Consider the following 71,448-nt stretch of genomic DNA (forward strand, 5'->3'; position numbering starts at 1 on the left):
GAGTTGGCGCTTGGATTAAATATGTTGGCGCTTGGATTAAATGTTTGGCACATGGATTAAATAGCTCGGCGTTCAGATTATTTCAATGGCGTGCAGATTATTTAGGCTGGCACTTGGATTAAAGTGAGCGGGAAAACCTGTAGTTTGCTTTATTTTGTGGGATGAACATTTTAGAAGAAGCATGTAGTTTTGAAAACTTTTTTTTATTGCGATTAACCATAGTGACCTGTAAAAAAATACCTAATTATAATGTGGAAATTTGGCATTACTTTTTTTCTAAATGAGATACTTGAAATCTGTTTGCAGATTTGAAATCTCCATTCAATGGTACACATGCATGGTAATTTTCATGATCGTAGGATAATGAATAAAAAATGTTTTTTTAAGACCCTCGTAAACCTAAGTGGCATAGTTTAACTAATTAGCGTCGTCATCGCTGATGTTTCTATTGTTCCTAGTGCATATTAATGAACGCGTAGCCTAGCTGAAAGTAAAAAAAAAACTGCCTGGTGACAAAAATATTAGCATGGAAAAGGAATATGACCTGTGTATGCTACACTGTCTTGTGGTATACCCCAAGATTACAATTTAGGCATAGTTGCAGTTTCTTTAAAGAATTCTAGTTGGTGACGATTCCCAGAGCCCTCCACTATGGTGTGTCCCATAATCATCGTCTTGGTATGTAAAACCCAACAATTGTCTATTGTGCATCGAGGTTGGAGAGAAAGCCTTGCAACGAGACATAATTTTGTTTTTTCTTATAGTCGGTTGTAACTTCAGAAGTCGGCGGCATTTCTTCTCGAAGGCGGACGCACACAAGCCTCCACCAATGGGAGTGCAGAGAGCGTTGCCTAGAGCAAGAGCAGTTCTAGTATTTCCTTAGTCACTGAGGTGATCGGCTGCTGCGCTTCGGTCATCTGGGCGGGGCCTCCCCTGGCTTCTTAAGTTGTATTTGACTAGAGTGTGTATGTGACACATCAAACATTTCATACTACACTCAAACCTCATTTCAATGTTGCATGTTACACGAAATTAGCTTTGTTATATATAAATTTCTTATAAAGATAGATTTCTTGCTAACACTACTTTTATTGCACAACTATTTTTATTTACTTCCTTATAACCAGTATTCAGTGGCGTACCAACTCTTTCGCGAGTGCGGGGGCAAACCTACCTCACTCGTTAGCCGGGATCTATAATAAGAACCCACAAGGAAAATTATCACAGTGGCAATGTTGAAAAAATTTTCATATGTTGTAACATAGCTTCGTAATAATTTTATTTTCCTGTAAGAACATAATTGAGTGATTACTGTTGTGCTAGAAAACTACGCCTTACTTGTTGGTTTCCACAGCGTGCTGCCAAGAGTGTCCACTGTTGAAAGTGGGGGGGGGGGGGGGGGGGCTCAGCCCCCCCCCCCCAACTTTTATCAGGGGGGGGGGGGGCTGGCGCTTCTTGCCCCCCCTCTTCCAGTTGATAGGCCTATGCCAGTATTTCATTATATCTGTGTCTCTTATATCAAGCTTTGAGTTTACACTCAAACCACATTATAACAGTCACACCGGCCATGAAGATGCTTCGTTATACCGGAAAATTGCTAATAAGCATATATTTGTAGCACTGTATTTATGACAGAGCTATTCTTGAATTACTTTGTTATCACTGATAATTCATTATATCGATATTTGAGAGTATGCCTCATCGTCTGGATTCATTTAGTAGCTATGAAAGCACAATTTCATTTCTCCACTTACGTTCCCCTCAACTGTAGTCAATTTTGCTGTCTGACAATGAAAAGTTTCTGTAGTTGACAAAACCTGGTGACGCAACGATGTTTGTGCGAGGTTCGTAGCATTATACAGTCTCGACTGTGGTGCCATAAAGTCATCACGAATGTTGTTTCGACTGTGATAAGCTGTGCAGAACTGTTTGATGATGCACACGGTAGGAATAGCGAGGAGGACTAAGCCACCCAAAACGCGAGCGAAGGCAACGCATGTCGGGGCCAAATGTTCTTTAAAGTGGAACCAAGCAGATCACTTGCTGTACTTTCACGGTATACGCAGCTCCGAGAACAAAGATTGCCTTTTTTTTTTCTTTCCTAGGTACCTATAAATTATCATTATGGAGCAAAAGAAAACTGATGCAATTTTTACTAGTTCTGTTACCATGATGTTTCACTGACGTTTCATGTTAGTGCCTAGGGCAGCCGGTAGGGCTACATGGTCGTTTAGGAGCCCGACATAACTGAGATTTCAAAAGGGTGTCTTTAATGATGGAGCGGATGTTACGCCTAAATCTTGCTGAATCTGCATGTCTAAAACTTGTTGAAGCAGGCAAAATCGCAATGGGCCAGCTTTATTTATATTTCAAAACACCTTTAAGAACGGATTCTTGTGCAACAGCAAGTCCCTTCGGCTGCCGTAAGGCATTCCGAGATTCATTGTTCCATCAATCGAATGGATGTTGTGTGAAGTAGTTTGATCCTGCGATTCAGGACTGCTGTTCATCTCCATTAAAATGTGACCGTCTCATATCACCATTTAGCACACGTAGCTACTCGGATGTAGTGAGTATTCTAGGAGTGTGTGCTAGTTCATGAAAGAGAAAAAGGGGGCTTAGGTCATGACGCTGCACTCACCCTTTGCTCTACTTAACACTAGACACCTTAGTGCTTCAATAGCGAAAATGCAAGCAGTACAGTGAAACAGGCTTTATTTTCATTACACGGACGAATACATGGCACTTAAGTTCTGTTGCTGACACTCAGTACACAGTTGTTTGAGTGAAAAAAAAATGAGGTACAGTAGTACATAGGTGTTTTGTAGACTCGCAAAACTGATATTTTTGTACGATTAGATTCAAATAATCACACATAACTTGTCATTTCAACGCCACATCAAAATCTTTTGGCCAACATTGAACTGGCCAGGACAGGCTAGGCTCATCTGTACTGGTAGAGTAGTTAGAGTAGTATGTGAAATGCCTGGCATTCTTCCATGTTGGCAACAAAAGTGATATACAATGTTTCGAAAGTTTCAATTGCAGGCTCATTATTACTGAACAGTTTCACTTTCGGTTTCAAATACGACAAGCCACCAGGTGCAACTATTGCCATTTGGCAGACACAACGCTCGACCATGTCAGCATGCAGAAGTGTGACGCACCTTCCGCGCGGTTCACATCAAACAGGAAATGGGACAGCAATGTCATCAAACACAAAATCTTCGACTCTAGCACCACGGCCACGGACTCGCAAGCAGCTGCCGAGTAATAGTCTGCTGGAGCAAATGCAACCAAAAAGAAAAATGGGGGCTATAACGTCATCATAACTTGCTGCAGCAATAGCGTGGTGGAGTCTATCACTCACACAAAGTTCAAAATTTCCAAGCTATGCTGCACGTGAATGCTGTATTGCTGTAACCTTCCAAGTTATATTCATTGACATTTTGCAGATATATGCATCTTCGCAGGAATCGTTCCTGCAGGCCATCTCAGTCGTGAAATTTTGTGTTGGTACCTTTTAACATTTGTGAATACGAGACAATCTCTTTTTCGCTTAGTCATGTGGTTGAGCTGAGTGATGTGGCTAAATGTTGCAGAGCTTGTGGATGGTGTTTTACAGTAGAGTGACATCGTGTAGCTAATCCAAATCTTCCTGTTTCTTGTATGTTTGACAGTTTCTGGTGGTTTGATGAAATGGAACTCCCGTCACTTCCCTGTAGCATCCTAGGAGGCCACCTATTCAATCGTCTACCGACCAACATTCCCTTTCAACATTTTCTGTATAACCACGTGCAGTCTTTCACAGATGACTAAATTGTGTGCCGCTTTTCTGCCACCATTTTCCACTGACAGCGAGGCCGGGCAATCAGCCAAGTAATGCCCTCGTATTGAAATAAGATTGTATCGGATGTTAACAGCACCAGACAGTGTTGCCGGCGTGCCACTTCACGCGACTACACCAGGCACTAATGTAATCCTAATGCGAGGGAACATTTGATAGCTGTGTAAAATTGGCCTTCAAGAACACCACCAAAGTTTCAAGATTTCTACTGAGGGGGGCGGTGTTTTTATATTTGCGGGCATTCCACAATGTCGCACCCTTCTGCAGACTAGGCAGGCGTTCACTTCAGCCTTGTGAACTTGAGGTAATGATTAAAACACAAGGTTATGGCACCTTCTGATGGTGAACATCGATATTACGGCAGCACTCTTGAAGGCCACGCCAATGCTGTAGTTCAACAGGGCGATCCTGTTGCATTTTACCACTTCAAACATAGTGAAGGGGTGGATGTGTTGCCAAAAGCAGTATCTGATTGTCGGGAACTGCACTCGTCGCTTGCGTTTCGCACATAAATAACACTGAAAGACGCCCGTAACATCACACTCGCTGGCATTGGAAACATTCTGCTCTTAAGTATTGTTGGAGTTTTTTTCACTAGCATATTTAGAAGCGAAAATTACATAGAGGATATCTTTGGAAGCATTGGCATTGAAGACGCAGTCCAGAGTTTGCCAGATGCCCTTAGTCCCCAAAAGATCTATAATGCGTGTTGCGCTCTTTTGTTTAATTGTGAACAATGGTGCAAATGAGTATTGCATTGTTTACTACAAAACATGCATGAGCACATGTACTTCAACAAACTTAATTACATACAAGCAATAACTTTATGGTTGCATAAAAAACGAAATGAAATTCATTTAAATGCAAGTTTCTATGGAAACCTTATGCTACCCTACATACCACCTACAAAGAATTGAGTATTCTGAATTGTGATGTAAATAATACACGATGGTACATCCCAACTTCACTTTACATCACCGATACTAGTTGTGTGCATTGCATCAACAAGAAACAAGCTTGCATCACCTTCACAGTTCTGTGACCTTTCTACTCATATTGAAAGCATTAGACCTGCTTCGCTCACACAGAGTGCACACTGAAGGAAATGTGAGCTGAATGTCATATTAATAACCACGTAAGGAGTATCAACAGAGCACCACATAGCAAATCTCAAAATGGAAAAGAAAAATGATTAATACAGCCCTTTGATGAAATGTTGCGAGGTAGCTTTTTTGTACAAGCTGCGTTGGCATTTAACAGTGTAACTCTCAAGCAATGAACATAGGGCACATAATAGTGTTGTCATTTCGAACACAGCTTCTATTTTTTTCTGTAATGCCACACTTTTAGCACATACTCTGTGATAATTTTACATTCATCACTGTTCTTACAAAAGGAATCAGCAAATTTTCAAACTCGTGCCACAACAACTCGGTACGGCATCGTAATTACCGGTATCACTGTTCACAGAAGCAAAACTCGACCAAAACTTTCTCATGATTTGCTCAAGCACATATACCATCCTCAGCACTGTCATTGCTGTTCTTGAAACGTCGAAGAAACTTCATGGCAATGCACAGTGTTTTTCTAACTCATTCTAGCGCGTCACAGCTTCACGGCAATGTGGAATGTGTTGTCATACTTATCCCACAAGTCTCTCTGACAAGTAAGTTACTGGAGCACATGACGAAACAAAATACATTAAGAAATCATCACCAACAGTTCCTCAATACAGTTACCTCAAGTTTCAACACAGTAGAGATCAAGAAATGTCAGTCCGCATCTCAAAATAATGAGCTGCCGATAACACTTCGCGCGCGCGCACACACCTGTGTACACGAGACAAATGCACTTGGAAAAAAAGTTGCAGCAAAGTTTACCACATCAATGTTGTGACCTTCATTGACACGATAGAACAGAACTCATATGTTCTACTGTACGAAATTACAGGAAGGAATAACCAAAAAAAAAAAAGCTGTATCCGCTTCTTCCCTGGTTGGCTGTTTTGAAGCTCGAGGCCTTTTAGTTGTGCTCCATTGGCTTTGCCTTCGATGACATCTGGGAGTCTTGCGATAGGTTGGAGGTCTCCGAGAGCTTGGACGACTCCAAGGCTGTCAGAGATGCTGCACTCGCTCGCTGGGTAGAAAAGAATTTGGAACTGATTCTTGAAAAAAGCTCCCTGAACATACTGTTTGTTCACTCAGAACATGCACTTCTACACAGATATGCCCCGCACGAAAGTGGTTAGATTGGTCATTCGACAACTGCCGCCGTAGGTATGCAGTCCTCGCGGTGATCGGCCGCTGACCCAGAAAAGACACGGTCCTATCTTAGCCGCGGCAATTACATTTCGATGAAGCCAGAACCTTAGAGGGCCGTTTACTGTGATTTTAGTGCACTTTGCAAAACCCGGGTGACCACAATAAGCCGAGGCCCTCCACTTCAGCATGCGTCATAATCATATTATACAACTGAACATAAGAGACACATATGTAAGAGGCAAATGGGTATATGAAATATCAGTGCACCTACATTGATATAGGTGTTGATAAGGCAATGAATACGTGGCACTCTGCTTATGAGAGACATGTCATATAACAGACAGAAATTGCTGCCAGATGCATGCGCGTTAGAAATAAGGGAGTTCAACTGGAAACGCTTTTGGCACATGAAACAATATAAATTGCATCACTCGTAGTTTGACATAAAAGATGGGGGCCCCAGGAAGTTCACTCTGATCTCAATGAATACACCAATTCTGCGTCACTGATAATGAAGCGAATTCGCCATCATGGCACGATTAAGAAATTTGCTGAGAGGGCCTTTTATATTGCGTGAAACATGCCTACCTCATTTTTTCCTCCACGACGAGCCATTCCCTTTGAATTCATTGCATTCTTTCACAGCATCGTTTCGTCAGTTAAATAAATTTTCAGCAATACAAGAAGTGATCATAGTGCTGTTACATACAACTAGTGCAATCAGTGGTGGCAGGGAATATTTTTATACGAGGATATAATGTAATGTATTGTGGCACGGTATTTCTAAAAGGAAGTTATAACTGTTCAATATAAACAATGATTCGGTAGAGCCATGTTTTACCATATTAACTCAATAAATAGACAAGCCACAAAGAAGGGCACCAGCATGAATGGCAACGAAAGGACAGTTCAAAGCAATTCAAGGTTGATATGGATTGTCATTTAGGTGTCCTTCAGAATGCTTATACTTGCCACAGGCGATCTATCGCTGGCATTTTACAAACGGGTGTAATAAATTTCAACAAAAAGATCTAACCAACTAAGCTGTAATGATGTGTTGCCTGTGAATACAACGAAACACATGTTTCATATTAGCTGGACCAAAATTTTTAATATGTAATGGCACTCTGCAAAGTGTTGTGGCCGAACCTAACACTTGCCTAGTAATGCGTATAACATGATCAAGATTTTAAAAACTATACCATAACTTTGTAGATGGAATGATCTTTTCATTTGTTAAGAATTATTTCAAGGAACTAAAAACACTTGTTCAATGCTCTTGCTCGTAGTTCTAACCCTTCGCAGCACTGGTTATGATTCAGCATTCATAAAAGCATCAAACTTTTACAATTTGATGCCACGGTTACAGAGCGAGTGGAAATGTTTTTACTAAACTACTGCAGCGATCATTGCAATTCTGCCACCAGTTATTTGATTAATGAACTGTTAGTCATGCCTTATTTCTTCGAAAAAAAAAAATTCAGTTATTCATTCAAATTGAATCTGATCGTTATCGGCTCATGGCAAGCGTTCTCAGAAAAAAGTCAGGATATCTTGAAATTCCTGCCAAGACACCCTAGTCGAGCACTTAGCTAAATATGGCACTGCCGTCACCTGTGTGACGAACTGTAGAAAACTATTTCATTGAGAGTATCTAAAATTTTAGGTAACAATATAATTTACCGTTAGCTCAGACCCTATGGTCTCTTTATTGTCAATAATGCATAAAAATGGCAAAAGTAAGTTGTGCGTGCAAAGCTACACGCAGTGCTGCAAAGAGCTAATTGCAGTACTGTTGCTCCTATGAGCAAATTTTGCAAAGTGCCACCACACACCCGTCTGTGCTGCCGCCACACCCGCTGAATCTTCCTTGCGGCGTGCTGGCGCCGGATCGCTTCGGCCTTTGCATCCGGCAGCGGATTAGATCCGGCTGGTTTAACCGTGGCAGTCGGTTTGGAATTCCCTACTGCTGCTGCTGGTGCCGACGTTTCCTTGCTGTTGCTGCTTGCCGACGACTGCTGCAGCTTCTGAAAAGGTTCAGCAAATTGGCACTGCAGACAAGTGCTGACACACACATTGCCTCTTGTTATACTGTATAACTTAGTTCAGCTACTGTTTGATGTCGCAAAGCAGTAGCTGAGCTTTGATAAGCACAGTAGCGGGGAAGGGGCAGTAGATCTGTTATATGTAAAGTGAAACCTCAGTATAGCATGTCAGTAAAATCAGCAATATAGTTCGTTATATCGCAACTTGGTTTAATTGAAATTCACCTTTTTATTCTAAGTGTAGTCACCAAATGTTTCTTTCTAGCAGCCTCGCCGCGGTGGTCTAGTGGCTAAGGTAATTGGCTGCTGACCCGCAGGTCGAGGGATCGAATTCCGGCTGCAGCGGCTGCATTTTAAATGGAGGCGGAAATGCTGTAGGCCCGTGTGCTCAGATCTGGGTGCACGATAAAGAACCTCAGGTGGTCGAAATTTCTGGAGCCCTCCACTACGCCGCCTCTCGGTGGTTTTGGGGCGCTAAACCCCACATATCATCAAATCATCATTTCTTTCTAGCACTGCAAGCACAGGAAGACTGTTCGAGTAACATGGTGCTACCAAACACCTAACTTCAAAATACGGTAACAAAAAGTGAGGTTTCTGTTGACCTCGACATCTGGCAAGCATGACTTGATGCCGTTCTGGCGAAGTTTTCTTCACAGTGACCATACGTTACACGCAGGGCTAAAATACAATTCCAATGCCTCTTGTTTGTTGTGCCACCTCATTCGGTCTTGCCCAGAGACACCCAGTATTGTTGTGTTCGCCGCATCCTCTTCGTAGTACGGCACGGAATTTAAAACATTGCACGCAACTCAGCCACGTATGACCACAGCACCCGTAGAAATCTGTTTGTCACCTCGGTTTCTCTCTGCTGTAGCAGGGAAACTTCGTTGTATTAAGGTAATGAATTAACACGCTTCGCTATATCGAAGTGAAGAATATATGATGTTCTATGGGCAAGAAATTAGAGAAAGTGAAACCTTTGGTTAGCTATATCAATATATTCATATGTAGCTTTTTTTTTCCAGCTCGGTTACCCACATGCACAGGGTTGTACCACTGTGTAACTGTCGCGGTACACGCTATTACAAAAGTCCACATGTCACATAGGTTAAATGACAATAGCCAAATTACAATTGTAGTTTGGAAGGAGCAAGGCTGTAGAATTAGGCTGTTGAATGCTGTAGAATTTAGAATTGCAAGAATGCCTTCTGGCCCGTCCAAACTTCTTTTCCCGATTCTCTGAATGCCATGTTTCTTTGTTGTTTTTTTAATATCCATGCATCCCATACTAGACATGTGTTCCCAAAAATTACGCTCGGTGACAACTTGCTAGAAGCATGTGTTATGGGTGCAAGGAATAGGACAGGTTTAACACAGTAGAACATGAGACTGAAGTTGTTAACATGCAAATTTTATATCGAGCTTCAAGGTACTAGCTGTGACCAACACAAGCTAAGAATCGTGGCCATAATAAACTACAATGTATTGAACATGCACAGCAAGCATACCCGTGACATGAAGAGCTGCACCGTCTATCACACGAATAGAATATTATAAGGAGCCCTCGATGTGATGTATGCTATGCACTGGCTCATGCAAGGCATAAGATAACAAGTAAGAAAGATGGCGTTATGTTGCAAGTTACCTTCTGCGACATTGCAGCTGTGTTCATGCACTCCAGACCACCACTTTCTTCTACTTCTTGCCTACGCAATGGCACATACTAAACGAAAACAATGACGATAATTCTCCAAGAATGATTGGCACCTGCCCACTATGTGGTTGTGGCCACAAGTCAGGCAGGTAGAATAGGATCGCAAGGGTGTCGATTTATACTAGAAATTACAGTGCGAATGGTGTAAGAAATATTAAACAGCCATTGAGACTGAAGATGTAAGAAACATGTTTTGAAAATACTGTTGACCGTTACCCGAACATGAGAAGCATATTTTTCATCTACTTTTTTACAGGCCACAGCTCGATTGCGTGCCTGTTAAACGAATAGACAACAGCGATTAAAAATTGCCATTATCTCTTTTTTTTTTCTGGACAGTTTCAACGACAGTGAAAATAAGATATGTAGCAGGAATAAGATATGAAGCACACAGCAGAGCTGTGGACAATTTAGGGAGATAGAAGAAAAGACGTTAATACGCAATCTTGTACTTAATGCATGGCCTATAATCCGCCCCCAGTGGGTTCGGCAACAGCACTGCTAATTAGGTCGGCAAGAATATACACTGCAGCCGACGCAACTCTTTTGCGTCATTTGCAAGCTCCCTCGCAGCTAATTGTTAGAGAATGTCACACAAAAAACGGTAATTGATCACCGCACCATTTTGTAGCACAAAACCACCAGGAAATCCATACGGATTTCGGCTCGTGCTAGTGAAACCTGTAGCAAAATTTTGCATTCGGCATCCAGAAGAACCAGTTTGTCATATTTCTGCGTCCATGCGCTTTGAGTTGTCGATCAATTTGTCCTCACGCTGCCAATTACTATCTTCCTGGTTTTCTCAAGTGGGACAGCGACTGCCCCAAACAGGCCTCGGTGCTGGGTTCAATTCTTGAACCACGATGAATTTTTCAGCTGCTATACTAGGCCACAACTTAAGTCAACATCGAGGCAAAGCCTATGGAGGTGGAGCTTCTGCACACTCGTGTTGCTTTGCAGGTAGTACAGCAGTTCACGGCTGATTACAGTTTTGCTCGCTCACATCCTAGAGGAATTCAGAAATTTATATACGCGAAAACGTGAATGAAGCATTTCAATGGTTCAGTGTACCTTTTACTGCCATATTATGAGTAATATATATATATATATATATATTGCAGAACTAAATGGCGCGTTTGCGACCACACATTGACCCACTACATCATGAACACCATGTTTGCTTTGGAAAACCGGCGTGCTGAAAAGGTGGTGTTGTCAAAGAACTGAAAAGAAAAGGAAGGCGCTCTTGCAAAGCAAACAGTGACTGTATCTAGTCTTTGACTTTCCAGAAGTGTTTGAGTCTTGTGATAAATAAATCAGCAGTTATTCCAGCAAGGAAAGATTAAGAAATTACATTTAAATTAAGCCCATACTATCTTTTGGCATGGTAGAAGGCATGTAATTCAGTTCTATAACTTACTCAGTGCTGTAAAAAAAAAGTTGTTGCCGAGTATAAGAAGCTTTCTTGCTGAAAAATCCGCATGAATTTCTTCATGGATTTGTGCTACTAATGGGTAATTGTCAATTTTTTTACCTCTCTCCTTTCTGCCAACTTGTTCAATTTAACAGAATTGATTCAATTTGAGAAATGATTTGCCCAAAATGGCTGCCACTTACGTAGTTCGCGGGCGTAGATCTCGACTCAACTGTGATTTCCGATGTCTCTGTTTTGTCGTCCGGCTGCGGGGGACCTCGGGTGACGCTGAAGGTGTTTGAGCGCTTGGCCGTGGCGACGTTCTTGCGCGGCTCGGTGGCAGCCGACCCGGCTCGCTTCGAGCTGGCTGGCTTCTGGCCACTGCCACGGCTCGGCACTGGTGGTGTTTTTGGCGGCGTCTTTGTCGGTGTTCTCGTCGGTGTCTTCACGGGCGTTTTCGCCGGTGCCGCTGGCTGCAGCTGAGATTTCAGCCGGCGAATTTCTTGTCTGAAAGACGAGAGCCGATATATAGAGTGAAACCTCAATATACAGATTATACCGGTTATAAAGAAGCCAATGGAAAATACTCTCACCATTAATAGAGTGTTGCCAATATTCCTTTACAACGAAGTCTCGAATATAATGAAACCATTTTCACATTAATTCCGATTTCGTTATAAGGTTGTTTATAAATGCCACGATCACACTACAAATCAATCACTCCCAGAAATACTTGTATAGAAGGACGATAGAACTCGATTAATGTGAATTTACAGTTTATCTAAACTAGCGACCTGATCCCGGCACAGCCCCGTGTATTTTTATAGGTAGAAACTCCCGACAATGCAAATGCATTGCCATCCCCAACATCTCATTCGAACCGAGGGGGGGGGGGGGCAATTTTATGCAGAAGCTGGCCCCGGGTTATTACAATATGTAGCAAAACCAAACCAAATTTACTATAGATGCAAAAACAGCGAAACAGCAGCACTCGTTAGCACGTAACAACTCCCATGCTGCACTAGAGCTCTTGGGCAAGCGGCAAACGATGTTCACAGAGTCGCAACAGATAAAACTCAAGCAAAGGCAAATTACTCGGTGCTTTTAATTTTGCTTACTTTATCTCTGCTGTGTAAATAACAGTGTGCTATGGGGCATAAATAGCAACATATACTTCACAATTAACGCTCAATGCTCACATTAGTGCATGTCGGTGCTTGTTTCTGGTGTACCACTGACCGATTCGTGTTTGCTTGTTGGAGCCCCACATACCTAATTTACAAAATCACCTGCCACAAACATTTAGTAGCCCGAATTCGTGATAATGAGTCAATAGATTACTCTTCTGCACTCTGCCCACACAGTGTGTCACGATTCCCATTCACTCTAGCGCCCGCCCACTAGTTTAAACTTTGCTTAATTCGAACAATTGTATAGTCCCCTCGGAGTTCGAATTAACAAGCTTTTACTGTACATGCTTCCACTTCTGCATGATATATCATAGTCTCAAGTGTATGATTCACAAAAAAATTAATGTGAGCTACAGTCGATCAAAAAAAAAAAAAAACCCGACCGTTCGGGTTTTCAAGGGTGGTTTCGCGAAAGTGCTTCACAACCATGTCAAGAAGCTCGCTTCTCTGCAATACGTGGGGATTCTTTTTGGAATATTCTCTACGATTCCTCGTCCAGGGTGTGGGTTATATGCGAGAAAGTACGCACCATCAAAAATTGTGCAATAATTACCAGACCTCTATAGAGCCAGGAAACAATGAAGCAAAAAAGCGTTAAATGAATTTAGTGCTTAATTATTGAAATGCTGAATTAATAAAGAATAGGGAATACATATTTTCACTCTGAATGTGACTATGCTGAAATTGGGTGCAACTGTACTTATGATAGAACAGTACCTGCCATATTACAATGTGTTGTTTAGATGCATTTGAGCATCTTACACTGTCCTAATCCTCTGAGCATACACCCAAACCTCATTATAACAAAATTACATCTTGCACGAAAATAATTTGTTATATCCAGAAATTAGTTATCAACATACACTCCCGAAACTATCTATTGCAAGAATCTTCATTTACTGCATTACAACCAATATTTCGTTATATCGAGTTTTGAGAGGAAAGGATAAAAAAAAAGCCATGAGCGACTCCGTGTTGTACCAACATGCGAGCATTGTGTTATTTGAAAACCATCCCCTCACTCTTTTTCCTTTAGCTGGAAAGTGAGTCGGCGATTCTCTTGACTGATACGATCCATCTGCTCGCGAAGTTTCACGAGCTCAGCACTCGACCCTGCAAAAGGGAAAACAAACGCAGATTTCAAAACTGGACTGACTGGTTTTACGTTCCATTACTAAAATATGAGAACGAGGTGCGCTGGACATTTTCAGCAAGCATTTGTACAAATCTCAACAAGGGTTCTTGCCAAATAAGCCACAGCTGTGACTGAACCCGAAACGCCGAGTTCTGCATCACGTTGTTCAGTCAGTGAGTTACGTTACACTGAAACCTCGATAACATAAATACGGATTTAACGAACTACCGATTTTATCAAAGTAAGTGAAGAACAGCTTTGTCATAATTACAGTGTTACGAATATAGGTTTATAACGAATTTCCGGATATAACGAAGTATCTTCGTGACAGATGTGACTTTGTTATAATGAGGTTCGAGTGTCTCAAATGCTGATGCAAACATTCAACAGGTGAAGAGGCAACGTTGCGGCAGCATTGCGAGATGTACATAATACTCATCATATACAAAAACCAAGCCCTATAAAGAAGAACTGCTTGAAAATAAGGATGTAGTAAGGGAGAAGCAGTCAAGAAACACTTTAGGTCACTCATTGCTGGCGGGCCACTTTAGGACAGATGCGTCATGAGCTTGAACGTCAGCAACTGCAAAAGCGAACGAGGTCACATGCGTTCACAATACTAGATTAATATGGCTTCGTGGCCAAGATTTCATTTTATCTGTCTGTACACTATCATCCAAGCAGAAATTTTTTTTTATATTACTTGACATGTCATTTTCCCTCATTAAAAAATAACGGCTCAGTTGTCATCCGAGAAGGTAGTAATGTAGGACCACATTGCAACCTTCTGTACAACTCAAAAGGCTTTGGCTGCAGAATTTTCGCTGGCAAGCATAGAGGAGTGGCGCATGGTTCACAATTCTCAACACTAACCTCGCGGCTGACTGCTTGTCAGCCGAGATCTGGCAGGGTGCAGTTTCTCAGGCGTGGCCGTCTCCGACGAACGTCTCTGGATGGCCTGAAGTTTTCTGTCATTTCAGACGTCAAGGAAACAGTGGAAATAAGGCTCAGCCGTTAGGTTTCGCTTCTTCGAAAAACCGAGCATGATGAGTCATCAACACGCTTAATCACTGCTCAAATAAGCATAGTAGAAGCTTGTAGTCTGATAACAAATGCAGACACTAAAAGTCACAAAAACAACAAAGTACAATGCTATCGCATTCTCACTCGCACTATCTGCATCCAATTTCCTTCGTGGGCGTTAAGGTCCACAGTGCAAAGTCAAACCCTACTGAGACTGTCCTCAGATGCCGCTTCACAGCAATAAGCATAGCAATGTAAAGAAGCCGCACCTAAATGTAACCTTCGCATCGCCGTGAAACCAGTGCAAATCTGGCAATGCACGAAATGATTACCAGCAAGTAGGCTTGTGCGAATAGTGAATTTCAGGCTCGAAGCAAATAGTGATTTTGGTCTAATGATTTCAAATCGAATAGAAAAATATGACGTATAAAAAAAAATGGGCATATTTATCATGATCTAACTAACCTGCACAATATTTTTTTTTAACAAGGCCTCTACGCAAGAGCTTTCTTTATTTATTTCCATTCAAAGGAAGTCGAAACAACTTTTAAAAGTAGCAGGATGCAATTGATAACCTGTAAAATACGTAACATTATCCATTACAGCTAGAGTGTATAAGTCGGCAAAACAAGCTTTTAAGCTTAAAATATATCAATCGATTTGAGAATAATACGCTCATTTAAACGGACCCTGCAACAGTTTTTCAAGAGATGGATTTACTAAATAAGCTTAGTGCCCTGTAGATTAACGGCCGCAAAAATTTTTAGAATCTGTCCAGAATGAGCGAAGTCGCAAAGATTCGCTGCATGCTGCAATTGCATTCTCTCTTCTCGTCCCGATGAAAGTGCTTGAAGTAAAGCCAGGAGAAATGACATAGGGAAAGAAAATATGTCACGTGAGTATCGTGACCTTGAGCACTCTTTCTTTCTTTTTCTTTGAATATGCGGCTCTTCAGTGCGATTGCGCATGTATGCGGGGTCATGGCGTGGCCGGCCCCAGTAACGACAGAGTGCCGCATGCTCAAATCAGCCAATCGCTGGTACAATGACTGTGACAAGCGATTTTTGACATTGTGCCGTCATTTGCTGAGAGAAGAGAGCAATTTTTATCTGACTGAGAATTTATTGTGAATTCCAGGTCACGTGCTGCACTATAATATTTAGCTCGCGTGTTCTCGGTAGCCTCGTCTACCGATCGGCAGCATTTGCTGACTATGCTCAAAAAGTGTTGCAGGGCTCCTTTAAATTTGAAGTGGGGTTTGCAACAAAGCAAACTTTTTTTGAATAAGTGCTTTCACAGCTTAGCACCACTATACCGCACTGAAACCACCTTTACAGGCAGTTACATGCAGTCTAGTATACATTTATTCGTTCATGTTGAATACTTCGAAATATTCGATACTTTAAATTCGAATCGAAACCAATTCGATACTCTACTATCTGTTCGAATATTCAAAGCATTCAAATATTCGCACAAGCCAACAAGCTAGTTTGCAAGTAGTACACTCACACCTTCATAAAACGAACCTGGGTATAACGAAATATCAGTTATAACAATGAAAAAAAAAAAAAAGTCTTGCGATAGATACAGTGTAAGGAATGTACATATATAACGAATTTTCAGATACCACCAACTTATTTTCTTGTAAGATGCAATTTTGTTATAATGACGTTTGGATGTAGTTTGTGAATGTTATCGTCCTACCATTACACGTAGCAACAGTGGCAATAAAAAGTTATCATTATCGCTGGAGAGGCGGTATCCCAAGATAGAATGATGACTGCCAGTTTAGAGTTTGCAGAAAACACGAATATAGGTGTGATTTTCTAGAACCTACTTCAGTCTGTCTTCTTTTTCTTTGAGCTGCATTTCAAGCCTGGCACACTTTTGCTTCAAGCCGTCCTGTACAAATGAAAAAGAGAAAAAAATTTTGGGGAGATGTTGCACTTTTTTGTTTTACTAAAACCTGAGCAAGACAGCTGTGAGAGATAAAAATAAAAGAAAGAATGCAGCAGCTGTTTCTTTCAACATGAATAAGAGCTGTGAATTGTTAACAATACACATACTTCAGCATGTTTACTTGCCTAGTCAAATATATTTATCAGACATTACCTTCGCAACTGTTTAGGGCCAGTATATTAGACTAATTAAACATTAATTCTTCTGCAACTGGTTATGGTTAGTATTTTACAGCAACGCCATTTCCAATGGTAATACTTTTATATGCTTTTCATGCTTGGCCAGTGGTCACAGCAACGATCCGTCACAGTAATCAACGGGATCGGTCAGCCATGAGTGGTGGATGATAAGAACAGCACAGAATGAGACATGCCACATGGCTACAAAATACCGGCCCAGTTCAACAAAGAACTGGGCACCAGGAAGATACTGTTGCATTTGTTTATCATTGGGGGCCAAACAGCAAGCAAGGGCCGATCTCTTCTACGAACACCTGTATCAGCTTCTGTCTGCTCGCTTATCTCGTTCGATTCGTAAACAAGTTATCAAGAAGTTAAAATACCCGTGATTCATGAGTGTAGCAAACGTAGCGGATGCACTAGTGTAACAAAGCCGATCGGGAGCTCTGGAATTTTATACGTCTCCGGTTGCACACACTTTGGGAGAGATAACGCGAGACAAATGAAAAGAGAGCCAGATAAGAATGATAAGAAGGGCACTCACATCTCCTTTCTTTTGTTCCTGAGCAGCTGCCGCCTTGTCCTTGCATTGTGAAGAGACAAAAGGTTTTTTTGATAAGAGTCCGGCATCACATACAAGGTTCTCTGCACTCGGTGCGATGCCTGAATTTCAGTTATTGCATTCTCGGAAGAGCGTAGGTCCTAAGTATGTCGCATCTTTTCTTCACATCCCGCATTTTCGGGTCATAAAGAAGCCGAATGTCACTCAACACTGTAATTAGAGAATTCGCTGGTAATGTGCCTACCACGATTCCCTTCAGGGAAGCACAGTATGCGTACCTAGAATGCCCAACGTTTCCTGCTTAGGTTGATGAAACAATTTTTCAATGTACTCGGGTGCTTAGTAATAAAATTTCTCATTAGCTATACAAAGCTTCATTCTGAGATAGAAGCATAGGAATGTAGAGCTTTTACACATTACTGTTGACCAGCCAAAAAAACTTTTGAGGAATAAGTCTATTAGATTGATTGATATGTGGGGTTTAACGTCCCAAAACCACCATATGATTATGAGAGACGCCGTAGTGGAGGGCTCCGGAAATTTTGACCACCTGGGGTTCTTTAACGTGCACCCAAATCTGAGCACACGGGCCTACAACATTTCCGCCTCCATCGGAAATGCAGCCGCCGCAGCCGGGATTCGAACCCGCGACCTGCGGGTCAGCAGCCGAGTACCTTAGCCACTAGACCACCACGGCGGGGCAAGTCTATTAGATTAATGCAACTTACGTCAAACACTGTTCACAATGTGGGCTTTCGTGAGTTTCCTTCAAACTTAAATTGCAACACTGACTTTTCAATGCAAGTGTTATATGGCAGCAGAAAATTTAAACTTAAGTAAAAGAACTGCATGAATTTTTTAAAACCAGCAGATGCGGTAGATGCGCTACAACACAGGAGAACAATAGCTGCGAACTTACACTGCTTTTTTTAAGCCAAGATTAACTTTACAGGTGTGAACTATTGAGCCTCAAAACCAACAGCAGAAAAATCTTCAACACCTTTCAGCTTCCTTACTTTCTTGAAAATTTTCCTGGCATTTAGTAGACACTGCGCTTGGATTGCATTTTAGCGATAACTGTGCTACTCCACACAGCACAGACTGACCACATTGTCGGCACTGCGTTTTTTTTTCTTGTTTTATGTAACCACTCCTGCAGTGTCTCTAACCAACAGCAGCAGTAGGTGTAGATAAATAAATAATAATAATATCATAGGAAGAAGCACACTGCCACTAAATATTCCTAGAAGAACAAACTGGACTGAGAAGCCGTTTATGCAAACAAACAGCACGAGAACGGCGATAAAGACGTGCCGAATTATTCATGGGCATTTTACTTGTAAACCTGATATCTTATGACACTGTTTGTCTCACACACTCAAGGCACCAGATTAAGAATAAGCAGTGCACCTAACTAAGCAAGTTACTCACTGCATGCTGACAGGATCCTGTGTTATAGCCTTACCTTGGCTGTCTGCGCAAGTTTGTCGAGTTGCCTGGACTTGCGTGCACAGTCCTCCTCGAGTCGCTTCACCTTCGACTTGAGTCCCTGGTTCTCCGAACGGAACTGCGCCACCCTCTGAAAATTGCACCGCTGTCCTTAGTGATGCCGCATGCTAGTTAAACACACAACGCTCGCCTATTAACAATTTGTTTTAAGTATGCAAGACTTAACGAAGCAATGAACAGAACTAGTTTGTGGATGTCCACGAATGTGTTCTATTGCACTTGGTGTAACGCTGACAAAACAAAAATGCAACGAAGCAACAAAATGCAGTGGCATGTAGTGCAATTTTTTTGCACCATGTACATCTACTTTTTGATGTTCTTTTTATTCTATAAGCGTACTACTAAGTGCAACCCAATCACGTCTAAGCACAGCCATAATCATAGTTATTAGAGCAGCTTAAAGGAACCCTTGCAGGCAAATAGCAAGCTAGACTACATAGACAAATAATTGTTCTAGAAGGTCTCTAAAGTAAATGCAGGACATGACTTTCGACCCCAGCGTGGCGTACTCCAAATTTCATCACATTACAGCAGCACACCGGTGCTGTGTGCTCACGTGAAAGTTTTGTGCCGCACTTCTTTTTTGTATTTTGGGCTATAGCTGTTGACTCTATGCTACGAATACTCGATTCAGGTGCCACAAGTGTTTGACTATACATATGACAAGTGAAGCATGGCTTTCGAGACGAAAAGAAAGACAGACTCAACACAGAATTGAAGGTGTAGATAGAAACCAAACGCCACACCAACCATAAAATGGCCATGGTGTTGAAAGCTGTGAAAGTGGCCCTTCCGTTGGGTACTTTCCTTTGAAAATGCGTGGGGCAGGCCCTCCTCTGTTGCCCTGTCAACTGTGGCAATTAAGTTGGTACTGGGAATGTGGAAGACCAGAACCGGGTGGAAGAGAAAGTGCCAAGTTGATACGTTTACTCTGATGAAGACCGTTTCCCATGAGTACACACATTACCACGTAGCACACAGTGGAAGAGCACAGCAGGAACAACATGGAGTGCATTCTCACTTTCTGTAGTGCTGCCGCTTCTTGGCGAAGTTTTTCTGTTGCCACTCGTGCCGAAGCGTTTGGCGATCTCCCACCTGCGCAGATGCTGAGAAGTAAATATCGGGCGACCGGCTACATGGAAAACACATACGCATTCTTGTACCTTTTGATATATTTGGGAAAATGCAATACAAATGCAAATGGAATACGATCTAAGCGAAAGCACATGTTGAGAACTAGCTTAGCATCGACTTTCAATTTGAGCTTGTCGTGTATAAGGTCTTGCAACATAACGAAAAAAAAAAAGCTCATGCTAGTGTTTAGGAGGTAAACATATATGACATCCTTTCCACCTGTCTACAGATGTATTTCAAATACGAGCTCATTTTAACACCACGGTTTATTGTGTTACTTTAACTACATAATATTTAATGCAGTTAAGTCATGTAAACCCTAACTGTTTGTAAGCTAAAGCTAGGGACAATAAGATCCGTGCCGTATTAGTGTGAAAAACTGTTACCTAATTGGTGTAGCACTTTGACCGAGTCACACTCAAAATTTCCGAGGTCATGCGGCGAGCACATCGCGATACGTGTCAAGCAAAGTTTTCATCACACAGGGAGAAGTTTCCTTTCGGTCGCTTAAAAAACGTACGGGGCTCTTTGGGCGCCTGGTTTCCGTTCAAGACCGGACTCTTAGCCGTACTCGAATTCGCCGTCCTCGCTGCCAGCGGCGCCGGCGACTTGGGCGTCCGGGGCGCGGCGGGCTGTTTCGGGAGGTCATTCTGGACCGGGCCGTTCATCGGGTGCCAGCCCTGAGGAAGCGACGTGACGTCTGCGAAACGGAAAGCGCTTTCTCAGTCAAACAGTCTCGACGAGAAAAGACAAGAAAGAAAGAGACGCGTCGCAGAGACGGTTCAGGACAAAGTGGAGAAGCTATGCGCTGCCGACAAAACTGCTCGCGCCGCGCGTCAAGTTACACGTACGAGTGTGAGGGGCGAAGAGAGGAGTCGGAACTTTTAACGAGCTACAGAACAGGCTGCGGGGAGCTGTGTACGTCTCATTCGAGCAACGGGAGGTCCGCGGATAATTGTTTTGCCAGGCTGCGACGACGAGCTGTCAAGTTTCTAGCGTCTAGGCGCACGTCGCTCACCATGGCAACGGACCGCAACAGCCGCCATTGCCAAGCGAGGAGCGCAGGGGGTGCAAAAAAAACCCGGCACGTAACAAACTTACGCATTCTGGCAAAATTTCAGTTGATGTTTTTAAAAACATAATGTCAACTGTAAGTAATAATAACTTTCAATAACAATAAGTTTTAATATAATACTTGTACGTACTTAAAGGCGTTTTTAAAAGTTTTTGATGACCTTTTTCATTCGCACCGCACATTTAGCGCACCCCACAAAAGGGGGGTGGAGAAAGTTGTTTTCGGATCCGGCGCTTCGGCGATGCGTCCGGCGTGCGATGCCTTCGGTGCGCGTGGTAAACTTGTAGTGTGTGTCCAGAAATAAGCGCGGAGTAATGGAATCGACGCGTTATCGGTGAGCCTCCTGGTCCTGAAAGTTCTGACGCAGGATGTCGGTCGACCTGAGCGTCGGTGAGTGAACAAAATCGACGCAGGAGCGTTTGTTTTCGGGGTCGTGTTGTCGTAGTACACATGTGTCGATCGACGCACGAGCCGAATGCGCGGGTTTGTGTCACGTCCTGCTACATTTTACGTGGCGGCTTCGCAGGCGCGGTGCCGGTACTCTACAAGGAAGTCCACGGCCTGCTGAACCCGAACGACCGCAACGAAATCGACCGCGAACTTTTCGGCCGGCTGTTGGCGTCGACGAACCTTCCGAAGACGACGTTAGATCAGGTGGGTGGATGACGAGATTGAAACGAGGGCACCACTTGACACGGAAACGCCTCCCGTTGTCGCGCGCAAGACCTGGTGGTTAGGAAACCCGGATAAAGAAAGATGACCTTTCTTTTTTTATTATTACCATTGTGTTCCTCTCCTCAACTGACCGCGTTTTCTTTTCGTCGATGGCTCTCACGGGCTCCGAGCGAAAGTCATTTGCGGCGAGCTCAGCTGGAAAACCCGTTCGGCAAGTTTGCCCGCTGCGCCGAAAGGGTAGCACAGCGTGGCGGCTGATCTGAAGGCACTTGTGGCATATGCAAATGTGTGCATGTTCTCCGTAGGTTCGCCGCTGGCTTTCGCGTGCTGGCTAGCGCAGAGCTTTTCAGCGAACTGTCCAGAGGGACGCGAAAGCTCACTAGCGTTTCGCCCGCGATTGTTGTACTTTCGGATCGCTCCGATGAAAGAACTGCGCCGCCTGCCTGAGATTAGGAGGTCTCGCGTAGCTGTACCTAAAGTTTCGACGAATCACTGCCAAGTTTATTTCCGCTGGCGCGATTTATGAACGCCGATTTGCGCGCTCTTCGCGTATCCGCTACAGTGACGGAATTTGTGAACGCAGCTGTAACCGCTTGAGTTAACGGCGGCAAAACAGACTCATGTGCTGTACGACACGAATGTCGTACGGCCAATTATCGATATCCCGCAAAGTGGACGCGTGGCGTCGCCGAAACGCGCGTACATGACGCGCGTCACGGAATACCCATTGGCCTCAATTGTACTTGCGTAGTATGTAAGCCCGTTTAGGCGCGCGCTTGTCTCCGTGCTTGCGCGGTTCTTTTACAGACGTAGGATTAAGAAAAAAGAGCTAAAGAACTATCCAGAGGAGAAAAGAAGTGGGAGAGGATGTATCAACCTCGCGTGGGCTGCATCTAGGATAGAAGTGTCGAGATACACCGCGTCGCCTTACAAAGATAAGGCGAATTGTACCAGCTTGGTTACCCGCGCCCTTCCCTTCCTCCACCTCGTTTTTATACATGTGTATACGCCTCCGGATGTGGCTATTTTGTGTCAGCCCTGCTTATCTGAGGGTTTGGCGGAGATAACGATGAGGTTGCTTGAAACCGGTTAATGCAGTGGAAGCATATTTCTTTCGCATTGTCTTTTTCGATGGCGTGGTTTTGATGGCTAGTTGACAGAGGCATGCCGGAGTTTCTGTGGCTGAGAGGTAAGTCGGTCGTGCTGCGCAGAATGTTGGTTAGCTGAAATCTAATGTTTCATCCCTTAAACACGTTTACAATTTGTATCTCGACTTGAAGTACTCTTATAGTGCGGCGGCCGCATTTTTCCTAGACCACTAATAGCGGGCAAGTTGAATCAACTATTTACTCATTGCGGTGATCTGGTGCTTATCATGTTTGACTGCTGACCCGTTGGTTGCTGGATCGAATTCCAGCCAAGGCAGCTACATTTTACTGCTAGATACAGGTGCACAATAAAAAAACCCAATTGGTGAAAATTTTCAGAGCCTTTCACTATGGTGTCTCTCAATGATATCATGGTTCTGTGACTTAAAACCCCTGTCAGCTATTATCAGTGAACCTTTCTACAAACACAAATATTTCAATAAGGTCTTACTAGAATATATGGGGCAACTTTAGTGTAACATTTTAAATTACTTGACATTTTTTGACCCACCATGGTGGTCTACTGCTCGACTGCTGACCAGAAGGTCGCTAGGATTGAATCTCGGCTGTGGTTGCCACATTTTCGCCCATGTTTTGGGCCCATGTACTTAGATTTAGGTGCACGTCAAAGAACTCCAGGGGGTCAAAAATTCTGGACGTCTCCACTACGGTGTCTCTCATATTCATATCACAGGTATGGGACGTTGAACCCTAGATAATGTTGGGGAGCTTTCGAATGGGGGCCACTTTTGCATCAAGGCCACCGCGCTTGCGCAAAACCACATTTGGGTTTGGGATTGGGGACGCTACTTCTCGAATTTAGCGGGAGCCCCGAAGCCTGCCCCAAAAGACTTGTCGGAAAAACGTGACGGCGCCCACTGAAGTAACGGCTCTCGGCCAAGACTAGAGTGGCGAAGAATGCAGTGAGTGTCCAAAAGCTCCACAGGCCCTTTTCAAAAACTCATCGCTCCTGCTGGACCCAAAGCGTCCATACGCAAAAGGCTTTGGGGCCCCTATTCGAAAACTTTCTATTATGACCTTTTTAAAGGGCTGTCATGGTGCATGCAGAATAGACGTCATTTTTTCGGAGTGCCATACCACCGAGCTCTGCTGGGTGTGAATATCAAAGCTGTGAATCTTTACACAAAACCACTTGGCATAACCTGTGTAGTGATTCTCTGGACAAACTTGCCGAGTCAGGAATTTGTAAGGAGGTAATGTGGCACTCTTGGAAGTAACAGTGTTGCATAAGGGCCAAAGCAATAGGCAACTGTTTTCATGGGCTTAGGCAGCACTATTATACTCTTCATTTACCCAGGTGCAGTGTAGTCTTAAGAGCTTCCAGTAAAAAGCAGAAGCTCTTGATGGAAAAAGTGAATTGTTTAGTCGATGCATCTTGTTTACTCACATGCTGCTTTTTAGGGAAATAATATGACTTCGTTGACTATGGTAAATGTTTAATGAATTTCCATAAAGCTGAATTGTCTATTCAGCATTGCTGTCTTTCGTAACTCTGGCACCTGTAACCAAGTCATTTTTTTTTTCAATAACTTTGTTAGTTTCAGGGTTGACTTTGTATACATGCAATAATTAATGGAAAGTGCTGTTGATCTTACTTGCAAATTCATTTTGGTATTTCTTCCCTTGGCAACTGGCAGGGTTCATTTGTCACAATTTATTATGATTTTAGAGTTGTGGGAAGAGTTAATAGGCTGAAATAGTGAAATATCTCTGCTGGATATAATTCTGCAGCATGTACTCTTTTCACAATTGTAAGCTTACTACCAATTTTAATCGCATGCCCACGTATCAAAATGTAAGAACACAAATATTGCTTTACAATGCACTACTGGCACACACCTTCATTATACGTCTCCATCATTTCAGGAGATGATTCAATTGTGTTCTCCATAGAAGTTATGAACTTTTTAGACAAGTTTACCATTTTGTTAGACTTTGAACAATACAGCCTTTGATGTTTCTAATGATGATTTATAACACTTCACTGGCGTAACATAGACTGCCATTTTTGTACCTATGAACCTAATTTAACAAACTGTTGTGATTTTATAGTCAAGCTTACTGTAAGACTAGCTGCCCACTTGAGCAGTTGAATAGCGAACTTTTCCTGGTGTACGAGGAAAATGAAACATATAAGTTAATAGTGTCAGCCTAGTGGGTGCAGCTTTATTGCAGAAATGCATGCGGAATTTTTTTACCGGGAATGTACAGGTGCACTCAATAAGAGTTTCAACATGGGAGCGCATGGCCTCACGAGTTCGAATGTTAGGAATGACTTCAAATTGCTTTTACTTTAACCACTAACTATTATTTCTTTTGTTTAAGGTAATACCTAAGTGAGAGAAACGTGTTTAGTAATTTAAATAAGGGCTAGTGGGAAACCTTACGCCATCTTTGAACGTGTGAGGCCACGCGCTTCCGTGTTGCGAGCCATTTTGAGTGCGACTGTACATCATTGTAACCGTTGTTAGTTATCTTGTTTTTGTAGGACAGTCAGGCATGAACCCCGCTCCTCTGATATGAGCAAAGAATAGGTACGAACTTTTGTGTTTTCCCATTAGTTGTGTCTAGCAGGTGAGTGTAACGGCTGCTGCAGCAAATGTTGTTTGTGATAAGCTGCAGATAAAGAAAGCTCACCTGGCTTGCTTGCACCAGACAAGCTGTTGTGCATGTCACCAGCATGAAGCGGCGTTGTGTCAGGTGCGGTTGAGTAAACGCTGTTCTTGCTTCGAATGACTCTGATGACAAGTGTTTCATTATGAACCATTGCGATGATCCTAAGCCATAGAACAGCATAGATGCATTTATAATAGCTGTCGAGTCTGCTTTAAAATACAGTAAACGTAACTTGAATCTGGTGCTTAGAAACAATACCTCACCATTTTAATTATCAGATGCAAGTTTGAATATTGTCTGAAGCGGTACTTATAGATTTAAGTGCATCAAAACAGTTAAAAAAGTGGAAATTTAGTAGGCAATTGCCACCAGCAATAGAACCATGCTTGTTGGCTGGGAAGGAGATAGAGTAGTGAATGAAGGATATAAGAGATGTCAATGATTATATACAGCACAAGGGACAACGGTGAATTGAGAAATATTCAGGCATGTGTATTCTATGTGCGATGATCCTAAGCCATAGAACAGCATAGATGCATTTATAATAGCTGTCGAGTCTGCTTTAAAATACAGTAAACGTAACTTGAATCTGGTGCTTAGAAACAATACCTCACCATTTTAATTATCAGATGCAAGTTTGAATATTGTCTGAAGCGGTACTTATAGATTTAAGTGCATCAAAACAGTTAAAAAAGTGGAAATTTAGTAGGCAATTGCCACCAGCAATAGAACCATGCTTGTTGGCTGGGAAGGAGATAGAGTAGTGAATGAAGGATATAAGAGATGTCAATGATTATATACAGCACAAGGGACAATGGTGAATTGAGAAATATTCAGGCATGTGTATTCTATGTGCAGTGTTTGGTGTTTATTGTCTGTTTTCTTCATTGCTGCTTCGACCTATGAACTTTGGCCAACATGCTCTATCAGCTCCTTTTCTAAGAAAATTCCAGGAAAATGGATCCCCCCCTACGGTGAAAGATAATCCAACAAGATTTGGGGGGTAGAGGGGGGGGGGGGGGGCTTTTTCGGTCGTGGAGCAAGATCCAAGATAGTGGAGTATGATCCACAAAGAAAAAAGAATGCACCCTAGTGTTTTTAGTGAAATGCTTTTTTGAACACGCGTGCATTCACTGTTTCCAAAATAGCGAATCGAACAGTGAAAATGGTGGTAGTGGAGGATGGGCGAGGGGGGAGCTTGCTTTGTCATTAGGACATATTGCATATCTCAAAAAAAAAAAAAAAACACAGAAGAGCGCTTGTTTGGTATTTGAAAAAGTAATGTGAACCGGATGTGCAGACTAACTTTATGATAGTATAATGTTAATTGATATAGCTGTAAACACTGCTACATCAGTTTACAGGTGCGTGAAAGCTCAGCAGTAAACTTTAAGGCAGTGCAGTATTTCTTTAAAGCACTATTTGCATTTGTGTAGCGAAAGAGGGCTGGTTGCTGGCGCATAGAGGGAAGATGAAATTATTTGTCTGCATTTTATGCTCGGACTTCAGTGCCGGTATTTTCCGGTCACATCGCAAATTTAAGTCATTTTCTTGTTTAGGCTGCTACTATAGTGTGCAAATTCCTGTAAGAATCATTGGGAACAGTTTTCTCTTTTCCGGCATGCAGTGCAATGTGCTTCTACAAACAAATAGCCTGACAACAATACGAACATGGACGAGTCCAGTTCTTTTCTTTATTGTCATCGCATTGTTGTGCTATTTTGGAGATAAGGAGAAACCTTCTGTATTGTTAGTCTGTTGGACGGTCCCTGCTGGTGGCAAGCTATTTTCTGGTCCACTTTTCCTTCTTTCAATTTGCATTACAGTTACTGCTACACTCAAACCGCGATTCAGTGAACCCGGATATAGCAAAATATCTGTTTTAATGTAGCAAACAAGGCATAGTCTCGCAATATACCTTTAGGAATGTACCTTTATAATGAGTTTTCAGATGTGACAAACTTATTTGCAACTTTGTTTTAATTAGGTTTGAGTGTAATAACATCCCCATACTTTCCTTGGCTCATTGACTATTAGTTCACATTAATATTGTGCATAACTAAGAACACGAGCTTTCCATTTACACTTCCTTCCTTGGTTCACCCTGGAACATTATTTTTCAGGTGTGGGAATATGCCGGTGCCAAGCAGGGGCCTGTGACCCCTACAAGCCTGTACAGAAGCCTTGCACTCGTGGCTATAGCGCAGCAAGGCAGGCAGCTTGATGAAAAGACACTGCTCAACCTCGAAGGTATGCGTTGGGTGCACGTTAGCTGGCATCTTCTTCTTCGTGAATTGTTTCGTTGGGATACCTCAAGTGTGCCGTACCGGCTGTTCCCAACGCTTTCACTACTGATCATGAGATAGCTCGGGTAATGACACACACATCAGCCCTGCCGATCCTGAGTATACTCGTTTGGCCTCTTTAAACCACTGCTTGCCCCTCGCACGAGAAGCATTGTAAAAATTTTTTAAAATTAAGTGGGCATTTAACGCCATATATGAGTACCGTTTACAGCAAGTGTACGTGCATCAGTTACCAAGGAAACCTTATGGGCTTGCTTGGTAACCGTTTCACGTATGCTTGCTAGGTACCGGCTACACTATAAATTGTAACTTTTGTGAATTGGGGAAGCTTCCAATCTGCTATAATTCTTCGTTTTGTGCACCAGTAATGCATTATGTGCACCTTGTTGATGCTGTGTCTGAGGACGATGAAGAGCTGTGGCTGTGGTTTTTGTAACGGGTCGGAAGCATTCAACAACCCGCTCGTTATGCGATTCACTGTGTGATGCCTGGTTGTTAATTTACTTTACTGCGCGATATTGCACTTTTTAACACAGTTCCTTCCTGACATAAAACTTGTTACATCTTTTTGCAAAGGAGTTTCGAGCATCAGCATGGCTCTGTGGCTTCTGCCGCTGGCTTCTGCCTGAAACGAAGCTGGTGTTTACCAATTTCAGCTCATAATTTTTCCAATTTTGCTAGAAAGTGGAAGTTTTATTGGTTTTATTGTGTTGCCTGTCCTTCTTTTCGTTAGTGTTGCCAAATCCAGTGTTGCCAAGTCCGGCCCAGCTTCGAGAGAAGCTCGGGTTGACTGGGCGCAAGATGATGAGCCTGGACCTAAAGTCTGGTGGCGCGGATCCACGCATCCTCAACACCAGCTACGCGCAGATGGTGGCGCAGGACACCATTCGCGTCGCCTTGGTTCCCGAAAAGAAAGGCATCATTCTCAAGCATGTTGTCTACGAGGTTTCTAGTCAGGTTAGTTTGTGCTTCTATGTCACTCACCCTTTTGTGACGGGTCATTGATGGCTGTACAATTACTTGGCCTGGTGATAGTGGTTGATGTTCTTAGACAGCAAATAACTTTAGTCAAAATAGTAATGAACACTATTAATAGTGTTTTGGGGAAGTAATACAAATGTCAAGCTGTCTGTACTTTTTGCAATGTGCACTTACAAACAAGAAAGGTGAGCCGCATCCGAAACAAGTGTGTGAAAATGATACCCGCAGATGCCACGAAGGATATCTCCCACTATAGTTACACTTTGAATGTCACGCAACGATGTTTCTTTAGAAATTACCCTCCATGTTTTTGTTTAGATTCTGCTGGAAGGAATATGTATGCGTGCCTGGCTTTCCATAATTAGCAATAGAAAAATTGACTCATGCAAGAAAAGGAATAGTTATGTGTCATACTTTGTTATAAGATTGTGCAACTATTCAAATGTTCGAATGAATATTACAATATTCGAATTTGCTTTGAATTGAATTTAAGTTGTTGGAAATATTGAAGTATTTGAAATGAACAAATAAGTGCATATTAGTCCACATGTAACTTCCTGTAAAGGTGGTTTTGCTGCAATAAAGGACAGTGAGGCCGTGAAAACGTTTGTGCAGGAGAATTGTGCACTGCCAGGAACTTTACTTCAAGGTTTACTTCAATAAATTACTGTGAGATTTACCCTCACATCAATTCATCATTTATGTTTAAAAGCTTGTTATAATGGCTTATGTGGTGTGTTATACCAGGTTATCCGGGCTATGTGTAAGTCAATAGTAACTACTCAAACGTAATATATATTGCTGGTTATTACTTGCTTTCTAGAAAGTAAAAAAAAAAACTGCTATTATTCAAAGTTGCTACCACATCCTTTGAACATGGAAGAACGGCATTCGCACAGGTTTTGTTTCAATTTAAAAAAAATATTGTGCAGGTTGATTGTGTCGTGATAAATATGCCCATTTTTTTATATCATATGATATACACACATACACACACACACACCAACTATTCGAATTCAATTCGAAATTATTTGAAAAAACAAATCACTGTTATTTACTTTGAACCTAAAATTCACTACTCGCACAAGCTTAATAACATTCACATTTGGTGTGTGTCTTGCAGAGGTACCAGTCTCGTGTCGAGCGGCGGTACAATGACTTCGTGACGCTGTTTGACATCCTGGTGCAACGGTTCCCCTACCGAGCTGTGCCGCAGTTGCCACCAAAGCGGGCGATGGGTACGCATCACTTGCAGCTTCTGCTGTCAGGGAGGGAAAGTTGACAGTTGCGCATCACTAGATATCAGTTCAATGCACTTCGTTATTCTATGTAACATTGGCGTGTTACATAGATGACTGTACGTGTAATGACAGTCCGCCTTGTTGGATCAGTGGCTAGGGTGCTCGGCTGCTGGCTCTAAGGGCGCGGGTTTCATACCGGCTGCGCCGGTCGCCTTTCGATGGAGGCGGAGTGATTGAGGGCGGAGGATTGAGTGCACTGTGCGATGTCAGTGCACGTTAAAGAACACCAGGTGGTCAAAATTTCCGGAGCCTTCCACTTCGGTGTTCCTCGTAATCTTATCATGGTTTTGGTACACAAAACCCCACATAACATTAAATTATGTACCTGTAGTGGCAAGTCTTTCATGTAAATGGGTCAGAAATGAAGTGCAAGGATCAAAAGAAATGGAATGGGACAACGAAAATTATCTACAAAATTTACAGTGCTACTTGGAAAAACTAATAGCAAATATATATCGGTTAATAAGATCAATTAGGCCAATACAGTTTTACTATGGTTTGCTGATCCTGTCAGCCCTGCCGCGGTGGTCAAGTTGCTGAGGTACTCGTCTGCTGACTCGCAGGTCGCGGGAATGATTGCGGCGGCTGCATTTTCGATAGATTCAAATATGCTGTAGGCCCTTGTGCTCAGATTTGGGTGCAGGTTAAAAAACCCCAGGTGGTTGAAATTTCAGGATACCTCCACTACGGCATCTTTCATAATCATCTGGTGGTTTTGGGATGTTAAACCCCAGCAACTATAACCCGGCATTCCAGCACCATTGCACTCAAAACTCAATATAAAAAAGTTGCATCTTACACGAAAATAAGTTTGTTGTATCCGAAAATTCGTCATAAAGGTATATTCCTAACACTATATTCTTTGCAAAACTATTTTTAATGTACTTCGTTATAACCTATATTTCGTTGTATCCAGGTTCATTATATCGAGGTATAAGTGTAGTGGTCACAGGGCACACTGTCTTCTTAAGTGTTTTCCCACTAATAGAATGACTAGTCATGATTTATTATCCGGGACCCTAAAGCCTATAAATATTTAAACTAAATCTCGGCGACAGCATTCACGGCTCCCTTTTTTTTATCCCAATGCAGCCGACTCGCATTTTATTGAAGAGCGGAGGCGGGCGCTCAGGCGATTTCTCACCCTTGTTGCAAGGCATCCCGTCCTGGGCTTCGACAAAGCAGTCAACATATTCCTGACGTTTAGTGGCACGGTGAGTTTCGAGGCTCTATTTTTTTCACTAAAGCATTTTCATAGGTTAATTTTAATTGTTAGTCAAGAAAATATTGCTCTCACATCCAGGCAAAGCTCGACTATAGGATGCATTTTGTTGCCAGTGATGGTTTAAAAAAGCGTCTGTTGGTGATGCTCTTGCAAGAGTGTCCATAATGGAAAATTTAGGTCTCGATCATTTCGAGAGCGAGCCCCAAACTACATTTGGGCTAGATGCCTGTATTCAGTAATTAAAAATTTGATTAATCAATAAACTTCTTTGATTATTCATGAAACGGTTCCAATTTGTCTCTGCTTTTTCTATGTGGATACTTGAATGCCAAATTTTTGTTGCCCATTATTTTAGGCAAGATTTAGGAAATTTTGTGTAGCAAGAAAAAAAAGGCAGTCTCTGGTCGAGGAAAATTTATTGGGCAAGATAAAGGGGATATAAGCTAGAGGCTCCACGCAGGGGCTTAGAAAGAGGGAATGATCATTTATCCTGAGCCAGCGCATTGTGTGTCCTAGCAGGGCGGCCTCCTTTGTGAGGTCTAGGTGTGAGGGCTGAGCCTTGTATGAGCAGAAAAATGCGTTTTCTTTCAACATCGTAAAATGTGACTGACCTTGCCAGGGGCACGAGCAAGGGCAAGCGTCTCGGCCCTTACTTGGGCCTGTGGGTGAGCCACCGTAATGGTGCCACAGGTGGCGCTACTGATTAGAGAGGCCGCTGTCTTACTACCCGTGCGGGCACTTACACGTCATTTAAGGTCGTTGCGGGCCATGACCGCCTCTCCAGCCCATTTCATAAGGCTGCGCTGATTGTTCGTAGTCGAGGTCTGATGGCTTGGCTTCCCACTGCCCTTCTAATATTGCTTAAATGCCTATGGTGCCAGATGCTTGTGGGCATCCCCATACCACACGACGTAGGGCATTTAGTAGGGGATTTTTTTCTTGGGAGAAGAGGGGGGAGGGGTCAGTTTAAGGCATCTAATACCAAAAGTAGGGGGCCTCAACACCCATTTTCGGCTTGTATATTCAAAAATTCAAGCTAGGAGGAGCTGAGGTGGGGACGTTCCGGCATCCCCCCTTCACCCTGCATCGATCCGTTGCAGTGTACTGATGTATTGTTCTCTGTACGAAATGTCTGCTTTGAAACTTGCCCGATTGTGACCTACAGGATGTTCAAGCACGGCTCAAGGAGTACTGCAAAAATGTGCCAGACGAGTTCCTTACCAGTGACGTCGCACGTCGGTCGGACGTGAGTACTGTTCCACGAAACACTGTTTTTTTTTTTTGCATTTTACTTTGTCTTTTATGCCTAAAAGCATAACAGCTTGGTATACCGGCTTATATGCTCCAAGTATAGTAAATCTTAAAACGTAACACATTTTACAGGTTATCACTAGCGTTCTACCGAAAGTCAAATCATGCTACTACTCAAAGTTGTTTCCGCATTCTTCGAACCATAAAAAATGATATTTGCGCATGCCTTGTTTTAATTAAAAAATATATATATTGTACTGGTTAGTAAGATTGTGACAAATACGCTCATTTTTTGGTATATTACGAAGTATATACTATTCAATTATGATTTGAAAATATTTGAACCGAATCTCTGTTCGCTTAGAACCTAAAGTTCACTATTCGTGCAAGCCTAGTTTTACTGTATTGAATTTCGTACTCAAAGCTTTAGACTGTTTACATGCTGTACTGACAGCAAGCGGGAGCTGTCGGAGGCCCAACTTTTGTGCTCTCTTGGTCTGAAAGCGTAGGAGCTGGTGTCCAGCGACACGACGGTGCAGTTTGCCATGGCGCGAGAGCAGCTGCGTCAGGTGTACATCTGCCTCAGCCAGCTGCGCGAGGCTACCCAGCGCATGGTCGACCGATCCAAGATGGCCGCTGTGGACATCCTCGTTGTCAGCAAGGAGTTCGCGTGAGTACTTCCTTGCTTGCCCCTTGGCGTCTCTTGTGTTTCACAGCGAAAGCTGTGATGAGATTACAACAACGCTCGCATGCGCCAAAGTTATCCGCCGCCGCCGGCAACCGTAACCACTATCGCGCAAAGTAAAAAACAGTGGGATTCTAACCTGGGTCCTTTGTGTGCCAGCCGAGTATTCTACCACTGAGCCACGCCGGTGCTTAGCTTCGGTGCAAAGTGGCTGTCAGCTGACTTGATGTCAGAATAGGAATCTCGTTAATGTGCGTAACAAAGTATTTCACTACAGCAAAGGAACAACCAGGCATCACACAATGCGAATTGTGCAACGAATGGGTCATCGAATGCTCGAATTCATTACAAGAACTTCAGGCATAATTCATCATCGTCGTCAGCCACAGCCTCAAAAAATTGCACAAAATTTCTTGCAAGTGCCTGTCAGGTACCACCCATCTTTGAAGAATCATGAAGGATGGCGTAGTAAATGGCTCCCTACTACACAAAAATTATGGCAAACTGTTTACGCAGACCATTTTGCATTCTTTGGCCCAGAGGCTTGAAGACGAGGCGCATCCGACTGGTCATTTCCAAGCGCTTCACCGGAGCTTTCTTTGTCGTTTAATTACGCTTGAGCGGATATTGACAAACTTCGAACATTCTAAGTATTTAAACATTACAGTATTCCAATATGCCTTGATTCAAATTTAAATGAGTGGTATCTTGAATTTTATTCGTAATGAATGAACAGGTGTAGCATACTAATTCGCATGTGACCCCTTTCTTTGTAAAGGTAGTTTCACTGCAATGGAGAACTGCTACACCATGAATGCACCTCTTGAAAAAAACTCCGCACTGCCGTGAGGCCTTACTTTAGGAAAACATTACCCTCTGATCTATTCACAATATTTCAAGTTTGAAAGCTTGTTACACCAGCTTATGTGCTCATTGTACCGTAACCTTTTGAAACATAATGCATTTTACAGGTTATCACTTGCATTCTACGATCAGTCAAATCCTGCTACTGTTTAAACTTGATTCCCCTTCCTTTGATTAAAGATAAATGACATTTATGCGTAACTTGTATCAATTAAAAAAGTATTGTGCTGGTTAATTGGCCCAACGCTAATATGCTCATTTTCCTTTGTAATGTGTGATATATACTATTTTTGTTCGATTCAAAATTATTCAACCAGATCGCTATTCACTCACAATTTTGCTTCAAACCTAAAATTTACAGTTTTTGCATTTCCGATGGAGGCGGAAATGTTGTAGGCCCGTGTACTCAGATTTGGGTGCACGTTAAAGAACCCCAGGTGGTCAAAATTTCCGGAGCCCTTCACTACGGCGTCTCTCATAATCAAATGGTGGTTTTGGGACGTTAAACCCCACAAATCAATCAATCAATAAAATTTACAGTTTGCACAATCCTACAGGAGATCAACTGGCACAAAGAAAACATGCACCCTTTGCGCTAATAGAAGTCCTTTGTAAGGTGCAGCATTCTTGTAAGCTGGCATGAATATTTTAATGCTTCGACACAAATACGAATTTTCCTAAATATTTTAGTGCTAGTTGAAACCAATGACTAGATGTTGGTACTTCACCGCATGTCGTATGCTTTAAAGGGTGGTTTTACTGCAGCATGGGCCTGCTGTGCAATGAAAACCGTTCATTTATGGGAGACCGGCTCTGTTGAAAGGCCGCACTTCGTAATGCAAGTGCACAGCGGGGATGAGAAGAAACGCAAACAAACAGCGTAGTGGGCCGTTTTCCTCACTTTCCAACCTTGGTAACTATAGAGAGATGCTAGAATGGTTGTTGATTTTATCCCGGATGACTCTGGCGGCGTTTCATTACCATCTAAGTTACAAACGCTTGAAAAGAAATGCGATGTAGCAGAGAGTGTAGACATCACATTGTTTGGATTTTTTTCCATCCTCATTGTACATGTTACCAGCGCCCTGATCAACCTTTTTTTTGTACTTTGAAGTCTAAAAGCATATTGTACAGCCTATGTGAGATAACTGGGAGCAATGTTAGACTGTAACATAGTTTACCGCTCCTAACTTCAATTTACTACTATTCGAATCGTGCTGTTCGCAATCGCTTAAAAAATATTCAGTACTAATTACGATTTTCTTCTACTCCACTTCGAACCAAGATGTAATGTTCGCTCTAGCAAACTCTTTTGCTTTAAATGACTGTTGGAGAACGCTGATGGAATTTTTAAACAACCAGTGTTGTCACTTTAGTCTGCCTCGTTGTTATAGTGCTTGCAGTTCTCGGCTGCTTGTTGTTCCCCTCATAATCGTGTCACGGTGTTAGGATGTAAAACCCTAATAATTACCTTTATGTGCCATCACTGGTTTTCTAGTAGAGCACTAGTTGCAGTGTTTCTCTTATTGCTCTCTGGTGCGCTCCTTTGTGGCTTCTGTTTCAATCCACCTCAATTTTTGTCTCTTTTGCTGCTATGAACACGGCTCATTTCGATAGTCTGACATTTTAATGGAGTACAAGTTCTCAATTGCATCGTGTGCACAGCAGTCTCGTAGAAATATGCGGATAGTAACCTTTAGGTTCGAAGCAAATTTGAAGAGAATCGTGATTTGGTTGAATAACCTTGAATTGTATAGCTTTAATATTATATGTCGCATATTAGTATAAAGAAAAATTGGCATATTTGTCATGATCCCACTAATCTGCACAATATTTTATAAAGATTGCAACAAGGCAGGTAAGTGTGGCTTCTTTGTTGTTTCGTAGTGAAGTGCGCGCTACTTTGAAAAGTAACAGGACACAAATTTCAATAGCATGTGAGATATAACTGGTAAAATTCATTAGAGTTTAAAATTGACTTTACTTTGCGTATATAAGCGGCAGCGCAAATGTTTTTGGATAAGTGTTCATAGTCTTAGCACTCCTACACCGCAATGAAACTTCTTACACAGGGCCGTTACATGCGGTCTAATATATAGGCTTATGGCTTATTTCGAAATACTTTGAAATTTTGAGTTATCTAAATACATCTCTAAGTGATTTCCAATACTGTAATACTTGTTCGAATATTCGAATTGCCCAAATATTCGCACATGCCTACAGCCTTGCTTACAAGTAGCTGATAGTTGCAGACGTGTGACCAGCCGTGCCGGGGTTAAACGCGATGCTATTTGATCTATTTGGTGTGCTTGGTGTTAGTAGAGGAAAAGCCTTGAATATTTTGTTAGGTACATTTCAGGCACACTTTACAGCTTGTTGTAAGTTCGACTGGCTGCAACTGTGAAATGATGTTGCCACCATATTCTAGAACATTTCTCCACTCTGCGCTCTACCTTGCCTCAAGAAAATTTATGGCAGATCTACTCCACGGCATAGATGCTCACAGCGTATGAGCTATAATCAGCGGTGACGCTTGCGAACAGCTTTTTCATTGTCAATTTAGCGGCAGGGCTGTGCTCAGCTCAGTTGAGTGAAGGGCAAATTGTGAGTCTAGGCCTGTTTGAGAATTTGGGGATTATAGTCTTTTTTTACTTTAGTGCTAGTGCAGTTACAATCGCGTTTTGCACGGAAGCAATTTTGCTAAAGTATCAGCTGATTCTTTTGCAGCCTTGAATCCCCACCTATTCTTGCGTTCTGTGGGATGACATGCTCTTGTGGCTTCTCCCGAGATTGACGACTTCCACGACAACGTATTCTCGCAATCCGCAGGACGTTGAGCAACATATCCAAGCTGGAGTCCGACTGGGCAACGGGTGGAAACGACGCCTGGAACATTGTGCAGAAGGCATTGCGATCCTTACAGAGCCTTCTTGTGCCAATTCATGAGGCTCATTCTGAACAGGTTAGTAGCGAATCATAATGCAGGGACATTTCGTTTATATTTGTAAAGTGATTGGGCATTCGTATTCCCGATTCCGTGGGAAGCTCATGAGAAAATTCGCATTGCGTGCGAAATATTTGCGGATGCAGTCGAACCTTTATCGCATGAAGGTAGGTAGCATGAAATGAATTGTCAGGTATAAAAATGAGTTTAAAATTTATTTCTCCATACTTTGCGTCAACAGATTCTCTGCTGCTTAATAAAAAAACCTGCTTAATTTGCTGCATTTGAAAATGCTGTTGTGACAGTAAAAAGTGTTAAATCACAGAATAACTGCATTTGTTTGCCGGCACCTCGAACTACATCTTTTAAAGTAACTTACAACAGTGCACTGTAGATCCGTGTGCATCTTTGGGTCATGAGCTGGTCTTGTATGATGGTACCGTCACAGTTGAGGGTTAGCGATGGTGCAAAGCACACATTTGTGATTTAACACTGTTCACATGACACACCGACATGACATGAATCGACATCACCTGCATCAACATGTCAAGCCTCTACGCTGCCACCAAAAATTGGCAGAAGACCCATTGCTGACCTAACAGAAACACAATGTTTTTTTTTTTTTTTCATATGCCCCAACCAAATTTTTTTCTTATTATGGTTAATGCTGTTCAACATGTAATTGAAAGGTAACACTTTCACGCTCTGACAGAACTTTGCTATAGTAAGTTGCAGTTTGGTAATGGAGGACGCTTTATCTTGTCTTGCTATTCAATCACTGTTTTTATTTTTTAACAACTTATAGTAGAGCCTGTATTTATCAAGCTGCATTGTTGGTATATTACTTTTACCAAACCCTGTTCCAGTCTCTCCATGAAGAGGAGGAAGTTCTAGAAGAGCTTAACTTATTCCTGGACCTTCTAGTTGCTTACAAGGTCAGTTGCACTTTGTCAATTATGAAATTGACAATTTCGTCGTTTGCAAAATTATAGTTGTAGTCTTAGACCATTGCAAACACTGATGTTCTTGAGTGTCGGGCACACTCAAGCATAACATTAAAATCGTCTTGCTAAGTCAAGCATGAAAGCTCTAGCAGGATCTTTTGAAGCATTACTACACTCAAGAAATTTTGTGTGGTTGATACTATCTATTTACAATACTGCCAGTCTCTACTAAGGTCGTAGCACATGAGCACTATATTCCTAGAATGTTCATCAATTTAACCAAGCAATACATTATAAATAAGTACCTATTGACATCTACCTTGCACTTTCTACATAGGCAATTTGTACTACAAAATATATAAAGCAAATGCAACTACAGTGAACTCATTAAACAAAACCTTAAGGGACCAGAAAAATCTGTTTTGTTTAACAGGAGTTCCATTTACAGTGAGATGAACAAGGGTGGAGAATCCAATCGTGCTAAACACACATTGAAGCAGTGGTTTCGTTTAACAGATTTCCATTTCCTGAGAGTACACTGTGCATATAAAACGGTAAATTAAACATATCATGAATTTTTGAGCGTGTTCATTCGCATTTATTAAAAACTTTTTTCTTTCTGAAGTGGTGTATACTGTATGCGAATTGCTAAGTGTGCGCTACAAATGCGAAGGTATCAACAGCTCATGTGCGCATTATGCAGATTTGCTTCAAGACCCTGTTCTGACCTCTCTAACTCGTACTTTGTCCACAGGCGTTATGTGATCGTCACGAAAGTGGTGTCGTACTTGGCCACCACAAGGCCATCAACAGAATGGTGAAGAAGTCCTCCAACTCATTCGGAGCTGTAAGTAGATGCAGCTTTGCTGCTGTTCTATGCATTGAAACTGCAAGTTCCTTCATGAGCCCTTGGCTTTTTCGCATTAGTTATGAACTGCTTATACATGCACCACAAATAATTTATTACAAGGTGCTGGGTACTTTGTCGTACTGAAGGTGTCTTGTAGGATGTCATTTTGAGCATATTCTAGCAATGTGTGATAATTGGGTGGCAATTTAAATATCCATTTATTATGCAGTCAGTCATATTACATTCTTACATAAGAATTGAGTAGCTGAATCAAAGTGCATTTACGATTCACTTGATGGTTGCAAGCATTATGTGAAGTGAAAGTTCTTCACCATGGCTGTCATGAGCAGCACTTTAAACATCTCTTTTGACCTGGTAGTATATCAAAGAGATCATATTGAACATTCTGAAGTATATTGCAAGATACTCTAAAATGCCAAGCAAGCACCCCCCCCCCCCTCCCCCCGCACCTTTTTTGTTGAAAGATAATCTTACAAGATTTGGAGGAAGGCCCTTGCTCGTTCACAAATCAAAATTCATGACGGCGGCAGAGGAGCCTCTAAAAATGCGAACCTGTGAGTGAGTGAAATGAACTTTATTTGGTCCTGGAGAACTGGTCAGACGCCCCCCTAAGAGGTGTCTGCCGCAGTTGCTGGCCGCATCCACGCCGGTACTGGAAGACCGTGGCTCTACGCCCGTTCGCAGGCCTCCTGGACTGCCGAGTATTAGACTGAGAGTTCGGAACTTTTAAGAGCCCTCTCCCAGTCTTCTTCTGTGCTGAACTTTGCGCCATGTAACGCCGGGCACTGCCAGAGCATGTGAGCGAGTGTGCAGTTATGTGCCTCACAACTAGGGCATCCTGGAGTTATGCCATCAGCAAAGTGGCTAAATGTGGTACGAGATGGGAATGAACCTGCCTGTAGCATCCGAAGAACCGACGACTGTGGCCGAGTGAGCTTGGAATGCGGAAGCGGGTACCTCCGGCTTGACAACTGATAATGGGACGTGAACCTGTGCCTCTAAACACAATACTTGGTTTAATATGCGTTCACTTACTGTTTTTACTGAAGTGAAGGGAATCCTTGTGGGTTATCACAAGGGCAAAAGACGTTATTCAAGTCTATCGACAATTTATGACAACTGGGAATGCAAGCTCGAAGCACGACATTTTAAAATTACCGAGAAATCATGCACGTATATAAAGGCTCTCCGACTTTGGCGCTTAAGAACCGGAGCTGCAGTATTTTGTAGCCAAGAACAAGGTACAGAAAAAAATGGTGGTAGGACAGGAGGGGTGCTTGCTCAGTCGTCAAAGTATATGTCAAGTCTTCGGAGAGAAGGGTGCTTGTGATTCTGTGTCAAACGGATACATATAGATTGTAGGGGTCTGAACTGACCCGTACCTCCTTTTTGCTTTTCCTCTGGCAAAGCTTGACCCAGTATGTGAAGCAAGTTCTCTGTCTGAATGGTATGAAGTACAGTATGTTCTGTCTGTGATGCTTATCCTTGTAGACCTTAAAAAACTACCAAGGGCAAGCTTTGGCATAAATTCGTTAGATCAAAAAATTCGTTATAAAGGTATATTTCCGACATATCTGTCGCAAGACTATTCTTCATTTACTTCGTTATGACAGATATTTCGTTATATCGAGGTTTGAGTGTATTATGCCTTGAGTGCATTGTCGAAAGCCACACAACTCCAGTCTTCTTTTTGATGCTACTACACTAGGTGGATCCGATGAAGCAGGCACAGGAGCTCGAACACAGGACGCAGTTCTCGCTGCACTGCGTCCACCTGGAGAGCCAGATGGTGTACGCCCACATGGAGGCGCTCGGCGGCATCACTCGAGCCTTGGTCCGCATACAGGCTAACGGACATGCCAAGGTAGGCCAGCTCTCACAGGGTGCCACGTGCCTTCGCAAAACCAAACAGATCCAATAGACTATTATGCCAAGGAAAGTTTAACTATCGAAATGGCAATGATGGTTTCCTGGGGTAACACGTGAGCCAGTCTGGGCGCACTCCGCAGTTTGAAAGTGCCACAGTGCTGGATAAGATTAAAGGAGAGCACGTGCGCGGAATCTGTGAGGCTGCTCTAATGGCGCGTGAAAGAAGCACGTGCATAAGCAAGCCATCAGTTGCACTGTTGTACAGAGAGCTCTGCTTCTTGGGATGGGAGGGTTGGCCCAGCAGGCCACAGTAATTGTTGATGTTTTTAGTAGTTTGCATCGGTTTTCAAGATCTTTTTTTTTTTCGCTGTTTTTTACTGTTAACTTGGCTACTGATAAGAAGTTTCTTGGCATTGAAATTTCGGTTGGAAGTCAATGCTTGTCCCATCTGTTTCCTGTCCGTGTCCACGTGTTTTTGTTTTTTTCATGCCGTTAACACATCAGCTGTTAAGTATGCACTACCAACTAGTTCAGTCAGCTACTTATTAAATCCTCTGGTTCCCCATTTATTTATTTATTTATTTATTCATTTATTTGTAGTACCCTCAGAATATGAATACATTATAAAGGGGGTGGGGGTGTACACAGTAAACGAAAGCGAAAACAATAATAGTACAAAAGTGAAACTAAAAGCATTGTACAGAATAATTACAAAAATGCAAAAAATACAAAAAGATAATATCTAGTAAAGTACAATATGCAGAAGAAAGAAATATGTTGCACTACAGAAGGCTTGATAAGACATTTTTAAATACAGTTGTGTCAGTTACGAAGGCTGGTAAGTGATTCCAATCAATTGCTGTTCTGGGATTAAATGATTGCGAGCTTGCAGTGCTTGAAAAATATGGTATGGTTGCCTTATGATGATGATCAAGTCGATGTGAGCGGAATGGAGCTGGGCGTATCAACAAGGAACGAAGAGTAGGGTTGCGGTAGTAAAATTTGTGAAAAATACAAATGCGTGATTGCTTTCTACAGGTTGCTAGGGAAGGGAGATTAAGAGCAGCTTTCATGTTTGTGATACTGGTATTGCGATCGTAATTGCCGTACAATGCGGAATATAGGTCGAGGCGGAATATAGGTCAACCCCCTTACCTTGACCAGCGAAAAGGGGAAAAAAAAAAATAAAAATGCAGAATAGTTCACGCATTCAGTCCTTCGAGCTGTCGAAGCTCTCCTCCGACGACTGCTTATCGCTAACCGCCTCCCATAGCATGTCGTCCTCAGTGCCGTCGAGGGCGTCGCTGATGCAGCACTTCTTAAATGCGCGCACCGCCATCTCTTCAGGTAGAGACCTCCATGCCTCGGAGACCCAACCAGAAACTGTCGCGAGAGGTGGCCTGCACAGCCGGCCTGTCGGGGTCCATGTGTTGTCGCCAGCCATCCATTCGGTGTACAGCGCACGCACACAGTCCTTGAAAGGTTTATTAACGACAACGTCCAGCGGTTAGAGTGTTGATGTCATTCCAAGATCAGTCTTTCCGTCGCGAAGGCTCTCCTTCACCGATGTGGTCAAGTGCCCGCGAAACGCGTCCAACACGAGCATGTTCCGGTGCTGCAGAAGTGCTCCGGGCTGCCGGTTCCACACTGTCCAGCTCCACTCCCGCATTAGGGCCTCGTTCATATACCCCTTCTCGTTGACGCGGACGACGACATCCCGCGGGAAGGCCTCCTTCGGCATTGTCTTCCGCTTGAAGATGATGAAGGGGGGCAACTTTTTGCCGTCGGCCGTGCAGGAAAGCATAACAGTGAAGCGCGAATGCTCTCTTCAGGTCGACAAAAGCCTCACCTCTTTTGCCCCGCGTTCGCAAACAGTCGTGGACGACGGCATGTCGAACCACACCGGCGTTTCGTCGGCGTTGCCAATCTGGCCTAGCATGTAGCCATGCTGCCGCCGGAGGCTGTTCACGTAGAGTTGAAACTCTATCAATTTGTCCTCGTACATCTCCGGCAGCTTCTGGCATATCGACGTGCGCCGTCGAAGGGCAAATCTTTTGCGTCGCATAAAGCAACGGACCCAATAAATGGATCCCTTGAAGTCTTTCTTTGATAGACCGGCTTCACGGGCAAGCTCGACGGCTTTTGGTCGAATGAGCTCCGCATTCACCGGCAGGGATCTGGCACGGTACTCGCGGACGAAATCCGCCATTTTGTCTTCGAGTTCCGGGTGCACAGCTCGGCCACCGCGAAACGACGTCTTCCTCGCGTTACACACCGGCAGTTTGTATTTTTGGTTGCGCCAGTACCCGACGTTTTCTCACACTCCAAACTGCCGCTGTGCCGCCATGTTGTCATTCGCCTCCGCGAACTCGATAACTTTTCTTTTAAACGCGGTGATGAACTGGCGCCGCGTCCCCGTATTCATGGCTAGTCGCAAAGTAACGTCGACACTCGCTACGAACACTAAATGAACAAAAAAAAAAAAAAAAAAGGCGTCAGCAGAGAACCCCGGCTCAAAGAGGCGATGTCGATGCTGATGCCCAAAAAGCATGTGACACTTCTTGTTGCCAGACGATCACTTGGTTTATGCCAAGGGCTGGTATATAGGTCGAGGGGTGACTTTTCATTGACATTTTCTGGAAAAAATCTCGACCTATATTCGCCACTATACAGTAGATGAAGCGAGCAGAGCGATTTTGCACTGCATCAATGCTTTGTATTAATGTAGAGCAATGCGGATCCCAGACAGATGAGGCATATTCTAGTTGGGGGTGAACGTATGTACTATAAAGCAACAGTTTCAGTGACGGTGGGGCAAGATAAAACTTTCTTTTCAAGTAACTTAATGTTTGGTTTGTTTTAGCTGATACGTAATTAAAGTGATATTTCCATGACAAGTTGTTAGACATGTAAACACCAACGTAGCAATAGGAAGCCGTGGTTTGCAGGGGAAAATTGTTAAGGTCTTTGGTTAAGGTCCATGATTTAAGGTCCTTTTCCTCTTCTTGCTCTTTTGCACATTTCAGCTGGGAGCCCTGTGGAGCAGCATGGCACCCGCTGTGGCAACCATGATCCCGAACGCAGGAACACAAGTGCCACAATGAGGATTGGCCCATAAGACCAGCGAATCTGCTGCTACCCCCTCTCCCTCTCCATTGTTTCAACGGCTTCAGGGGTGGTAGCCGTACGTACGAAAGGCGCACAAGTCACATAATGCAGTTCTGTGGACTGTTGCCAAGCAGCTTGGGCAGGAAAGACCTTGCAGGCACTGTCCACAATACTTTCTCGCTTGTTCTTGTGAAGCCGTTAGGACAAGGCATGTGTGCAATTGTAAACCGGATTATTTGAGGTTCGGGGTACACTGATCAGAGTTACTGCATTTTCGTACATGTTGGAGGACAACTGGAACATAGGAGACTTTGCTTGATCACAAATGAGACTTCGCTTAGACGGCGTAGATACATAGCAGCCTCCAGTGAAAGCTGGGGCAATAGAATACTACAGATATAAGCTTCACAAGGTCTTGAAATGTTGTCATATTTCAATGCCAAGACTAAGAGAAAAAAAAAATGCTTCCATTACTTCTTAATAGCAGTGACCTTAAAGGCATGGCTACTTCACAAACCTTGCCAGACGAGGGCTCTGAGGCGTTACAGAAACAGTGTGTCTCCATAATTCTCCAATTAATTTTCTGTTAATGCTTCCATAATTATTTGCTGCTAATGTGTTTGTAAGATGTTTTGTGACAGCAGCCAGGTAGGTGATTCACCAACTTACGTGCTATTTGGAAACATGACAAAAAAGAAAACTGCTCCATTACCAATCACACTATTAACAATCGTCATGGTACCAGTCTTCCTGAGCCTTGTTAAGAATGTCAATGGTACTACGCAGTTGTAATAACTTTTGCCTAACGTCGCAGCTCGACCTATGCAAGTACCACTCCTTTGAGTAGTTTCAAAAGCAAAGTATGTCCATGGATGTCACATGAGGCTTTTCCGTGTTGCGACATCACGGCTATACAGTCTACCATTGCCGGAAACCTCTAACGTCAGACACGCATACAATTCTGGCACTGTTTCACACCCCTGAAGCAGGCCTCTGCTTTTGTAATAATGTGCAAATTGTGTGCTATTTGTTCTTTTCCCAGTATATTACAGTTGTACCTCAATTTACTGAACACTGTTCATATGAATGCAGTTTCGTAACGAAAGTATTGTTGTTTAGCACTCAATTTTCACACGTAACAAGCCTAAATTGTCTGTGGTGCTGCTGGTTATGTGCCCGAGGATGCAGTAATTTTGTGAAAAGGTAGCGAATTCTACGTCGTCTGTGAATGCACCTCAAGGCCCAAAGACTCTAGAGAGATTAGATGTATATGTATGTAGCAGTGTATTTCTTTATCTTTTCTTTTCTTTCTTTGTACAGTGACGTGGCACAGTTTCCTAAAACTTGTCAAGCTCAGTAGTGCAAAGGCCTTTGTTAGGTTTCTCAGATATTTAGTTTCTTGTTAGGAAGGAGTTGTGACGCATACATTACCAAGGCGCCTTTGTTTACGTTTTAGAGAGAATACATTGCCGTTTTTGTTAAGTTTGCAGTTTCTACATTTTTCACTCCATGTGTAGACATTTGCATTGCACTTCAAGTTTTTTCTTTTTATGACTGCAAACATGTTATGGTGATGCGTATAACACTCCCATTTTCAACAGTGCGAAAGAATACTGTTATACATATGTTGCACCAGCATAGAACAAATATGAATGTGCCTTTGTTCAAGTTCAAAGTGGGATGGCATTTAGGGTTAATTCCACCTAGTGAAGACTGTGCCTTGATCTATATTAAATTTTTTATCACTGAAATGAACTTGAACACTACTCGTAGAACTCCTTTTTTTTCTGTACACAGTATTTTGTTCAAGCCTCAAATGCTCATCTAGAATCAAAGTTCAAGTGTGCACTTGGTTCTACATTCCTACGTCTAGCAAGCTCCAGTTCACATTGCTGTATATACGTTTGTCAAGCAAGTTGATTTTAGTGACACGTCGTGATTCAGCTGGCAGAAAAATAAGCACTACATTTTCGTTTGTCCTTCTGCGCTCTTTCCTACCCCATGGTTTGTAGCAGTTTTGAGTGATGTAGAAACGAATTCTTAGAGCTGAAGACTCTTTGCTGAAGTTCAATTATTTTTTGACACCTGGCAACAATGATGTTGGAGTCTGAACATAAAGCCTGTTGAATCGTTCGTGCCTGCAGTGCTTACTCGCTGGAGTGCCTTTCTTGTTTACTGACAATGAAAGAAATTGTAGTTGTTGTATGCCGTTCTTTTGTTAGAGATCTTACATGTAACATAATTAAATATGGTTTGATAAAAGGCCTGTATATGTAAGAGCAAATTGTCAGAAAATGAGAAGGGAGCAAAGATGTCAAAGCAGCACAGTCGAGAGTGACAACAGCAACTGGTGTGTGCTCTTTTTTATTGCCAGCTTTTGGGCATGATTTGCCAGGGCCGAATTCAATTGTATTTAATTTGGACACTGACTTAGCCACTTCTCATGAACGAACAAGCTGATTTACATTTTTTGCTTAATATACTTGACAACGAATGAGCCGAGCTTGCCGATGGTACTTTACATTTTTCGAGGTTCTCATTTCCTTGTTTGCCACACGTTTTATACTGCTCTTCAATTCACTGTTGCATTAAATAGTTGAGATTTAAAAAGTAAGCACTTAGAGTCTTAGTTTTTGTTACCCCACAAAGAAAAAAAGCAAAAGTTGGCCATGCTTACTTAAAAGTTATATAGTACAGAAGCACATAAGCATTGCATTTGATTGTTTTTTGAACTGTTTGAATGCCCGTGTGGAACTACAAGCATGTAAGCATGGTGTAGGGTCATCCTGCAAGCACTTGCGCTGGCGTTCTGCAGTTCCTTGCGACTTGCATAGTTTGAAATATGGTAGCACATGCCAATTATTTTAGTGATGTTCGAGTAGCTATGTGCTTTTGCCAATGTGTCCGGCTTTGAGGCACCGCCACTACATGCCTCAGGGGTAATGCTGCTTCTGTAATTGATAATGCATTGTTTAGAGTCTCAAACTATTGGCATTGCACTTTTCGTAGCTTTGAAATTTTGAAATTGAGGATGGCATTGGTGTTTCCACTTTGCACAAAGCCGGGTTAAAACATTAGTGGGAGTAGAACAGTTTCAAGGGTTGACACTGCTCAACTGTAGTGCAAGGAATGGAGTTTCTTGGACAGCCGTGACGTCAATATAGGCTTAAACCTCAACTAGGTGTGCAAACTTTTCCAAACTGTATGATGTACATAGGTAGGCCAACTGGGAATGTATGCAATATTGTTAGGCGATTTCAGGGCATGTTGAAAGTTATATTCTGAAGAAACAGCAAAGAGAAATATCAAATCGCACTATGACGTTAGGTTACATTTCGGAGTTGCATTCAATTGGTCGCCCCTGCTGAAATGGTGAGAATGTTTTAAAGTGAAATGCGTGCCAATAATTTCAGCGTAAAGCTTCACGCTTTAAGAAACTTCAGTGTGTCAGGTCATTCAGTGAGTAGGCTCAGATTGTGTTTGATTGGGAGTGATGTCATGGCCCGATTAGCAACTTGCCCAATTTTTCATATGCACAAAGTATGACAAACTGATGTACTGCGAAAAATTTTGCAATGTCGCGTTGATGTTGCATGTGAAATCCAAGCGTGAAAATTTGTGCTGTATAGCTCTCACTTACAGTCCAAATCACATACAAGCAGACTTTCTAAAGGATTATCACCAATACAAATTCTCTAGTAATTTTCATTGTTCGTATTAAGCGTATCCTTATAGAAATGGTTTTCTTCACTAAAGTGATATGAAAGTAGTATACAATAGAGAAATGTATAGCAAACTGTGTGACTGACTATCGCCTTGTGATAATACCCGATTTACTCGCGTAATGAACACACTTTTTTTCCTAAAAAGTCTGGGCACAGCTGGGAGGTGCCTTTATTACCCGGGGTAAATTTTATGAAAACTTTTTCGGGAGAAGGAAAAAATGCAGTAATGCAAAAAAAAAAGTTAGGTTGCTTAGCCTTTCGCAAATTACATACGCGTACACTGTTCGCAATCGGCTTCTTTGTTGCACTTCACTCATCTTCGGTGGTTGATGATGCTATCTTCTGCAAGCTGTCTCCAGGCGGCTGCCCCCCATGCCATAAAAACGTTTCGCGACAATCTTTTCTCGCAATTGGTTAACCTCAACAGTGGTATCTGCTTGTGATCTCGAGGGGTGCTCAAAAGCGTGCACTCACTGGGGAACTGGGAATAAAGGGACAGAGTGAAGAAAAAGAAAGTATGCTAAAGAGTTGGCTTCGTATCTGCATGTTAATCTGCAAATGTCATCAAAAGACTATAGTCTTGCATGTGGAGAGAGTGAACAAAACATTTATTTGATGTTCTGGCAAGAAAATTAGTGAATGGTATTCTGGAGGCGCTGTGTTAGAGTGCCTCGAGCTTGCAGCAGAGGCCAACGAGCGCATCAAGTCACGTCACACGTGAGATATGAGCGCTATCTGGGAGCTTTCTTCGAAAATAAAATTCGTGGCTCTAAGACGGCGTGCGCGCCCGTCTCAGAGGTGATAAGGTGTAGAATGCAAGGTGATGGGTCACCACCGAGTCGTCTTAGCAAAGCGTTGGAAACACTCGCCTTTTCGTGCAAGCGTTGCATGGTCAGCGCAGCGTGATAAACACTACGGTCTTTAGAATTACTTGTGTGTGCCTTCTCTAGTTAAAGGCACACATACAAAACATCGACGTGTTGTTATGGTGCCTCAGATATGCGCAATAGTTGCTTTTTAATTGACAATCGCACAATGTGTTGTGCACAGATAGAAAGAAAAGCAATAGGCACGCGACAACGTGCGAATGGGGAGAGTGAGCTGAGGCGGTTGAGGGGTGTCGGCAAACTAATAAACAGAAGAGAGCTAATTGGTGATGAGGCGCCAGGTGTCGGTTAGCGGGACTGCAGAGGATAAATGCTGGGAATGCGTTTATCACAGATAGAATGAAAAACAATAGGCATGCGGCAACCTGCGAACGGGGAGAGTGAGCTGAGGTGGTTGAGGGGGGTTGGCAAAGTAATCGAAAACGGAAGAGATCCAACGGGTGAGGAGGCACCAGGTGTCGGTTAGCGGGACTGCAGCGGATGAATGTAGGGGTGTGTTTATTATGCAGGGGAAAAAAATCCAAATTTGAATGACTGAAGTTAGGGGTGTGTTTATTATGCGAGTGCGTTTATTACGCGAGTAAACACGGTAAGTATAGTGTAATCACGTGGTGCCTTTGCTGTGAGTTTTAAGTGGACATGGAGATAACTGACGCTACTGCTATTTTGTGCGCATCCTTCATTTCAGGTGGTGGGTGCAGCCGTACTGATTTGTTGGCTGCTGTTATGGCGTATGCATTCCTTTACTGTGCTGGATCTGTAAGCACCACAAGGAACGCTCCTGTAATAGATAGTGCATTTGTTTAGCTATAAAATTTGTCAAAAGTCCGCAATTGCAGAGCTTCGTTAAAATCTCTTAATTAATCACAGAATTGTATCGACTTCTGGAGGTTTCTAGAATTTATCTTTGTGAAGTTTGTGTGTTGCAAAGGTTTCTTGAAACACAGTAACAATGGAACTTGAAGAACTGCCTCATAATGTGCAATTTGTGCGCGTTTTACTTTTCTTTCAGGACAACGTCGCAAAGGCCCTATGTGCCGACACAAGTGAATTTTGTTAAGTTTCCTAAACAGCCGCAGAGGTGAAAACGAATTGATGTGCAAGGAAGTAATAGTTATTTATCAAAGTACTGGGATTGCTGTTCGTTTTATGAAATAGTGGAGCAGGAAAATGCTATGAAGCATGCAAGTTGAAATGACCGCTGTAGACTCGTCAAGTGTTGGTTTGTTTTTACCTCCCTCAACGAACATTCCGGTGCCGTTTTATTTCAATGTACGACTGAAGTGTGTAGTTTGTTCATATCCATGTTCACGTTATACTGAAGTAAGTTTATTGAAAAGTTACAATAAAGAATTTACTTAAATTTTGAGTTGACAAGAAGCCTCTTTGGGTGTTTCTTTAGATTTCAGGTGTTGTGAGGGGTGTGTGAATACTCAAAAACTTTCAAATAATAAATCGAATAGCATTATACTTGATTTCGGTGCTCGAATCGAATGGCGCATATGTGTTGTCCGAATATTTTTTGGGTTAATTGGCAACAACTGAAAAACCTCGTACAAAGAGCAGGTCAGAAGAGCGAATTGTACTGTTTTCTTATTTCAGTGGATTTCCAAGGTGCATTTAGAGCAAGCTTTTAAGGGTCTATCTAAGCATGACTCTTCACGTGATGAAAGAATTTTCGCTTTAAATTCCCGAGTCGCCAAAACAAATGTCCTCAATCCATTATCACGAGATCCATGTTCAATCGGTTTCAAATTTTTAGGCTTAAGTCCAACCGATAAGCAGTAGAAACAAATGTATCGCCTCGAATACTGAAGGAGCTACTGTATTATACCATCCTGCAGTTGAAAAATGCCTAGAATGCTGTAATATTTGCTATAGCATGCGAAATTACACCGGTTGGCATGAATTTATCCCTTAAATGTAATTAAAACATTCAGAAGGCAACATTACCTTCTGAATGTTTGAAATAAAAAAAGTTGAATTCTAGGCCTCTCTTCAATATGGTTGCCTTGCAATTAAAGAACTATTGGAATAGTGTTGGATTTATATTCGATTAGGTATGTTCACTTTTTGACTCGTATGTAGTTTTCTAAATTTCACTATTCGTACTCTTTTAGGTATTATGAAAGCAAGGAATTAAATGTTGTAGTAATGACAAATGATGTGATGCATTCATTTAAAAGATTTATTCACATATGGCATGTGGTAATTAAAATTAACTGAACATTTATAATTAATGTTTAAGTTTAATTCTTTTAAATCAATTAAACACATTAAGTGATTACACGCATGACCATGACTGGATTTTAGTCATCTCTTCAGTAGAGATGGTGGAGTATGTGCGACATAATGGCATGATGTGTCGGCACCCATAGAATAAAATGTGGGAAGGGCCGTGTAATGCACACATTTTCATTCCCAGTGCGTACAGGTCATGTCGTGCTGGCATAATTTGGACTTGAAACACTTGCATCAGCCGCATTACTTTTCATAGTAAGATTTCGAGTGACCCGATGCTGTTATCATTAGCAGCGATTACTCTAAAACAGAATGCAAACTTTCATTCAGTCCTTGAGTACTGGACCTCACTTACCCGCATCAAATACTAGTTCAACATTTGTCTGCTAATTTTTGCTAGCAGCCAACTAGTGGCTAATGTCGGCTGGCAGCTGATGCTTCCTCGTGTTTCAATTTCAACAAGTGCGGACTATCATTGGCTATATCTGTTAAGCGACATCTTGTGTTGATTAGCAATTAGTGTTGGCATGTACAGGCTATGTGTTGTATTTTAGTGTGTTGGTTGATGCTGCGTCTTCATTGGCAGCATTTCAAACAGGACCACTGCCCACATTCAAAGCAGTGCCTGTGTTGCAGGGCTTGCACGAGGCTCTTGCAGTTTCCCAAAACACCGCTCCTTTGACCGAAACTGTGCAGTTTTTTTTAAACATAAAGGGTTTTTGCACTACGCGTCATCATGCTTTGCAGACAATTTCGTCACCGAGTAAATCATATTCTGCGCTCTTTTTTTATGCAATTCTGAAACTTGATGGGAGACTCTTAAGCACAATACTTCGGAATTTCATCAATATGTTTTCGATGGTAACTAAAAAATGCAACGTACTATGAAAAAAACAATAGTGAAAGGTTGAAAAAAAAATGAGGCAAATATGTGTGCTCTGTCAGCAACTTCACCTTTTCCCTCAATTATACTTTGCTAAATAGTGTGGTACATCACTTCACACATCATTATACACAGCAGCTGCACCTGGCAGCAATCTTTTCACTGGAAAACTGATGCTGCTGCAGCCTTGGCAGCTCTGCAAGGTGTACATCAAGGCTTGTTAGAATGCAGATCAAGCTAATATACCTGAGAACAAACAGGTCCACATTCAATTTTGCAGTCATCTCATTTTGGGCCCAAAAAGATCACATTAGGTGCACGGAAATGCATTATTAGCTAAAGATGCTGGCTGGAAATAAAAAGAAAACATGCAAAATGGCATTCACAAGATTAGACTACACTGCAACGATGCAATCCACAGAGCTGTGTTACTAGGCAAGTTTCGCTAATCGTGGCATTACACTTTGGCGAGAACTGCATTTTTCTTTCTGTTGATTGTAGAATGTTACTAGAAATGAATTCCCTTTTTCGTACAGCTAGTGCAACAATGAACACCAAGCAGTAAAGACATGCACATATGAAAACCTCCCTTGTTAAAAGTAGGGTGTGCAAGTATTCAAAATTTAGAATACTTTTCCTAATAGAATTTGCTAATCTATTTGCACTTGAATATTATTATTAGAACTTCCCCAAAACAAATAGCTAGCTTCAAATGGAATGTTGCACCTTCAGATTTTCAGTATGCTTTACCTCGGTACACTGGTATTGCAGCAAAGCTGCCCTTTAGACTTAACTGCGGCTGCAAAGTTGTTAACTTGAAGAGAAAAAGCACTGGTTCCAAAATAGGGAGGACAGATTGGGCAGAGATGGGGGCTGAATGCTATTTTGGGTCTGAAATTTAAGCTGGAATGTCTGAAAAATCTGACGCCAAAGATTTTTAGCATCCAAAATGGTAGTTTTAGCATACTAGGCTGTGGTTGCATTGCCTCATTTTCGGTAAAACATATTGAACCACCACTCCGCCATTACTTCATCAACCTAGCGAAAAGAAGTTTTCATGTTGCTACCTTGTAAGAATATGCTTAGGAACTCTTAACTTTTTCTTTTTCTGCAACTTCGCTTTGAAGTATGCGAGAAATTCTATAATATTTGAAAAATATTCTGTTCAATTCATACTTACACTTAATTTGCTTCTCAACCAAAAATTTGCCTTTCGCACAGCTATAGTTAAAAGCACTTTATATTAATGCATTCATCAAACTTCTCACAAAATCAATGGTCAAAGTTTTAGCATAATTTACATTACCAGGTATCCATGAGAAAACCTGCAAGGGAGTATTGATACACAAGCACTGGTATTTTATTTTGTTGCTGTAATAAAAACAGATATACACTTACAAAGAAGCTATTTGTTGTAAAGCAGTTCAGTTGGAGCATTCTAAAGTTAACAATGGTTTCAGAAATTATTTCTTCAGTACGAAAATATTGGTTGAAATCTGCAATAAAATTGTTTGTTACATACATAAGACATGCAAACCATTACGTAATCCTTGAGTTGTGCAATATATACAGTAATGTTAATATTGACAGAGAGTGATCGTGTTTATACTACACTGGTTGATTTTACTAACTATTGCCTTTCGGCTCCGACAAAGACATGTTAAAATCACAAATGCATTAGCCATTCCTGCCTCGCTCCGTCAAATAATGTGAACGCTGCAACAAATGCAAGGGCTGGTCTTAGCTACAGAATTTCTGTGAAGCCAAACATTAATGTAATGTTTGAATGTTACCCACACTACATGAAAATTTGTTTATAGATCAGGGTTGCACACAAGATATGGTAATTATAAAACTGCACATAATTTTCACCATGCATTGTGCAATCTCCCATTACAACGTAAAATGCCATGTTCACAATTATCAAAAACAAGTCGTGTATGAAACAGTGCAATGGTGTCAACTTTTTGTACATACCCATTTGCGATATTACTAAGATACGGAATGAAGAGTGTGTCATTCAGCTGGGCAAGGTTGTAACTTACACTCCTGCTTTTACCCCCTTTTTTAGGGAGTGCCTATAGTGCTGTAGCGCCACTGTGAATATATCAGAGTCTACAGAGCACTCGAGGAAATTAGGGTGGCTGATAGTGAAGCAATGCTGGTTCTTAACAGCCAAGGCAGGCAGACTGTTTTAAGACGTTTGCAAAAGCTCGGGCCTGATATGTGTGCACGGCTGAATTGAAGGACCACAAAAGGTGAGCAGACCTACCAAGTTTGAGTAGGCTAGTACAAAATAGAACATGTACAGTCACTGCAACGACTAAAAGTCGTATTGTTTACATGCGAACTCTCCATCTAGTCGTTTTGCAATTGCAGTGATGCTTGCCAGTCTAGCTCCAATTACATTCGGTTTTAGGTCTGGTTTCATATCACATTGCACTACCCAAGCAATTCTCACAGAAAAAGGTAAAGGTTGGAATTATGTAATTGCTGTATTCAATTCAAGCTGACAGTTTCAGGTTCAATAGTTCCTGGGGCGTGTCGTCAATCGACAATGCCATCACATTTAGCACACCCCAAAGTGCTGCAAATTTGGGCACTGCCACGGCCGAGTCATTACTGCAATCACCACTGGGGCTGGCCACATGTAAGCCACCTGGCAAAGTTCAAATTACACGACAAAAAGCTAACTTGAAGATTGAATTGAACGAAAGTTTGGTCCCACAGAAATGCATGGATGCTGGCTGGGGCCTGCAGTCAAACTAAAATTAACTAAAGTCTGTATGCACGTTGAGAAATGATATTGTGATACATGAGGACATGCCGCTGATATAATAAACATCTCCAAACATGGTATAGTCGTGCTCAAATATACCCAGTGCAAGGCGATACTGATATTGAAATGCAGTGATATAATGATATATATAAATGCAGTAGAAATAATTATGCAAAGAGAGTCGTGAATGCCACAGCATGCTGCGCAACGAGATGAGGCGGTCAAGACTAAAGCAGGTGGGCCTCGCTTCTTGTCCTGCACACCCACATTCGGGTCGGCAAACGCGCCACAATGCATAACAGAAGATGTGCGTAAAGGACGGTCATAGCCGTCGGTATAAAATAGAGATCTTTAGCGATGCTTGAGAAGCATTCGCTTGTCACTGGGTAAGACATCACGCGAGGCCACGCGCGTCGTGATAAACGCGCCACGAGCAAGCATTAGCATTCTTTCGGAGGCACGTCGTCGGCCTGAGAGTAGCAAGTCCGGCAGACGGCCATGTACTTGTCAGCACCTCCGATGACCTCCACCTGAAATTGGATGGCGGGCAGAATGGAGCGGTTAAATACTACCTCTGATAACTTTATTGCAGGATGCAACAACTGTTCACATGGCATGCAACGTAATATGAGAGAGCTACTATCCCAAGTTTTCCGTACACATTTGAATTATCAGTTCTTTGGCAGTGCCACGCATGCTAATACAAACAGACTTTTTTTGCGACATGCTTGCTTGTATTGGTAACAAATGCTTCCCTTTTAGGCAACGCTTCTTTTCGAGATAAATGGGGCACACGCGAATAAGTACTGTGCAGGCGCCAAGTGGGCGAAAAGTTTTTGCGAGCCATTTCCTGTTTCGCGCAACATTGGACCAGGCAGTTGTTGCCGGGCGGTGTTTCCTCTCGGCCAGCTATCGAAGGCGGTGCACTTCCCTCATTATTTTTCTTGTGGGCACAAGTTAGCTCAATAAAAAAATTTATTTCGGTACCATTACAATGCCCGCGCATGCTTGAAAGCATAATACTCTATTACGTGACAATATAGTATCCTCTGGTGCACTTATCAGCTACGTATATGTATAGATATATAGGTGCTTAAGTGAGATGGACGAGCGAGCGAAAAATGATGCTTTGTTGCGTACGTAGCGTCCAAGGAACGACCTTTGCCAGGGCATGCCATTGTGAAGGCCGATCCCTGGCCGCAACGTAGCCAATAAAGCATATTTTTTTCACTTGAGCACCTATAATACTACCGAATCAAGAAAGACCAAGATATATATATATATAGCCAAGCCCGTTTTTAAAAACATTACAGTTCCCATGAAAACTCATAGTTGCCAGATTTTCTTGCGTTTCACCCGCACGGTATAGAAGCCTACTTGAAGCTAGGGCCGGGGTGTGGATTATATGGAAATGTCGGGGTCTAAAATTGGCCTCATGGCATGGTTTCATGATAATGCAAGAAAGGTGGCTTCACACCAATATGCAAGAATTGTTTTTTTTTCTCCTTCAGCATGTATGAACGAAAAAACCAGATCAAGATAGCTAGTCACCTTGGAAGGGGGGTAACTTTTCGCCATTCTACTGAATCGGGTGACAGCAGCAGAAGTAACCCAAGAAAGACTATCGTCTTTAAAAATCATACCAACCTCTTTCTCCTGACCTCGACGTTTTGTATAGGCTGCCTCGGCATAGCATACCATGCACACCGCAGAAAGTTTTATGACACTCTCCGACAGTGGCACAAGTGTGAGAATGCTAGGAAAACCCTGCAGAAAACATGAAAAAACAGGCAACTTAAGGATGTGTGTGCTTAAATATCCAACGAACGACTGCAATGCTGCAGTCGTTCGCTGCTGCAGACCTGAGCAATCGCTGTATACAACGGCACTTTTTAGCCGTTTTCGATAACAAATATTTAAGTTAAGACATTTTTCCTTAACTGCCCAGGCCTGTTCACGTAGCCTGCATTTGTAATACTTTGATCCAGTACTTTATAAATTTAAATTGAGTACTAATTAATATGGCTGAGCAGTGTAATGTACTGAACGATTCGATCGCAAAGATTCATGACAAATGATAAAGTAACGTGCTTTCACGCGAAAAAGTAAACATTCAAAAGAGTGTTAACTTATTGAAACAAAAAAAAAAAAGTTTTACCTTGCATTATAAGTGCTCATTTCAAAAGTTGTTACTATGCAATTAGAACCGAGTATTAAGATATAAATGGCACCAGAAAGAAAGCACATATTTGGGCCGGTTGGTACATGATCAACACAGCAAAACAACAGCGCAAAACACTAGACAGTGAAAGAAACGGACAAAATCTGTCTCTTTCACTGTCCCGTGCACTTTCTTCGTTATGTTGACCAGAAAGAAAGACCTCGAAATTTATGACACCATCACAGTTGAGCAAAGCAACATATTGCGTCACTTTTCCGATGAGGGAATTCTAGCAGGAAGAATGAACAGAGAAGCTGATGGGGACAGCTGGTAAATATTACATCAGGAGTCGTCGCATACCGGATGGCATGAGACAGCCCACGAAGTGGCTGATGATTATTGAATACGAGTGGCAGAAAGTCTGTGCAAGGTTTTTTTTTTATAACAAATGTGTTTAAAGAGTAAGGAGAGGTTGGCTGAACATTTATTCTTTGGCATAATTCGTACAACCATGCAATGAAATTGTGGCAAATTTCTAGTGTGCGATGAGACCACGGGCTGTCAACATTTCCTCATTGCAAAAGTCACCTAAGCTCATTTTAGCCTTCACAAAGATTCTTGAAAAGAAAAAAAGGATATTTTTATATTGCAGTATTTTTCAGAATGTTTTTTTTTGTTAACAGCAGAAATTAGTTAACAGTAGAAAATACATTATGTATAGAAGGTCGGCTTCACTACAAGACTTGCTGCTTGTGTGGTATTGCAGTTGTCAATGACATAGCATTGCAGGAACCACTGGAGGGGAACTAGAGAGACACATGATCCTGCTTGGATTATTTTTGCAAGTATAATTAAACATTTCTCTCATGGATGACCTCAGCTAGTTCGCAGTAGCTAACCGTAATAAATGTGCTGAAATGCTGAGCTCATCCACCGGAGGTAAAGAGAAAGAGTTAGCGCAGTACCATGCCAAACTGGTCCTTAAAGCATCAAGTAGCACACACGCACACACGCAAAGAAGCACCTCGCTAATAGTACATAAAAGCACCACTCAAAAGCAACAATGGCGAGCTAGAACTGCAGCTCTTTATGTAACACAAGATGAGTGCATTTACCTGACGCTGATACGTCCCGTCCAGGGCCGCAATGACTACCACCTTCCCAGCGTCTGCCATGTATTCGGCAAACTCCACTATGTCGGGAAACTGCGAGCAAAGCACCCAGCGATGGAAGCAGGGAAACCCTTCACACAGATCAGCAGAGCAAAAGAGCGCTGAGGTTCGTTGTGGCTGCTTTAGTAGCACTGATTAATTAGTCTCGCCAGCACATAAGACACAAAACCTTCAAGATAGTTCCACTGACTTCGAGGGCCCTATTTACCTGTACAGTGTTGCAATGAGTGCCATCTTGTCTGACTGTTTTTTTAACACGCATGTAAACTTAATCTTAGGCATTTTTTTACTTGCCTCTTGATTAGTTTAATAGGCAACAGAGATCATCATTTACAGAGCATCAATAATCATGACTTAACATGGCACATTCTGATGAGAGAGTTGAATCAATGCTAGAAGTTACTTGATGTCTTATGCCCCTAAAAGAACAAAATAGTCATTGGAAACGACTATTTTCATTTAGATTTTGTCACTGATATTTGCCAAAATGTATTGTAAGGCTGCCACAGGCAGTCTGTTGTCAAGAGATGACTAGTTTTCTTTTGGAATTTTCCTCAAGGATGAGGTTCATGTTGCTCGTGAGCTCTCCCCAAATGGCGCTACAATCATTCCAAGAACGAAAAAATAATCAACATTCTTACAAACTGTCCTTCGTCAATACCGATGACCCTGAAGTCGGATGACGCGGATTTCAGGTTTGACAGCGAGGTTGCTTTCACAGCAGCCATGGCTTGCCTGAAAAGTTCACGTGTAGTAAACGGTAAGCACTCTTTACAAAGGTTGGATAACACTGAATGCAATACACACATGCAGAAATGTTCACGTGTGTACATTTGTAATGTCACGATTGCATTGAAACTTGAAAAAGGCTGGCTGGTGCGGAGCGCAGAACCCAGCGACTATTTTCTGGATGCTCATGTTTTAGATCACCTGCAAACACCCTAATATGCAAGTCTCGTGATTTGTTGGGCGAGTTGGTTCATTCTTACGGTAGACTTAGGGCAAATAACAAGTAGTCTTGGTGTTTGCGCCAAGTCTACCATAGCTGTAAGTTTCATGAAGGTATATCTGGGCACCCAACCGTGGCGTTACAAAACGTGAATAATGTGTATGCGTGCACGACAAATTCTATTTTTTTTCCCTTTGTGACGTCACATTCGCCAGTTTTCGAATTTTGCATCGGACGCACTGATGCTCGCATTTGAGTTACTGGTGTCATGTGTCACACGGGACACTGCGCGGATGGCAGCCGAGTCATATCGGTACCAAACTTCTCAAAGCTGATTGGCTCCCTTCTGCCGCTTGCGCAATGTAGCCAATGACGATCAAGCAATCCGGCTCGGATCAGGCGCTCAATCACAATCAAAAGTGACCGTACAACCGTGTCTAAGACACAGTATAGGTTAGAAAGCAAACACACACGACATTGCGCATTAGCACGCAAACACCAGCCTGTGGTCGTATAAATACGTCCATACTGCGCGAAAGCGCGCCTACGTGCATGTCGTCATACTTACCTATCGTGGGTGCTTATATTCTCCTCATCGTACCGGGTATCACCCGCATACTTGACTATCAAGCACTTGTGGTTTGCAACCTCGTAGCGCTTCAATCTCCGCATGAGTTCGGTCCTAAGAAGCGAAACAAAGAATTAAACAACGCCACGTAAGCTTCGATTGGCGGGAAAAGGTACAATAAACTGGTGATAACTCGCGAGCGTCGCATAACTGCACAGCGGAAATGTTTTTGAATGCGAAACAGCTGCACATAATGGGAAACTCCGCGGTGGTACTTACGTTTTGCCCGAGAACATGGGGCCAATGATGAGCTGGGGAGGCAAAATGAGAGGCGTTCTTTCAACCCGTTTACGGCGCGAATCGAGACTGCATGCCTGCAGCAATAAACGTTACCTGAATTTGACCCCTCGGCTCGTGGCTGACCGGCAGATCGCAGGATCCTATGACAAGCATTGCGGAGGTTGTTTTAAAGAAACAACGCACAGGTAACAAAAGCGGGCCGATCCGAAAGCGAAAGGTCAAAGACTCCAAGAACGACCAGCATCAGCAGCGAATTTAGGCGGGAAGAACAGCCGCCTCAACTGAAGAAGGCGCGCAAATTGTGACGTCCAACTCCTGCAAGCGCCAACACGCCCGGAAAATAATAGTTGTTGTTGATGTTCGTTGGTTCATATGGCGCTGTTTTATAAATTTTAATGCAACGTTTTGGCGTCCTTTAGTTGAGCCTTACGCGTAGCAAACATTGATAAGACGCTGTCTTAGACATGACCTACTACACTCCTGACCTGTTCAGATAGCGGGGTTCCTATGGGAGCGCGTGTCCCCGCTCTCGTTCAATCGCTCGCCGTAGGTGGCGCTACCTATAACCTGTTCGTCTGCTTCTTTACGGTTGTTTTGTAGGCGCTGGTATAAGAATGCCTGCTTTCTGTGGTGAACTGTCGGCATATATGTGACTATTTCTTCCCATACATTGCTGGTCAAGTAAGCTGTTCAGTGCGCTTAAGAATTTATAGCACACTGGTTGACAAACGTGGAAACCCGTGGATTTACATGATTTTGGACAGCCTATGCGTTGTCGCGTGCATTTTATTGCAAAAAAAATTCTGAATGTCTTTTAGTATTATTATTTCTGGATATTTCTAAATTGTGGATCATAAATTCGCACTACGAGTGCTTTGTTGGTTAAAATTTGACTACAAAGAGTGAAGGTGACGTCAGCGAACAGGTGCTGCCTAGCGCCACGCCGCTCGTAGGTGACGGCCCTAGCGGCAGAAGGTATGAACTAGAACGTGGGCGCTGGAAGAGGTGCTCTCTGGGCAGGTCAGGAGTGTAGTAGGTCATGGTCTTAGATGTGTTTATTATAGATTCATATTTACGTAAAAACGGCATCGGAGTAGTTGTTAAATCCGGCAACCTTGAGACGCTTGCTTGTAGCAGACGACGCTTTTCGAAGGCGGGAACTCGCTTTGCGAAACCAAGCTTGCAGAATCGATAAGATGCTGCGTATTACTCTCAAAACTTTGAGTGTGATGCAGCGAAGTGGCATTGTCAACACTGTGATGTATCTTGTCATTAACACGTGCACCACGTGCGACAACTGCGCACAGTAGCCGGCCGGCGGCTCTTTGCAAGGAGGCTGCCGGGTGGGCGGAACGCGGTGCCAGCCGTTTCTGTTTTTGTTTCACATTTCCGAGGTGGTTTGGCGAGGCCGAGTTGTTGCTCCGTCTCTCCGCCGTTCACGGCTCGCCTTCTCTCGCCCGTATCCGACCGGCAAAAGAAATACTTCGCTAAAGTTTCCGGGCCGAGGAAAGCGAGGGAGAGTAGAAACAAAACAACGAGAGCGAAACGTCATTCCGCATTCGCTAGGCCTAACCAACGCTACCCGCAGCCGCGTCGTCTGCCAGAAGTTGTAGCCACGATTCTTCTCTACAAAACGGAGTTCGCTGATTCTAAGGTGAGCGCGAAACGTTTCCCTACGCAACGCGTGTTGGCCGAAATTGACCACGTGCTGGACGGAGCGTTTGCACGCTTTCGTGGAAAAGTGTATTTTTCAAAAAACCGTGCGTAGTTCGTACGCGCGCGCTGGAGCGCGACCCTTTTCAGCCCCCGACGCGATTGACAGGTGCCCGCGCTTGAATATCATTAGGTGCTCCAACGCTCTGTCGCATTCCGTGGTGTCCCGTCTCGCAGTTTACGTTTTCTTTCGGTTACGCGTGGCTTCTTGGGGCAGTTTTGTTTTCGTGGGACATTGCCGGCGTGTTGTTACGACGCTCCGCGCCTCGAGGAAGAAAAAAAAAGAGTGGTTGCACGTTCGGTTCGGTCGTTACTCGTCGTATCGCGTCGATTAACTCTCCTGCCTTTTGGGAACGCATACAGGACAGTTCCTCGATTGCTCTGCGTTATCTCGAAAGCTGCCTAAATTTGCATTCCAATATCTATGCGTAAAAGTGCGGTGTCGCGTCAGCTAACGCAGTGCCGCGTTCGTGTTAGACGGCTGGGGTGGCAGTTTATGTTTTTGAATCGCTGCTGTTTACGCGCGAGCGTGCGAAAGGGTTTGATTGCGAAGACTGGAATTGGTGCGCGAAACTCGCCGTGTGCGCTCATGCGTGATCGAACTTGCGTTTAAGTTTTTTTTGAGAAAGTGGCGCGTGCTGTAGAAGCGGGTAAAGATCCTGTTGGGGGTGACATTTTCATTTGCCCCTTATAGGCATTCGCTGTACCTGCAGACATTTGACGTATACTTTTAGGAATAAACTTCAGTTGCGAGCCGGCGCTGTAGTTTGTCCTTTCTTTCCTGTCCCTGTTTACGTCGCGCTAATATTCGTTTAAGATGGACGTATACTTTGTCTGATATTTATAGTACAGCTGAAGATATTATGAGATCCAAATTTGGGTTGCGTGCGCCGTATTTTTTTGCCGCTGGTGTCCGTATAACCACTGTTGCTAGAAATAAGAAAAAACTAAGTATATAAAAAGCACCAAACACATACAGTGCTTCAAACCCGTGTCCGCTGCGTGCCAGCCCAGCACTCTACCGCAAAGATACACTAGTTTTTGTTTGTTTGTTTATTTGTTTGTTGCGCTTAGCTACGCCAGTGCTTGGATCTCCGTGGGTCGTCGAATGCTCCAACCCAGTTACTGAAGCTTCGGGCATGATTCTTCATCGTCGTCAGCAACAGCATACAAAAAATAAGACGAAATTTATTGCAAGTTTTTAGTGGGTACGCTTTTCTGAAAAACGGCATAGGGAAATGCCTTCCCACTACACAAAAATGACGATTTATTGCATAGTGGGCAACCAGCAAGGCCGCTGTTCCAGCTGTCGCCTCGTGCTTTATATATATATATATATATATATATATATATATATATATATATATATATATATATATATATATATAACTTGGGTGACTTTGAGCGTATCTATCCATCTATCTAGCCGCCTACAGCATTTAGCTCTCCTAACCGTTTCGATAACGGTATCGATAGCAAAATTAATATGGCATAACATGACTGTATTACGAGCATAATTGACTAGCCGTAACATGAAAATCATGACATGTATACATGTCATGATTCTCACGTTGAATGTCATGAATGTCGTTATCACATTTCGTAGTCTTGCTGCTCTTGCGGTGGTTTCGTTCACGTGACATGTTGCAAAACTGGTATGGTATGACATGACTACCTGTCTGTGCTTCTTCCAATAACGCATTTGTTTGTTTGTTTTTCTTTGAATAAAGAAAGCCTGCGAAATGTGAAAAATATCGCGTTGCGCTCGCATCCGCAGAAGAAAGCAGCAGTGCCCTCAAATAACCTTACTGGAAGCAACCACTTTGCCTTTTCCCGTTAGCAAGGGCACAGGTCGCGTGTCTACCACGTGTGTCGCAGTTATGCAGGGATTGCTTCCGCTTGGTAGTACGTCGCTATCACGATTCATATCTCACGGTCAACTGTTCGCGGCTGAATCATTTTTGCTATTAGAGCCATTACAGCTTGACTGTGCAACATCAAGGCGGTGCGTTTCTTCGGCCGGGGAGTGGCAGATAGCGCCAAGGAGGATTTGGATAGCACGATCCGTATTTTAATATTTCTGCATTTCCTTCAGTGCTATTGGCTATCTCAAAGTGAGCTTGATCGAGGGCGCTTCTTTGCTCACTATTTAAAGAAAAAGAAATGATAAATCTAGTTTTTGGTACACTAACCCCCGTATTCACAAACGCTCCTCGACTCGCATTCCATCCTTCATTTGACTGAGTTGAGCACTGCGCCACTGCTCGACTAAAATTGACGCTGCGTGTCTCAAAAATTGCTGCAAAATTTCGCCGATATGTAGTGATTTTGTCTGCCAAGAGATGGCGCTCCCATCGACTTTTTCAAGTCGAGGAGAACCCTTGAGTGAAGGAGCGTTTGTGAATACGGGGGTAAGTATTGCGGCTTGGTGGCGCTAGCCACCGCCCGATTTAAAGAGTACAGCCACATCAATCCATCCATTCATCCATCCGCAGTGGTCTAGTCACGTGTCATTTTTCTTATTGTGCGGGCTTTTTATCAGCAGGAAAAAAAAAATGAGCAAGCGATTAGTACGTCACTGAAAGTAGCTTAGACAGATGTTTCGACATTCGCACATCTGCCTGAGTGACATTTTGATAATTAGGCGCGTACTTTTTGAATTAAAATTATCATGACTCATTGATTGTTGGCCATTAACGAAAAAAATTAGTAGCGGCTACTACGTTACACTGGGAACAATGTGCACTAGCCTTGCTTCGCATAACGCCGTTTCTACTTTTTTTTTTAATCGCGCTGCTTGATGATTGGGACGCCATGTATAATGAAAGAGAAGACACGTTCGTTGGTCTTGCGCACGGTATATTCACTAATTTTACTGTCGCGAAATTTCATTCATGGTGAACTGGTAGACTGAGTAACATATTTACAGAGCTGTGTACCAAAAGGCAGCGTTAGGCAAGATTGCGAAGTCACTTTTGTTGTCACACATGAGTGTCACGGGTGCGTTGTATTATCAACAAGCGTGTATATATATATATATATATATATATATATATATATATATATATATATATATATATATATATATATATATATATATATATATATATATATATATATATATATATATATATATATTCACGTACATGTTACACTGCATCTATAGAATAGGCGTTGAAAGGACAGATATTGTGAATAATTTGGACAGCATTTTTTTCTTGTTTCTTTACCATGATCCTTAAGATAATTTTTGGTCATTCAGAAGCAAATAGGCGCACTGCTTCGCACAGTACCACGCGCATCTTTCCAGTTAGGCGATGATTATATGTGGGGTTTAACATCCCAAAACCACCATATGGTTATGAGAGACGCCGTATCGGAGGGCTCCGGAAATTTCGACCTCCTGTTTTTTTGTTTTTTTTTAACGAGCACCCAAATATGAGCATACGAGCCTATACAACACTTTCGCCTCCACCGACAGTGCAGCCGCCGACGCCGGGATTCGATCCCGCGACCTGCAGGTCAGCAGTCGTGTACCTTAGCCACTAGACTACCGCGGCGGGGCTTTCCAGTTCAGCGAATACGTGGGACATTACACTAGGTACAGTACGGCTGTAAATAGGTCAAAGTTCGAAATGAATAAAAAGCAATTCCAGAATCTGTGACAACGAACGAAAAAAAGGCGCCCCATGTTAAGTTGCTATGGCGTATAGATGTTCTGTGGTGCGTACCTGTTAAGGCAGCGTGTTCCAGTCTGTAATAAAAAAAATTGTGCAGATATATTCCGCGTGCCATGGGAATCAATATCATGCGAAGCATGTGGAGGGACGGTGACTGGGGGTGGGGCAGTTTTTCATTGAGTGATCGTTACCAAATGAAGTTAAACATATTTACATATATTATAGGTAGCCTTCACGTGACGTTATTCTCGCAGTTTCATGACGTACTGGCTCACCGACATGGCGGCCTTGATGACGTAAAGGCAACATAATCACACCGCGCTTAACCTGCTCAAATAATGTGATAAGGATTGAGCCAGAATGCTATCGGCCTAAGTTCGCCAATAATAGATGATATTAAACATGCTATAACGATAATATCAGCGCGTGACGACAGAAACCTTGCACATGCCACGCAGTGCGCCAACAGGGTGGTTTTAGCGACGTCAGTACAAGTCATCTATACGCACTGACATGCATGTTGAACGGCCGCATATATTTTATGTAACTTGTTTTTACAGTTGCGTAATGATGGCTAGTCCAACATGGGCATTGCAAACACCCGAAGTGATAACCTGGAATGTACTGCTTGCGCTTGCAAGCGTGGTAGCCCTGGATAGTGCTATGTTGACCAACTTCAGTGGATGGTGCTTAACTGTATACAATCGACGTAGACCCGACGTGACGCCTCTATCGTTAGATCGTGTGTATATGGAATGTTTATACAATTACATGGACAGCGGTGCAACCACAATTGACGTTTCACCGACATCACGCCTATTTTTGCGAAGCAGTTCCGAGACCTGGCATGGCTTGGTGGTATAATACTTGATTGCCACGCATAGTGCAGTGGTTTGATTTCCGCTGGGACTTGCTCGCTGGATTCCGTGCCGACTGGTTGTGCCCTCGCGATCTCCGACGTCAGCGTAGCTCTGGCCGACTGGGCTCGCCCTACGTCATCTCCTGACGCCGACCTCCGACGACAGCGTAGCTCTGACCGATTGGACTTGCTCTACACCATCTCCTGACGCCGACAAGAGCTCTAGCAAGTGGTGCCCCGTCCTCAGACTCCTGTGACCGTGTTTCTGTCTCCTATCATCTCGATATTTCCTCGCTCGCTGGCTTAGCGCATCTCTTTCTCTCTCTCTCTCTCTACCTTTATCCTATCCTCTAAATTCCTCCTCACCCCCATCCCTTGTGAGCTACTGTTGAGGTGTCGCTCCCTGAAGCGGACAGTTACGGGGCTCACTTTTCTTTTTCCTCTTGTAACATAAACACTTTCCGCTGGGGCCCTGATATTTATTCTTCGCACTCGTCGGCCCAACGCTGCCAACGTGAGCTTTTCTTGACGCTCTCGCATTTAAATTACTATTGCTTGTTCTCGTGGTCCCTCGACAGATATGAACTGTCAAATATATGTGGCACATACCGCGGCTTGTGGTGTGCGAGTATGAATGGAAGAATGGGTTTGACGACGCACGTGACTGGATTTTCAATTGTTCATGTCTTTGACAAGACATGTAGTCATAACCTCTTTCAATTTCATACTAATTTCGGTCTACCCTCCCAAAAAAGTTCATGAAAATAAAGCAGTAAGTGCAATCAAGCAGCTAGTTACTGCAGCGGTTACTAACTTTTCTAATAAACTTCACTTATTCACTAGCATGGAACACAGTATAGTTCATCTTGTTCTGTCGAATTTATTCTTTATTCTCTTCACTCCGCCCCCTCGCCCTTTGTCTTCTAGTCTTGTTTCTTCTTATTCTGTGTGTAGGCCGCTCGGCTTGCTTCATTACCCCCAGCATGGTGTACATTCCGCCTGGGATAATACTTGGATATATTTCCATTGGCGGCGAATTACAGGGTGTCATTAGAACCAATGCACCGTACGGTCTTCGAGTGTCCTTGCTGACTTGCCATCTTTATAACGCGAAATGACCCCTTGTAGGCCGCGTTGAGAGTCGATCCTCTTTTTACCAGCACTAAGTCACCGACGTCGGATTATGGTATAATGTTGCATTTTGTCGCTTACCGAAACTTCATTCTTTCACGGTACCTGAATACAGTGTCTTCTGATCTTGCCGCTTGTTGGAGCTATGTTCGTCAATGCCAAAGCTTATGTCCGCAGTCAGACTGGTTGTTCTCCCAGTTGCAGCAAATAGAGGAGCGCATCCCAGTCCGGTTGTGTATGAATGGTTGTGGTGAGCGATACTGCAGCTTCTAGACATTTCCAACGACCCTTAAACGCTGGATGTATACTAATGTTTTCTTTGACGTCTCGATCACCCGCTCAGCTAACCCGTTTGCAGCAGGATGATAGGACGCAATGGAACGCAACTTGATGTTACGCTTTTCAGCCCATTCCTGTAGCCAAGGACTTTGGAAGGCAGATTCATTGTCTGAGACAATTACTTTTACGCCGTCGAATATTTGTCGGCTCATAAAAAATATTGTCGGCACATAATAATAATAATAATAATAATAATAATAATAATAATAATATGGTATAGCTGCTCGTTCACCGCCCCGCCGCGGTGGTCTAGTGGCTAAGGTACTCGGCTGCTGACCCGCAGGTCGCGGGTTCAAATCCCGGCTGCGGCGGCTGCATTTTCGATGGAGGCGGAAATGTCGTAGGCCCGTGTGCTCAGATTTGGGTGCACGTTAAAGAACCCCAGGTGGTCAAAATTTCCGGAATCCTCCACTACGGCGTCTCTCATAATCATAGGGTGGTTTCGGGACGTTAAACCCCACAAATCAATCAATCAATCTGCTCGTTCACTGCTTCGCATGAAAGTGTTTCGGACAATGCATGAGAACTGCCGTCTTTTTTTCCTGGAGTTCTTTGAGAGCTTCCCGTGTGTCTATTTATTCACTTCATTTCCGTCACGGAAATGACGTGCGTCAATTCTTGGGAGGCCGCGGCATGAATCAATCTTCTGTTAACAAAAATAGTATTCGACTGTGCGATGCCACACTGGTCCGTTTTGGTTTCGGCAAGAAATCATCAGCGTATTGTAGTTTGGCAAATGATGATGAGCGATGTTGTCACACACTAATCAGCGACGCTCTTGCAGGTGGTGCAAGTGCACGGCTGGAAGCAAGGTGACCTCTTTCTTCCGCGAAGTGTGACGTCATGAGACGCGGCGGCGTGACGGATGACTTTGATGGTCGGTCGCCATGAGCAAGTCTCCGAAGAATAAATGGATGCCCACCTCCGGGGCGGTGCCCAAGATACGCACCATGTGAGTAGGTCCACCCATGCTTTAGAAAAAGCGGTCTGAACTGCTGGCCCACTCTGAACAATAAAGCCCCGCCGCGGTGGTCTAGTGGCTAAGGTACTCGGCTGCTGACCTGCAGGGCGCGGGTTCGAATCCCGGCTGCATTTTCTTTGGAGGCGGAAATGTTGTAGGCCCGTGTGCTCAGATTTGGGTGCACGTTAAAGAACTCCAGGTGGTCGAAATTTCCGGAGCCCTCCACTACGGCGCCTCTCATAATCATATGGTGGTTTCGGGACGTTAAACCCCATGTATCAATCAATCAAACTCTGAACAATAAAGTTTATTTTTCATCTTAAACAGTTGGCAGCTACCCAATTCGTTACCCTTGTGTGAATTTTACTACGCGTTGCTAACGTTTTAGTACTATTGATATATATGAAAGCATTGTCAGCTTAAAGGAGTACTGTCGCTTTATAAATGTTTGCAAGTTGTCCTAAATAAAGATCAGTGCAGAGAACCCTAAAAAGAGTGTCGTAGTATTTAAAAGTTAAATATATATTGTGGGGGTGCTGACACTTCTGTAAAGTAGTTTCCCCCTCATGACGCACGTGTCCCGTGCAAAAGACGCTTTCAGGGGTGACAACTATCGAGCGGCAGGGGGCGATGTGTTCGCTAGCGGTTATTAGACAGTGATAGTACACCGGACTTACCGGGATACCGGGCATACCGTGATAGCGGGATTGATGTGCGCGTGCGCAGATAAGTACGTTACCCGTACCACTTAGCGTACGCGCGCTATTTTTCAGAGTTAACGTTACCGTGGTAGCGTAGGTCTACGTAGCGCACGTATGACATGGCGGTGCTCTCGGACGCCCGCTTCGAAGTGATTTTGGCGTAGTTGTAGAACGATTCACTTCGTTTGCAGCAAACGACTTTTTTAAATGGCTTCGCTTGCCTTTAGTTAGCTTCGATGACCGAGTATTACGGATAAGTTGGCGTAGCTTTTGAGATATAGCTTCCCATTTTGAACGCGTCTAGGCCTAACTACAGGATCGATGTAAACAAACCAGCAACATAAATGTTTTCCTGTTTGGTGCGCGGTTCATATTTATTTACTTTCATTATTACTAAAACAAACTGGTAACGATAGTTCGAGCGGTGGCATAGGGAAACATTCTCGTTTTCTTTTGCTTTTCACTGTTGTTAACTTATTAACCATCTGATAGGTGGCGCCATTGTCCCAGCTGGGGTAGGCTTTAAGCTGGGGTAGAGTTAGTGTATATGCCACGTTTAGATACAGTAACTCCAAGCTGGGGCACGCAAACGCTATCCCGATAAACTATAAGACGCTGACCACAACGAACGTTTGCTGCACGGTAACGCCATTTCCTCAACCTCCGCTATCGCGCTAACGGTAAACTATAACCATAGATGCTATAACTGTCTATTACCACCATCATCGTCATGGTTAGATTGGTTGCGCCGGCAGTGACGCCTAGCGGCAAGACTGGGTGGCGGCAGTGTGGCACACGAAAGAGAAGCGGATCTCTTTGGCTGGTGGCAGTCGATGCGAACGGTTGTTTTTAGCGGTAGGCCTGCGGTAGGTGGCACCGCGGGCCCTGCCGTGCGCCCTCGTGTTAAGTCAAGCTTTGGCGAAGCCGCCTTGAGTGTGCTCTTGCGCTTGTTTTTTTGGAATGGTGTGTAATTTTGTGTAAGGTTGTTGAGCGCTGTTTATCACAATATTTATAATAATTCGGCTGAAGATATTGTTTTCGTCGTCGTCGTCGTCGTAATCATCATCAGCAGCAGCCTGACTACGTCCACTGCAGGAGAAAAGCCTCTCCCATGTTCCGCCAGTCAACTAGGTCCTGTGCTTGCTGCTGCCTTTTTATACCCGCAAACTTCTCAATCTCATCTGCCCATCAACTTTCTGTGTCCCCCTAACCCGCTTGCCTTCTCTGGGAATCCATTTAGTTACCCTTGATTGGCAGTGGTTATACCGTATACACGCTACATGCCCGGCCCATGTCCATTTCCTCTTCTTGATTTCAACTATGATATCTTTAACCCCGGTTTGTTCCGTGATATACTCTGCTCTCTTTTTGTCTCTTAACGTTTCACCTACCATTTTCCTTTCCATTGTTCGCTGCGTGGTCTTCAGTATAAGCTGAACCCCCTTTGTAAGTCTCCAGGTCTGTGCTCCGTAGCTAAGTACCGACAAGACGCAACTGTTAGATACCTTCTTCTTAGGGGAATAATGGCAATGTACCTGTCAAGATTTGAGAGTGCTTGCCAACTGTGCTCCACCGCATTCGTATTCTTCTAGTAACTTCAATCTCGTGGTTCGGCTCCGCGGTTATTACATGTCCTAAGTACGTTGTCGTTCTAAAAGTAGTTGAATAAATGTGGGTTGTTATGGTTCATTCCGACTGTGTCTGCTGTGTCCGTTCACTCCAAGAGCGTGGCGCTCGCCCCGTCGACACCCCACAAAGTAGGTAAATAAATGTGAGTTGTTATGGTTCATTCCGACCGTGTCTGCTGTGTCCGTTCACTCTAAGAGCGTGGCGCTCGCCCCGTCGACACCCCACAAAGTAGGTAAATAAATGTGGGTTGTTATGGTTCATTCCGACCGTGTCTGCTGTGTCCGTTCACTCCAAGTGCGTGGCGCTCGCCCCGTCGACACCCCACAAAGTAGGTAAATAAATGTGGGTTGTTATGGTTCATTCCGACCGTGTCTGCTGTGTCCGTTCACTCCAAGAGCGTGGCGCTCGCCCCGTCGACACCCCACAAAGTAGGTAAATAAATGTGGGTTGTTATGGTTCATTCCGACCGTGTCTGCTGTGTCCGTTCACTCCAAGAGCGTGGCGCCCGCCCCGTCGACACCCCACAAAGTAGGTAAATAAATGTGGGTTGTTATGGTTCATTCCGACCTTGTATGCTGTGTCCGTTCACTCCAAGAGCGTGGCGCTCGCCCCGTCGACACCCCACAAAGTAGGTAAATAAATGTGAGTTGTTATGGTTCATTCCGACCGTGTCTGCTGTGTCCGTTCACTCCAAGAGCGTGGCGCTCGCCCCGTCGACACCCCACAAAGTAGGTAAATAAATGTGGGTTGTTATGGTTCATTCCGACCGTGTATGCTGTGTCCGTTCACTCCAAGAGCGTGGCGCTCGCCCCGTCGACACCCCACAAAGTAGGTAAATAAATGTGGGTTGTTATGGTTCATTCCGACCGTGTCTGCTGTGTCCGTTCACTCCAAGAGCGTGGCGCTCGCCC

The 71,448-nt window shown here is 43.1% G+C and overlaps 4 protein-coding genes across 6 annotated transcripts in view; 2 read left to right on the plus strand and 2 right to left on the minus strand.

Moving 5' to 3' along the window:
- Nucleotides 1-5,609: 5,609 nt before the first annotated feature.
- Nucleotides 5,610-21,037, minus strand: LOC119179466 (uncharacterized). Its single transcript, XM_075869174.1, has 11 exons — nt 20,994-21,037; nt 20,496-20,675; nt 19,863-19,936; nt 18,798-18,911; nt 17,315-17,353; nt 16,470-16,534; nt 14,483-14,577; nt 13,497-13,587; nt 11,488-11,791; nt 7,944-8,135; nt 5,610-5,983 (listed from the first exon to the last, which is right to left on the minus strand). Exons 1-11 carry the CDS (start codon nt 21,019-21,021, stop codon nt 5,870-5,872), a joined length of 1,296 nt encoding a protein of 431 aa, XP_075725289.1. The 5' UTR covers nt 21,022-21,037; the 3' UTR covers nt 5,610-5,869.
- Nucleotides 21,038-21,277: 240 nt separating this feature from the next.
- Nucleotides 21,278-44,247, plus strand: LOC119180333 (sorting nexin-8). The gene is made up of 13 exons (XM_037431515.2): nt 21,278-21,440; nt 21,577-21,704; nt 27,634-27,760; nt 28,550-28,773; nt 29,921-30,035; nt 31,191-31,312; nt 32,489-32,569; nt 33,084-33,244; nt 36,953-37,085; nt 37,934-38,002; nt 38,766-38,858; nt 40,591-40,746; nt 43,778-44,247. Exons 1-13 carry the CDS (start codon nt 21,419-21,421, stop codon nt 43,853-43,855), a joined length of 1,509 nt encoding a protein of 502 aa, XP_037287412.2. The 5' UTR covers nt 21,278-21,418; the 3' UTR covers nt 43,856-44,247.
- Nucleotides 44,248-54,535: 10,288 nt separating this feature from the next.
- LOC119179726 (thymidine kinase, cytosolic) lies at nt 54,536-59,819 on the minus strand. Its single transcript, XM_037430845.2, has 7 exons — nt 59,618-59,819; nt 59,504-59,535; nt 59,225-59,338; nt 58,349-58,442; nt 57,651-57,740; nt 56,022-56,141; nt 54,536-54,904 (listed from the first exon to the last, which is right to left on the minus strand). The coding sequence occupies exons 1-7, from the start codon at nt 59,675-59,677 to the stop codon at nt 54,815-54,817; spliced, it is 600 nt and encodes a 199-aa protein (XP_037286742.2). The 5' UTR covers nt 59,678-59,819; the 3' UTR covers nt 54,536-54,814.
- Nucleotides 59,820-60,803: 984 nt separating this feature from the next.
- Nucleotides 60,804-71,448, plus strand: part of LOC142767461 (uncharacterized) — a 203,417-nt gene continuing 192,772 nt past the window's right edge. The window contains exons 1-2 of one of the 3 annotated variants that reach the window (XM_075869176.1): nt 60,804-61,178; nt 68,031-68,198. In XM_075869176.1, the coding sequence (XP_075725291.1) occupies nt 68,134-68,198 (65 nt within the window). In that variant the 5' untranslated portion in view covers nt 60,804-61,178; nt 68,031-68,133. The remainder of the gene's footprint in view (nt 61,179-68,030; nt 68,199-71,448) is intronic. The other 2 variants (XM_075869178.1, XM_075869177.1) reach the window with 2 other exon arrangements.

The sequence above is a fragment of the Rhipicephalus microplus genome, chromosome 7, assembly GCF_043290135.1.
Source record: "Rhipicephalus microplus isolate Deutch F79 chromosome 7, USDA_Rmic, whole genome shotgun sequence".
Lineage (NCBI taxonomy): Eukaryota > Metazoa > Arthropoda > Arachnida > Ixodida > Ixodidae > Rhipicephalus > Rhipicephalus microplus.

Bases quoted from the DNA above. Each gene is read 5' to 3' on its own strand.
- LOC119179466 (XM_075869174.1), bottom strand. From the start codon at position 21,021: ATGGCGGCTGTTGCGGTCCGTTGCCATG. The intron at 13,588-14,482 runs GTTAGTGTTGAG...TCCCTTTTGCAG, and splicing joins GACAAGCAGTCAGCCGCGAG to GGTCGAGTGCTGAGCTCGTG. The intron at 5,984-7,943 runs GTGTGTGGTGGC...TTTTCTACCCAG, and splicing joins TGTGGCGGCAGCACAGACGG to CGAGCGAGTGCAGCATCTCT.
- LOC119180333 (XM_037431515.2), top strand. From the start codon at position 21,419: ATGTCGGTCGACCTGAGCGTCG. The intron at 37,086-37,933 runs GTTAGTAGCGAA...ACCCTGTTCCAG, and splicing joins ATGAGGCTCATTCTGAACAG to TCTCTCCATGAAGAGGAGGA. The intron at 38,003-38,765 runs GTCAGTTGCACT...CTTTGTCCACAG, and splicing joins ACCTTCTAGTTGCTTACAAG to GCGTTATGTGATCGTCACGA.
- LOC119179726 (XM_037430845.2), bottom strand. From the start codon at position 59,677: ATGCTTGTCATAGGATCCTGCGATCTGCCGGTCAGCCACGAGCCGAGG. The intron at 59,536-59,617 runs GTAACGTTTATT...TTGCCTCCCCAG, and splicing joins AGCCGAGGGGTCAAATTCAG to CTCATCATTGGCCCCATGTT. The intron at 59,339-59,503 runs GTAAGTACCACC...TTCGCTTCTTAG, and splicing joins CCCATGTTCTCGGGCAAAAC to GACCGAACTCATGCGGAGAT.